At 37.0% G+C, this 72,089-nt stretch overlaps 4 protein-coding genes across 8 annotated transcripts; all 4 read right to left on the bottom strand.

The window, feature by feature from the left end:
* Positions 1-271: 271 nt before the first annotated feature.
* LOC141630025 (delta(24)-sterol reductase-like) lies at positions 272-2,856 on the bottom strand. The gene is made up of 2 exons (XM_074442917.1): positions 1,425-2,856; positions 272-1,072 (listed from the first exon to the last, which is right to left on the bottom strand). Exons 1-2 carry the CDS (start codon positions 2,673-2,675, stop codon positions 620-622), a joined length of 1,704 nt encoding a protein of 567 aa, XP_074299018.1. The 5' UTR covers positions 2,676-2,856; the 3' UTR covers positions 272-619.
* Positions 2,857-20,798: 17,942 nt separating this feature from the next.
* LOC141641167 (uncharacterized) lies at positions 20,799-21,683 on the bottom strand. The gene has a single exon (XM_074449840.1). The coding sequence runs from the start codon at positions 21,681-21,683 to the stop codon at positions 20,799-20,801; it is 885 nt and encodes a 294-aa protein (XP_074305941.1).
* Positions 21,684-46,808: 25,125 nt separating this feature from the next.
* LOC141641166 (uncharacterized) lies at positions 46,809-48,392 on the bottom strand. The gene is made up of 2 exons (XM_074449839.1): positions 48,009-48,392; positions 46,809-47,906 (listed from the first exon to the last, which is right to left on the bottom strand). The coding sequence occupies exons 1-2, from the start codon at positions 48,390-48,392 to the stop codon at positions 46,809-46,811; spliced, it is 1,482 nt and encodes a 493-aa protein (XP_074305940.1).
* Positions 48,393-51,200: 2,808 nt separating this feature from the next.
* LOC141642884 (synaptotagmin-4-like) lies at positions 51,201-61,188 on the bottom strand. 5 transcript variants are annotated; one of them, XR_012543506.1, is made up of 10 exons: positions 59,948-61,146; positions 59,034-59,275; positions 58,662-58,680; positions 57,945-58,150; positions 56,671-56,780; positions 56,484-56,582; positions 54,879-55,317; positions 54,689-54,796; positions 51,519-51,704; positions 51,201-51,432 (listed from the first exon to the last, which is right to left on the bottom strand). XR_012543506.1 is itself a non-coding variant. In XM_074451864.1 (10 exons), the coding sequence occupies exons 2-9, from the start codon at positions 60,787-60,789 to the stop codon at positions 54,708-54,710; spliced, it is 2,046 nt and encodes a 681-aa protein (XP_074307965.1). In that variant the 5' UTR covers positions 60,790-60,812; positions 60,945-61,101; the 3' UTR covers positions 51,201-51,704; positions 54,689-54,707. The 5 variants fall into 5 exon arrangements, 4 of the variants coding, with proteins under 4 accessions (XP_074307965.1, XP_074307961.1, XP_074307962.1 ...); XM_074451864.1 differs by having other exon boundaries at positions 51,201-51,704; positions 59,948-60,812; positions 60,945-61,101; XM_074451860.1 differs by having other exon boundaries at positions 51,201-51,704; positions 59,948-61,188.
* Between the last annotated feature and the right edge of the window lie 10,901 nt (positions 61,189-72,089).

The raw sequence follows: 72,089 nt of genomic DNA, 5'->3' as shown, positions 1-72,089 counted from the left end.
AACGGAACATCCACCATTACTCTAGCACAACTACAACTTGATTGAATGATTTGAATACCTCCGTCCTTTGGGTTCGACCTCTACTTGCTTGCTATGCTAAGTTAGTTGAGATATAAATTTGTTTGGTGGTTTGACGACACATCGGGATCACCTTAAATAGGCCCAACCATCTATTCTTTAGATAGTTTAGTACCTTAACTAAATTGAGCGCGAACAAGAGGATAAAGAGGGAGTGTATGTCGTAGCAAAATAACAGATTTTCATCCACCGTATAAACTGACTTCCTCTAAAATACAAATAAAAGGGTATGAAAGATTGGTCTCGCAATAACTTAATGAGAGACCGTCTCTCCCAAGTTTTAGTGAAAATTAAATATGCAACTCGGAATAATTGTAACCCGGAAATCCAGATAATAGACCGTCTTTAAAACATGCACAACTTGAATATAAGTGATGAAATGCATAGATGAAATTCAAGTTTAGCTGGTTAGCACACTAAGAAACAACCCCTCTTAAGTATGCAAGACTACGAAGAAGGGTGAAGAAACCTTTCCAAGAAATTCAAACACACAGAAGAGTTGTGCAAAAGTTCCAGCTTATACCAAGAGAAGATAAACAAACTAATAAGCAACGTCAGTTTCTGGTGTCTCCACTTGGGCTTGCTCCTTTTCAGCATCAGCGACCTCTTTCTCGCTCTTCCGTCCCTTCTTCGACTTGTAGTACACACTCATGAAGGTTCCCACTGCTCCGTATTTCCTCCTGACCTTCTCATACAGTGAGGCATCAAACATCCTCCAGAAATCCTTTTCACTTAGCTCAGTCACAGCATATAGAGTCTGGAATCCATGGATTTCAATTAGCCATTTTTCCAGCCTACGCACAGAATCAACAACATTAAACACCTCTCCTCTCAATATGGGTTCAGGGGTATAGTAGAGTCCCACATCAGTGTACATTTGGGCATATGATGTGTCACCCTGTCTCTTATGCTGCTCGAACCCTGCTTCGGGATATATCATACTTTTCACCGGCAGCCTGAACAGTTTGTGTGGGCATAGCCAAATCGGGTAGACCTGGAGATATAAAATAAAATTTATAAGGATTGCTAGCAAGTATCGAGTTCTAAGATTTATTTGTCAAGGCAACATTCATTCGATGTCAGAAACATGTAGATAGTTTTAGTCGGTGGCTCTTGTAAGAGACGGTATCACTATGAAACCAACCTAAGTAATTGTGTAAGAGACGGTCTCACGAATTAGAATAGATTTTTGCCAGCAATCTAGATCCTTGCAAATCAGCCATTAACACAAGAAATATATATTTTACATGGGTGCATTGTAGTCATACAGGCATACACAGCTTCCAAATGCAACAACAACAACATTACAACAACAATAGTAATAGTAATAATAAATGTGAGTTTACCTCCATCTCACGGTCAACAAATACAAGGGCCTCACCGACCCTGTACAGAGGCACAAGCAGATCCTGAACAATGTGATTGTCATGGTAATAGTTCCGAATGGCTTCACCTTGGGTGGCTTTAAGAAGGGAAACTTTTGGAGGCATCAACCACCCAAGAAGAATTCTAAACCAAAGCTGGTCGCCAAAAGGAATAAGAAGCTTCCCTTCCCAGTATATAGACCTCGTATGCCTATGATAATAGTCCCTAGTAGGAATGTACTCCACAAACTCCCCTCTTTTAAGAGCTGTCTGGGCATGTTGATAGAACCAGGGTTTATACCACCTTCCATAATTGTTTATCACATTACCCTTTTTCTTAGCCTCTTTCTTGGACGCGTATCTCCCTGTCATCATCACTCCCTCCGAGGAACTGTACACCATACCTTCTACAAAATCGGGAACCTTCTCAGGATTGTCCTGATCTCCATCTTTTGGAGTAAAGGAATCCGCATAACCCTGTGCAACTTCTTTCAAGCTTCCTTTTACTGGCGTATATGTCAACCTCATGTATTCCTTTATATGAATAAGCTTAATTTCAGCTGAAACAAGCAATCCCAGAGTACCTTGAGACCACGGAATAGCGTAGAAGAGGTCAGAGTACTCATTATCCTTGGTAGCTCTGACAACACGTCCATCGGCCAAAACTATCTCATATGCTGCAACTGTGTCTGCAAACAGACCATAAATATGGGAGCTTCCTTCGATTCCATAGCCGTTAATAAGACCACCTACAGTGAGATCATCCAGCTCAGAAACGACAGCGAGAGAAAGATTCATGGGCACAGTTACCCTTGTGATTTGACCCATATTCACCAGAGGCTCAACTTTGGCTACCATTCTTTCTTTGTCAATTTCAAGAATATTCCTAAAAGCTGAGAGATCAACCTCAAAGTGTCGGGCCCTCTTGTAATCGATATTTCTCATTCCCACAGAAACCCACGGCTTTCGGGCTGTGCAGACAAGACCGTCTTCTTTTGGATTCCTTTCTTTAAGGCGTTTCACAACTTTCCTTACATTTTCTTCATGTTCTTGCTGACGTTTCTTGTAGGATTTCCATTCAGACCTCTTGTCACCAAGATATATGAGGAAATAAAAAGTGGAGGAGACGGGGAGGAGAAAAAATATAACAAAAATCCATCGAAACTGGACAAGGAAGTCCACTATTGTTTTCTTCCTCTTTGGGCGTACAAGTGGAGCATGCAACTCTGACATATTTTAACACGATCCCTTCAACTACAATTCACAAAATAACTGTCACAAATCAGGGATCCAAGTCAATGTGCACATCTAAATAGACCCACAACAGGTAGATTATCGATCAGAGACGAAGCAAGAAGAATATCAAATAAATCAAAAACTGCGTGAAAATTTCATAATATGCAATGCAACATATTGGAGGAATGATGATGCAGGACAGTAAAGTCATGCAGCACTAGACTAACGTGGCAGCAATAATATAGTCAGGGGTCAGGGCCGTGTCAAGGATTTCAGAGGCCTTAAAGCCAAAACTAATTTGGAGGCCAAATTACTACGGAGTATAACAAGTTAATCCTTTTTTTTTTCAAGTTTTTTGGGCTACAAAGTCAATTATTAAGGTTTTAAAATTTTATCAAACCTAAACCGCTCACACCTCTTTGTGAAAGACAACATTTATACTATCATTTTACCACCTGATGGAATTATTCTCTTCATTAATAACATTTCTCATTTTATTTAGCGTTCTTCGGCACAATACAGTTCAATATTACATATAGTTTTTTGTTTCGAGTGTCTATGACGAAAATTTCTAAAAAGTCAGAACTCTTCAGAAATAAGGTGTTCTTATTCGTTCTATATAAATAGTAGTGGGATCAAATGATTATTTGACAGAAAAATTATCACATTTTCTGTATTATTGAACAATATAACAAACTACTTATAAAACATTTAAATTACATTTTTATTTCTGTGCGAAATTCAGAGGAAACACCGTCTTATCTCAATAGGAAATTTAGAACAACTCAGACATAATATAACGGTCAAATTGGTCTATTAGGAAAGTAAAGTCAATTAAATGTGATTTATATTTGTAAATTCCATTCGTACATACTCATTTTCTAGCATCTCAATCATTTATTTACCCCCGTTTACAATACTCTAAAAAACAATTTATTAAAATGTAGGGAGTACATGATAATCGACATAGAGATACTAAATACTCATACCCAAATCATGAGCTTGGACAATAAAAGAAGGGATATTCTAAACCTTGGCAAACAAATTGGACCGTGTCAGATTCGTGTTCGTGTCACATGTAAATGGATCACACACCCTTTAATCCAAATTCGACCCAATTAAATCCCGTGTTGTGTTTGTGTCGACCCACTTACATAGATGGGTCATCAAGTATCAGCCCAAACCCGTTAATTTCGTGTCGGATTCGTGTCGTATTTTCGTGTCATGTTCATATTTTTGAAAGTTTAAGTATATTTATGTCATTGAGGAATAAGAAAAATCAATATTTATCTATCTATGTATATTATTAAAGAAAACTTTTTTTGAGCGATTATAGAATCTCCAAATTTTGTCAAATACTAAACATTAATTAATTATAAACTTGATAATCAAAAAGGTATTTAATCAGTTTAGGACATGTTACTCATGTACCACTCTTTTAGTCTTTGAACGAAAAGTGTTTCAGTTGGACTACATTTTGTTCACATATCCTAATCCAATTCAACTGTTAACTATTCCTATATATAAATATAGTCCTTTAACTCCTTTTAGACTCCTTCCTCCCTCGCGCCATAACTATTGACATTCACTTTTTCTTTATCTTTTAGCTAGATTAGTTTGTTTTTCTGTATTATAGTTGTTTATACTATTAATTAACCATATTATTTTGCATGCATGTCAATTTTATCAGCTATATGATCATATTGGGCATCTATATGTCTCTTTATTGTGCGTTTGGGTGTGTGAATCATACTAATTAATTTCTCCTTATTGTGAACAGATTGCTATACCGGCTGCAGTGGGTGATGGATAGAGTAACATATAAATAGAAAAGGTATACACTATGTTTTAGGATACTAAGCAATTTATTCGAGGAATACATTTTAATATTAAACTCGGTAGAGACGGTGTCTTACTAAGTTTTATAAATCGCTCTTCCGAACCACTTTTTACGTTTTTTCGTTATCCCTTTATTGTTGATACTAACTCAAAGTTTAGTGTACCCATTTTTTATTTTGAAGTGTTTCATCTCTCCGAAGACTTACCCTCGATATATTATACTACCTCCTTTTTCATATGTTATTTCACTTTTTCTAATATATGTGAGTAGTATTTTATTGAAAAGGGAACAATATATAAAATAGGAGGGAGTTAAAATAGGAGGGAGTATGTATTTATTAGTGTTTAAAAAAATACGACTTTTATGCTCTTACCGTCCAAAAAATGAGAAGAAAATATATGATGAACCAACATGCAAGGAAAAACACGACATCAAGAGTCAAGCCTCAAACAAAAATACCGCATCTTCGTTTAAGGTAAACGATTTGCGGAAGAAATTGTCTTGCTCTTTGTTCCCAAAAAGAGTTGTATTAGTAAATATTGTATTTGATAGTGTGTATCAATTAGTTATATAGTTTCCATAGTAGATATATTCTTGCCTTGTATTTAGGATGCTTAGTTAGTCCTTGTACCTATATATATGTTAATAATATAATCTCCCAAGATAGGGATTTCAGTATTCTACATGGTATCAGTAGTCTAGGTTACATTTTTGTGCTCTTGCTCACGGCATCCACAAAATATTTTACCTCCTTCCTTGCGCCTAGCCTCACGCTACGATGGCCATCGATGACGCCAAACAAGAAACGGTCAAACCCTCTCTCCACCCCGTTTACACGGTCACTAATATACAAAATAAGGTCCGTGTTCTCGACGGCGTTAAGGTCTCCTACTCTCTGTGAGTCGACCTATTTACTCTTCATGCCCGCGGCTATAAGATTCTGCATCATATCGACGGCACCGCTCCTCCGGCAAAGACGGATTCGTTGTATGAAGCGTGGATGGAAGTCGATGCCATTGTTTTACAATGGATATATGGCACCTTGTCCGTGTTGGAATATGTGTCCTCCGACAATAATGCGATCACGACTGTTGATCATGATGATCACATGTTTAAAATCTCATTTTAATGAATACAATTGGGAAGTAATTTTGTTACTGTCAACTGGTCAACATATATCGGTAATGATTGGCTGACTAGAGTTTGACATTACTGTCGTGTGACGGTGGTGATCAGTTGACCCCCTAGGTCATACCTAAAGGGCAATACTCTTAATTGATTATTTAATTAATCGTATAACGTTACGAGTTAATTAAATTATTTGAAAATTGACGGACGATTTTGGAAGTAAAATTTACGTATCAAATTGAAATGTGATTAAATGAGATACGGTCTGAGTAATTGAATTGTATCATTACTCGGATGAAATAATTGTTTAATATAACAATTGAATTGAATGAATTATTATAAATACAAACTGTTGTGATTTATAAAGTGGTAAAATATTTTGGTACGAGTAATTGTGAAATTACTAAGTCAATTTTTGTATGTGACGTATTTTTGATAATACGTTGATTTTTAATATGTTAAAAATTACATAACAAATATATGTGACATGTGACATGTAACATATAGACAATTGACAAAAATAATATGGACACCATGTTATGTAAAGTGCCGAAAATAAGAGGGGAATGGACTTAATATTGTGTTTATATTTTAAATAAGAAAACATAATGATTATAAAGTAATCTAGCCATGCAAGCCTATGAACATTGTTAAGAGCAACAATTTCATGCATTGGCTCTTTCCTTCCTCCACTCCCACCGGTTTTGGGAAGTAAAAACACTTGAGTTTGTTTTTCTTATTTTGCCTAATATTCACTAAGAGGTAGTGGATGCTTATTCATTTCTTTTACTCATCAAAATATAAGATTTCTAGAGAGACAAAAACTCTCTCTTCTTCTTCTCTCCCATATAGCCGAAAATATTAAGTATGTATAATAATTTTGGGTCATTTTTCTACTAGATTAATATTATACTAGTATTCATAATATTAATTAGATTAAGTGTTAAGCCTTGGGTATAAAGCTTGGGGAGAGATCTTATTCTTAGATCTTGTTCATCCATTGGAATAGCTCAAGAACAAGAAGAGAAAGGTGATCTCTCTTGTGCCCAATATAGCCGAAATATTGAATGTAAGGACATTATTTCTCTTCTTTTATATTATTGTTTGCATGCATAAAATCCGTTTTAATTTTATGACAAATTATTTTAGACATATATGAGTATGTTAAAGTGTATATGAATCTACATTTCCTTCAATTGGTATCAGAGCCACGGTTGTTTGCATGCAAATTGGTTAAAAGTTTTTCCGAGTTATATGAATAACAAATAAAACTTGTAAAATTTGTGTTATTATGATATATCACGAAATTATTACATGCATGTTAATATTTCTGGTCCTAAAGTGTTTTAGGATATTTTGGTTAATTTTTCGGATTTTTATTGTTCATAATTTACAATAATGGCATTTAAATGTGATTTTATGAGTAAAAATGTCATTTTTGGTCTAAAAATAGCTATACTTCGAATTTTCACTTGATTTTTGGATATGTTGTCACATATATTATTTTGAGATAACCTGTAAATTTTCATAATTTTTGGACTTGTTATGCTCGAAAAATGAATTTTTCATAATTAAATTCGGATTTAAGTGAAAAATAGGTTAATATGAGTTAAATTTCGAATCTGGTCATAGAAAATTAATATGTTGTCACATGCAATTTTACAAGATGTGTGTAAAATTATTGGCTATAAAGAAGTCTTTTTGCATGATTTATGAATTTTTGAAGAAAAATAGCATAAATAGTGACATTATTAGTGGAAAATTAATAAAACATAATCTATGACTTAGGAAAAACGTCTAATGTTGCATTTCATCATATTTTTCAGATCTAAAATTGAAAAGTTAATGAAAATAATTTTTTCCATGTTTTTATGATTATTTTATTATAAATCGATAAACCGCAACATTGTTTTTCCGGAAAAAATTTCGAAATTTTTTAACCTAAAGATTTTGAACATTATGAGTGTCATGGATTTTTCCAGAATGTTCATGAATTTAAATTTCAAATTTTGAATTTATTTGGAATTTTTGTGATTTATTTGAAGTTTAATGGCTTATTTTGTATTTTTGGTCCATTTATGAACATTTTTGTAAATAAAAGTTAATTATGGTCAAAATTATTAGTGAAGACTATATTTTGAGTCCTAAGAGGTTAGGGTAATTAACTTATGCATAAATATGAGTTTATGTATTTTTGTGATTATAAAATGTTGAAATCACGCAAACCCGTAAAAACCGAGTAATATACGATATTGGCTATTTAAAGGCGATTTAGCATAAAAATTGAGCATGTTCATACATATTATAATGCTGCATTTTCTTTATGATTGTCATAATTTTCATTTATGTAATTTTGAATTATGTAATTTTACTTAGTATGGCCTTAGTTTTTTTTTTTAATTGGTATTTCCCGAAATGTATGGGAATATCGATTCGGTTGTAATTTTTATTGTGATCTCGTATCACCGTTTTGTAATTTAATAGATTTATTTTATTTTAGTTACAAATGTATAATAGGAAATTATGTAATTTATTATGTAATTTTATTCATTCCGGAGTTCCCAAAGACGGATTACTTCAAGAATGGCGATACATAAAGACGGTGTTACCTCGAGATGCGTGCCACAACCGAAGTTCAAGGGACCAATGGAGTTGGTTTCCGAATATGTAATAGATTAATAGTTTTTCTATTTTAGGAAAGGCCATACTAGGATTTATTTATCTTTTATGCTTGCATTTTATTTCATGTCACATGCATCGCTAAATCGCCATAACTAAACATGCATTGTCTTTTATCGAGTTTATCGACCGTGTCAATTAGAATTATCGTAGTTCACCGCTTTAGTTCACTTAAAACGTGATAGATAATAAATTGACATGACCTCTCGCTAAAATAAACAATTGAGACATAGCCGTACCAAATAGTAGAAACCATGAAAACCTATTTCGCGAGGGAGTGCACTCGGCCCTACCGGGGTACAAACCTTGTTACGTAGGGGAAGTGGGTGATAAATGTCTATCCACCGAATTTATGTTAATGAAGGGTATTTCGGCACACCGTGCCCTAAGTTGATATGAGTTTGGATCATGGACACATTTATTCGAAATTTGGGTTGAACTCAACGAAAGTATTCACGACGTATTTCCGGATGTGTTTCGGGCTAAAGATAAGTATTAATGTAATTTTATCGACCAAGAGTTCTAAAAGTAGAATCGATTAAAGAGTTAATCCACCGAGTTATATTGATGAGGGGTATTTCGGCACACCGTGCCCCAAGTTAATATGAATTTGGATCTTGGAATCATTTATCATAGTTGGGTAGAGGTCACTATGTAAATGCTATACTTGTTTTTCCAAGTATTAATAAAACGATAAATGTTAAGTTTTCCACTATTCCGTTTTTATATTGTTCTATTTCTTTACCACAATTCATATACGATATCATTTCGTTTTTGATTCAAATCTCCATTAAAATATCGTAACTAAAGACAAATATGAGTTTGCTTCTAAAACCTCAAATGAACCATTGCTAAGGATCTCTTGTAAAGAGTATAGATTAAAGTTATTCATTATCAAACAGGTTTTTGATTCTTGACTAACACATCTACTTGCAATGGATTGTTTTTCCATGTACTTAAATGCATTAAGTACATCGAAGCGATAAAATTGTTTTGGTGATTAGATTTTCAGAATTCGTAATTGACCAAAATAACGCAACCACTTCAATGAAAGTTTTAAAGACTAAAACGAACAAATGAAGAGTAATCTTCATGAATTCAATTTTGCTTCTCAAAGCAAAGACTCATTGAAATGAGTGGGAGCATTCTCTTAAACCGTTAAGATGAGGACGAGGTTCAAAAGTAAAGATAATAATGAAATTGATACAAGGTAATGTTAAAGGTAAAGTTGTTGAGAATGACGATACTAAACCTATCAATTCCGACCGATAAAGTTTCCATTGTCTTAAAATGTTGGACACGAGAAAGGAAACTACCCCAAATTATTGAAGAATCAACAAGTTAGTTGTGGGACATCTAATGGGACCTTCTTCTTTAAAAATGTTTATTTGATTAAACATAAATTTTGCTAGTATAAATTCGTCAATATTAGAAACCGGTGGTGGTTTTCATCATTATGTTTGATACATAGGATGATTAGAATATGACGACTAGCAACAATGAAGTCGAGAGATAGAGTAATTGTGTACTCAATCTAGTTTTTGGATTTAAAGTGGTACTTAATTGTGACTATTAAGTGCATAAACTCTAAATAAGAATATAAACTTGTTAAGAGACAAAAGAGGTTTTCACTTTTGTGACCCTATACACCACGATTTGATGAATGGCTAGCCCATTATCAAGGTGATTATATTCTAAACCAAACTAGAATGACATATCATGTAGATGATGTAAGATTCAAATTGGTAACCCAAGATTAAACCTTAAATTTTGGAATGATGAACGCAAAGAGTTATCAAGTACTCTTGAAACCATTAGATCGTTAATGGTATATGCGTATCTTGTATTCAAAGCAAGAAGTCTCGTGCCTTTTGGTTGAAAAGAAGATCGAGGTTATAAATCATTGATCCATAATAGGTTGATCATTCTCTTTTACCAACGATTTAAGTTGACGCTAATGTGTTCACTTAATAAGGTAAATAGAAAAATCTTTGAAGAAGTTTAAAGAGTTCAAGGAATCACGATTTAAGTCGTGATGGGATTATCAAAGTGAAGACTTTGATATAAGCCAAAGAAAATGTGATGTAGTATCACAAATTAATCTCTCTTAGCACGTATTATGGAATAATGTGTGATTGGATAAAAATTCAAACGCTATTCGATATGGTTTGAACTTCAATCAAGTTACTATGAGTTACTTGATCATTTTGGGGATTTTATCATTTTGTCTAAATTATTTTCCACTAAATCATATGAGATATGAAATGGTAAGGGTACCATATTTGTAAGTTTTCACAAGAAACAAATGCTCATTTTTCTCTCTTAAATTATCACGAGTACGACGGGTTTGCGGCTCGTGAAGCTGTCTTTCTAAAATACAAGTTTATTTTAGAAGACAGAGTGGGAGAAATTATTCAAGAGCCACAAAGAATGTAATTTTCAAGAGCCACAAAGAATGCCACAGAGAATGTTATGTCGCAAGAAACTGGTCTTTCTTGGCTACATGAGACATTTTGTGTAAAACGTTGTTTCTTCAAAACCTAGGAGGTTAAATTCGTCACTTGTTAAAAATGATGAATTCATGCTACTTTTAAGAAAGTAAAGAGCTTATAACTTACAAAACAAATTGTTTGATTCAAGTTAATTACTTCTAGAAAGTAATGAACGAATGACTTACATAAGAGTGTTTAAGTCACAACTCAATACAAGGCTTAGAGTCATGAGAATCCGAAATAAAAGGCTTGATTAGTGACAAAGGGTTTTGCACTAATAAAGAGATATTTCAAAGCAAGATTGGTTGCAAAGGGTTTTGCACTAATTGAAATGCTTAAGTCTATTTGGATCTTCTTAGGATTGTGTTTCATTATGAGGTTATGAAATACGTAGCAAGTGAATCCAAAACCCGCTTCTTTAAAAGAAGGAATGTATTCAATACATGTCATGAGTTTTGTAGATTCTTGCAATCCTAAGATAATGTGAAACTTAAGAGAGGGTCTTAAGTACGACATCAATGAGTTGGAATCAACTTTTTGGATCATGTGATAAAACATTTCTCGATAAGTCGAGAAGTTGTGTTTATACATGGAGTTTAGTGGGAGTTACGGAAATTTTAATGAGTCCGATATGTGGATGACATATTGATCATTGAGAATGATTTAAGACTTTTGGAGTATTATAATACATCTTTAATATCCAGATTTATGAAGATAAATCCACATGATATTAGCGTCAGTAAGAAGTCTTATGTTGATAAGATTCATGACTAGTTCAATTAAATTGAACATATTTGATTGATTTCATTTGCTTCCGCTGCCGAATCAATTAAAAAGAAATGATGTATAACACTTCATATGCTTTGAGTATGATGAATTGTTTTCAAAAATCGAATTTAAGTAATCTTTACCAAGTAAGCTAGAAAGATTACCCTTAAGTGCTTGCAGAAGCATTAAGGAAGTAAAGCAAAGTGTTTATGATGCAATATTGTGTAAGAGTGTTACACAAGTGACAATTGACAATTGAGATTGCGCATGGTTTCCGACAAAACCATAATCAAAACACATTAGGATGGTTAAGATACCATTGTGGCAATGTTAATTAAGAAGTAGATTTTCTAGAATCGTTCTACACAATAAAGAACAATGAGAGATATTTATAACGGAAATTGAGTACACTTGTGATCATAAGATGTGCAAGAAAGATGAGTCCCGCACACTGTGAAAACAGTGGGAGCTATTCTTAGGCTAGAGGGCCTATGTCTTGATTGGATCTCGACACGTACTCAGAAAGTTTTGTAATGCAAATGTATACATTACAAAGGAAAATGAGTATGTAGTAAGGTTGAGTAAGGTACAAGAAGTTGATAAAACCTACTAACCAAAGCCTTCTCAAAGGCTAAACATGATGAGTCATGTCATTTCAATTGAATTGAAATGAACAACTACGTACAAGATCAAATTAGATTATAGAATATGAAATAGTAATCAGGCATTGACTATTCATATGTGATAATCACATTTGTCGTTCGAGTTTTACTTTAAAACTCTTTTATTATACTTTGTTACATCCAAACGGGTTGTGGAGACAATTGAACCCCGTTAAAGTGAACACGGATTAGCATTGTATTCGCCCATAGTCACTTGTATGAGGTGACGTCTCGAAGTGACTAGAGTGTGATGCGATTGATGGCAAGTTCAAGTGCCATACAGTCATGAGAGATGACTAGTCGATCACATAGGCAGATGTTAGGAACACCTTGTCGGGCCTTATGACCGCTTATAGAGTTCTGGCAATTTTATATAGCCTGGTCGTGGCGAGAGCTACTATAGTATTCAAATGAGTCGATTCTTTTGACTAAAGACTATTCGCCTAAGATGGCACAGTTTCAGATTAACTTTGATTTGTGTTACTACGACCTTCGTAAATGGGGTCAAATGGGCATATTTTGGGTTATGATGACTGTGGCTAGTCGAAGGGAATGAGTGCGATAGGAATTGTCCATCCCCTTGTCAGGGTTAAAACAATATCTCAGGGCCACTCGAGGAGTAATGAACTGGAAATGCGTGGCCACGCTCGGAAGGTATCCAGAGTGGATAAATCCGGTCAATCAGTTATTCTCCAGATCGAGGAAACCACTCTCGATATGATCACTTGCAAGTACGACCTGAAAGACACCTTGCATTGAGTGGGAGATAGTAATAGGATAAGAGAATTGGTGACGCACACTTGTCGAGGACAAGTGGGAGATTGTTGGAATATGTGTCCTCCGACAATAATGCGATCACGACTGTTGATCATGATGATCACATGTTTAAAATCTCATTTTAATGAATACAATTGGGAAGTAATTTTGTTACTGTCAACTGGTCAACATATATCGGTAATGATTGGTGACTAGAGTTTGACATTATTCGTGTCGTGTGACGGTGGTGATCAGTTGACCCCCTAGGTCATACCTAAAGGGCAATACTCTTAATTGATTATTTAATTAATCGTATAACGTTACGAGTTAATTAAATTATTTGAAAATTGACGGACGATTTTGGAAGTAAAATTTACGTATCAAATTGAAATGTGATTAAATGAGATACGGTCTGAGTAATTGAATTGTATCATTACTCGGATGAAATAATTGTTTAATGTAACAATTGAATTGAATGAATTATTATAAATACAAACTGTTGTGATTTATAAAGTGGTAAAATATTTTGGTACGAGTAATTGTGAAATTACTAAGTCAATTTTTGTATGTGACGTATTTTTGATAATACGTTGATTTTTAATATGTTAAAAATTACATAACAAATATATGTGACATGTGACATGTAACATATAGACAATTGACAAAAATAATATGGACACCATGTTATGTAAAGTGCCGAAAATAAGAGGGGAATGGACTTAATATTGTGTTTATATTTTAAATAAGAAAACATAATGATTATAAAGTAATCTAGCCATGCAAGCCTATGAACATTGTTAAGAGCAACAATTTCATGCATTGGCTCTTTCCTTCCTCCACTCCCACCGGTTTTGGGAAGTAAAAACACTTGAGTTTGTTTTTCTTATTTTGCCTAATATTCACTAAGAGGTAGTGGATGCTTATTCATTTCTTTTACTCATCAAAATATAAGATTTCTAGAGAGACAAAAACTCTCTCTTCTTCTTCTCTCCCATATAGCCGAAAATATTAAGTATGTATAATAATTTTGGGTCATTTTTCTACTAGATTAATATTATACTAGTATTCATAATATTAATTAGATTAAGTGTTAAGCCTTGGGTATAAAGCTTGGGGAGAGATCTTATTCTTAGATCTTGTTCATCCATTGGAATAGCTCAAGAACAAGAAGAGAAAGGTGATCTCTCTTGTGCCCAATATAGCCGAAATATTGAATGTAAGGACATTATTTCTCTTCTTTTATATTATTGTTTGCATGCATAAAATCCGTTTTAATTTTATGACAAATTATTTTAGACATATATGAGTATGTTAAAGTGTATATGAATCTACATTTCCTTCAGTCCGATGACTTGCTTCCCCGAGTTCTGGCACGAGATTCAACGGCTCATCAAGCGTGGACCTGTGTTGCGAACATCTTCACCAACAAAAAAGGTGGGCGTGCTGCTAGACTCGAGCATGAATTTATCAATCTCAAACTCGGTAAGTTTTCCAATTTTGATGCTTATTGTCAACGATTAAAGGAACTATCGATTGCGCTCTCCGATGGCGCCGCTGTCACTGATCAGCGGCTCGTTATGCAATTGGTCCGTGGCCTACCCAAGGACTATGATATGGTTGCGGCCTATATAAATCAAACCATGCCGAACTTCGAAACTGCGTGTAGTATGATTGAACTAGAAAACCACCGCCATGAGAGCGTGAAGAACCCGCGGCTCTGGTGACCCCGACTTCCCCTCCTGCCGACAATCGGAATTGGGATGATGCACCCAACTCCGGCCAGCCTCTCTAACACCGTTCTAATGGTGGCAAACGCGGGCATAAATCTGGTAATAAGGGCGGGGGTCGTCAGTCAAAACAGACAAGTACCCCATCTCAGGTTGCTTCTACGTGGGGCCCCATGCCAGGGTGGCCGTCTCAGTGGACACCCCCCCCCCCGTGCCCATACCCCACCTTTCCCGGGTGGGTTCCTCATTGGCAGCCGTGGCCAATGCCACACCCCTCTGTCCAGTCCCGTTCCTCTTCACGCAGCACTTCACAAGGCTCTCGTGCTGCCTATGGTTACGTTCAAGCACACGTTGCAGCGGCCGATGATAGCACTCAAATGACGAACTTAGGGGAAGCTTTTAGCACTCTTAATATGCAGCCCTACTATCACGGCCCGTTCTACATGGATACGGGTGCTTCATCTCACCTTAGCGCGGACGCAGGTATGTTTCATTCCCCACTCAATTCTAGTACGATTCGTTCTATTTATGTCGGGAATGGCGCTAGTATTCCAGTACACGGTTCCGGTCACACCACTTTAGCCACACAAAACCGCTCCCTACACCTTTACAATGTCTTATATACCCCGAAAATAATTAAAAATCTAATTTCCGTAAGATAATTTACTAGAGACAATAATGTGTCCGTTGAATTTGACCCAAATGGTTTCTCTGTGAAGGATTTAGCGAATGGGAATCTAATTCTGAGGAGCAACAGTGATGGCGACCTTTACCCAGTGTCAGTTGTGTCTACCGTGTCAGCCGCGTCCCAGTCCAGTCTCGTTCTTCTTGCATTCTCCCATGACGTTTGGCACTCTCGGTTAGGACATCCGGGTGCTTCTATTTTTAATTTTCTTAAGTCAAACTCTCGCATTGATTGTAATAGCAAGTCGAACTCTCCTTTATGTCACTCGTGTCAAATAAGCAAACAAAAAAGGTTGCCATTTACCGATTCTTTGTCTCATACTTTAGCACCTTTTGACATTATTCATAGTGATTTGTGGACCTCTCCGATCAAAAGTAAAGCAGGATACAAATATTATTTAATTTTGATCGATAATTTTACTCAATTTGTTTGGGTCTATCCCCTTTTGTTTAAATCCGAAACATTTTCCAAATACATTAAATTCCGTAATTATGTCACAACACAATTCAATCGTTCCATCAAAACTTTTCAGTGTGACTTAGGCCGTGAATTCGACAACAATGAATTTAAAAATTTTGCGGACCAACATGGTCTAGTTTTTCGATTCTCGTGCCCTCAAACCTCGTCCCAAAATGGTAAAGCTGAACGCATGGTTCGACGGATAAATGAAATCATTCTAGCCTTACTACATTACGCGTCTGTCCCTCTCGAGTTTTGGGTCGATGCTTTACATACCGCTGTCCACCTCCATAACATCTTGCCCACCAAAATTCTCAAAAATCAAACACCCACTTCCGCTCTCTTCCACAAAAATCCCTCCTACTCTCACCTCCGTGTCTTCGGTTGCGTCTGTTACCCGAACCTATCCACCAAAACCTCCCATAAGCTTGCCTCACGATCCACGAAATGCGTCTTTCTCGGGTATCCACAAGAATCTAGAGATTATAAGTGTCTTGAACTATCCACTGGCAAACTTATCATTTCTCGCCATGTTACTTTCGGCGAGTCGGTATTTCCCTTCGCTAATCCTTCATCACCTCCACCCCGTAACACCTCCACTTACCACCTCAGCCCAACCCTCATTGACGCTTTCCTCCAACCCACGACAACAACAGACCACGACCCACCAAATTCCCCTCGACACACCAAACCCAACCCCCTTGACCATACACCGAACTCCCATGTCCACACACCCAACTCCCCTCCTTCCCCTCCTCCTAACCATACAACATCCCCTGCCTCTCCCCATACACCAGCCACCACGACCCATTCCCCAGCCACACCGAGCCAACCTCAACCTTCCCATCGGTCATCAACTACAATTTCTGACCACCTTCACTATACATTTGACCCACCACCATCCTCCACTCGTGATCATCGCATGACTACTCGCGTAATGAACGGAATTTTTAAACCTCGAGTACTCACTGCCACCACAGCCAAAATCTCCCCCCAAGAACCCGCAAGCTGCCCTACTGGACCCACATTGGAATACCGCCATGAATGACGATTTTCGTGCTTTAATTGATAATAAAACATGGGAACTCGTACCTCATCCCACTAGTGCCCCTGTTATTCGCTGTATGTGGCTATATCGTCACAAATTCAAGTCCGATGGTACTCTCCAACGCTACAAGGCACGCCTTGTGGTCAATGGAAAATGTCAACAGGTGAGAATTGATTGTAATGAGATGTTTAGTCCCGTGGTAAAACCGACCACGATCCGCACTGTGCTTAGTCTTCCTGTTTCTCGGTCATGGCCTATACACCAACTGGATGTTAAGAATGCGTTCTTACACGGGGATCTCATTGAAACAGTGTATATGCACCAGCCGCCGGGTTTCGTTGACCCCAAAATGCCGAACTATGCTTGTCGCCTCCGTAAGTCTCTCTATGGTCTTAAGCAAGCTCCTTGAGCTTGGTATCAACGGTTTACGAATTTTATCTTATCAAAGGGGTTTCGTAGCAGTGTGTGTGATCCTTCTTTATTCATATATCACCACGGTTCTGACATGGCTAACATGCTTCTCTATGTCGACGATATTGTATTAACTGCCTCTAGCACTTCCTTGCTTCGACGTATTATTGACGATTTATCGCAGGAATTTGCAATGTCCGACCTTGGTAAGCTACATCACTTCCTCGGGATTCAAGTCACATGCACGAAAAACGGGATGTTCTTATCACAAACTCAGTATACCCGTGATATATTGAGCCGCGCTTCCATGGACTCTTGCAATCCCGTCACTACGCCTGTTGAGGCCGGGTCAAAGTTGAGCTCCACGGCAGGCCCATTGCTTCCTGACTCCACTCTTTACCGCAGCCTGGCCGGTGCCCTCCAATACTTGACCATCACCCGACCCAACATCTCATATATGGTCCAACAGGTCTGTCTTTTTATGCACTCCTCGCGTGAGCCTCACCTTCAGTTTTTAAAACGTATTTTACGCTATGTAAACGGGACTATTGATTACGGCTTTACCCTCACGAAATCATCCACTAGTACTTTAACTGCTTACTCCGATGAGGATTGGGGTGACTGTCCTGACTCACGTAGGTCTACTTCCGGCTATTGTGTTTTTCTTGGTAATAAGTTGGCATCTTGGTCATCTAAACATCAAGCCATTGTTTCTAAGTCTAGCACGGAAGCAGAATACAGGGGTGTCGCAAATGCAGTTGCCGAGACAAGCTGGCTACGGAACTTGCTTATTGAGCTTCACGCTCCTATTTTTACCGCCAGTCTTGTATATTGTGACAATGTCTCCGCCGTTTATTTATCCGGCAACCCGGTCCAACATCAGCGAACTAAACATATAAAAATTGATATCCATTTTGTTCGCGATCAGGTCAAACTTGGGAAAGTCAAGGTTCTTCATGTTCCAGCTGAATATCAGTACGCCGACATTTTTACTAAAGGACTACCCAAGTATCTGTTTACACGTTTTCGATCCAGCCTATGCGTCTGTTCCCTTCCCGCTTCGACTGTGGGGGTGTATTAGTAAATATTGTATTTGATAGTGTGTATCAATTAGTTATATAGTTTCCATAGTAGATATATTCTTGCCTTGTATTTAGGATGCTTAGTTAGTCCTTGTACCTATATATATGTTAATAATATAATCTCCCAAGATAGGGATTTCAGTATTCTACAAGTTATATCACTCAAAAGATAAGCAAATATATATGCATCATAGCTTCTTCTTCACAACTTTTAGCAATATAGAGAGCTCTTACGGACTTAAACTTAATTTCGGGTATCATATCAATTAAAGGCTCTTTCACATTTATTTTTTCGCAAACGGATTGTATACATTGGTATTCCGGACGATCTTATTTTACTCATATGCATTGTTTTTCATTAAAAAATGAGTTTACGAGTGTTATAAAATTGTTTATCTCTGATATTGTCGATAAGATAATCCATTCATACACGTGGTCATGTTTGTATATAATAATCGGTGATATTTGATGTTTACTGCTACTTCGTATGTATTTGCGTAATACACAGACCATTGCCTATGACAACTTAGAGGATGATTATTAAAATTTTAAGTAATTAGTAGGATTATTATTTTGTTTAACTAACTGCAAGCCTGCAAGTAAGGACTTCCAATGTATATATGCATGTGTTACACAAATTTGGTGTTTGTTCGCAATATTACTACTATGGTTGAACTTTGATGTGTGGTTTTATATACTATTACCTATAATAATGAAATTAATAATTATTTAGAGTCCATGGTTTACCATGATTGCAAAAACTACATAGCATGCTGTAATATTTTTTTTATTACTATTAAAAATTATAATTATAAGAAGATAATGAAAGAGAAAAGAAAAAGCTAAAAAATCTCATAATAAAATCATTTTCCGAACAACCATCAGTAGGTCTCATGAGAGACCGTCTTTCACTAATTTAGTGGAAGACATAACAGGGAAAAAAGAAATTCAGTGGGTCTCCCACCGTAAGAGGTCTCTCAATAACGCTATTAAGAGACCGTCTCTCTGAAATTTGCAAATGAGTAGATCACCGTCTTACTCTCCCTAATTTTTCATTATCAAATATATTAGTTTATCGGGTTTCGTTGTACCATACACTAACTTTACATACTGTTATCATTATGTTTATTTATATACTCCCTTTGGTTTCGCCACAAAGATCAGGAAAAGAGAAGATGACCAAATATTACATGATAAGTGGACTAAATTGAAAGAAGAAATTACCAAATATTAGATGATAAGTGGACTAAATTGAGTGTAGAAATCAATTTAACTATCAAAGACATTGCTAAAATAGAAAAGTAAACAATAAACTAAGACCCCTAAAATGGAACAAGTAAACAATTGACCGAGACAAAGAGAGTAGCTAATAGTATGCACAATGGCTCTTCACCGTCCTCATTTTGCTCATTTCTTTATGATCCTACTCCCTCCATTAAACTCCACTTTGCAGGTTTCTCATTTGCACACTATTCACAAGCGGACATTCAACTTCAATTTTCTCTCGATACATAAGTTAAAATATATTCATGTGAGATCTTATTTGATTCGTCTTTAAGAGTACATTAAAAATATATAACTTTTATAATTTTTACAAATACGTAGCTAAAGATATTTACCACGAAAAACTCGTGTTGGCAAACGTGATAAAGCAAACATGTAAAGTGGAGTTGAATGGAGGGAGTACGATAGACTCTCAAATGTTGCTTTTAATTTTGGCACAAATACCAAAGAAAGAAAATGAGTAAATTACTAATGACATGTGGACCAAATTGAGTGTGGATGATTCAATAGCCCATTAAAGACATTTTTAAAATAGAAAATTAAACAATTGACTGAGATACTCAAAAATAATATTGGCAAACAAATAACTGACCGGGACGGAGGAACTAATAGGATAGTGATCATTTGAAACTTTTTCGAGGGAATTAAAAACTGTCAAATGTTTACACTCTCAAAATATAGGAAGAAATGTTGGAAAAAGGTTGCAATTTCATTAAATATAGGTGAAGTAGTTGTTTACATTTTAGTAATACATTTTAACTTTTTATAATTACAGTATTATACACGATAGAACACTACAAATAGGTACGTGCATCGCACGGGCATTAAATCTAGTATATAACTAAAGGAGGCTTTTTTTTCTAATTATACTATTAGCATTAGAATTAGGAGATTATTAATTATTTACAATTTTTCTATTACAATTAGGAATATAATTTTCCTATTAGAAATGAGAATTAATTAATTATTTTACAATTTTTCTATTAGAAATAGGAAATAAATTAGCAATTTTTTTTTTGGTCTAATGTGAGTATATTATATATCATAACAAATCAAATAATTACAAGAGGTCCTGGGATCGAATCCCAATACAAGCAAATCATATCACTCCCATACTTTGCAGCCAAATGAGGACAGTTTGGTCATCAACTGCCCTGCATTTCGATTTAACTCTTCTCCTAATATCCTCCTCTATTCGAGCAGCAACTATCTCAGGTCTTAACAACCAGTCATTAATCCTAGCATTATTTCTTTGATACCAAATGGAATAGTTGAAGGCATTGAACATGGCAACCTTGATCTTCCACTGTATACCATTCCTGCTGACTGTAATCAAGTTGTTCACAGTAGGGAAATAGCCACCATACCACTGTACCAGTTGGGACTGAACTCTGACAGTATACACACAGTTTGTGAACAGGTGCTCCACAGTTTCAGGCTGTCTCTGACAAAGTATACACAGATCATCTGCACAGCAACCAAACCTGTATAATTTACTCTTCAGATTCATTCCTTCATGTATTCTAAGCCAGGTAGTCATAGAGTGTTTTGGGATGTTCCAGTTGGTCCACACAAGAGCAGTCCAGTCAGGGGTATCATGAGCAGGAGATAGCCAGTCATATCCACCCTTGATAGAGTATCCTTTAGGACTCATGGTCCAGATGCTGTCTGTATACCCATTTTTGAGCTTATCTTTCACTTTACAAATATTCTTCCATACCCAGGTTGAATCAGTAGGAGGTGAGTAGTTATGCCAGTCTTGATTCTTGATATACACATCATTAATCCATTTAATCCAAAGTCTATCAGCTTTGTAATAGATCCAGTTAACCAATTTGCCCACTGTGGCAATATTCCAGACATCAGCTTTCTTAATTCCCAACCCACCTTCCTTTTTAGACAAGGTAACCTTATCCCAGGCTACAAGAGGAACCCTGTGGTAGTCAGGGGAATCATCCCACAGATAATTCCTGCAAATAGCCATAATATGGTTGATGATGCTCTTAGGAATAATGAACATTTGAGCCTAATAATTCTGAAGAGTATTGAGAACAGCATTGATGAGAGTAATCCTGCCAGCATAAGAAAGTTTTTTTGCTCTCAATCCTCTAATCCTAGCTACCATCTTTTCAGTTAGTGCAGAGCATTCCAGCTTAGTAAGCCTACCAGCTTTAATAGGCACTCCCAAGTACCTGAAGGGCATGATGCCTTCCCTGAAGCCAATCACCAATTTTATACCTTCTCTAATGTCTTCAGTAACTCCATTAAAGAAAATTTCAGACTTAGCATTATTCATAGCCAGGCCTGAAGCCTTAGAGAATGAGGAGAAAGCTCTCATGAGAAGCCAAATAGACTGAGGCTTACCCTTGCAAAAAAGAAGCAAATCATCTGCAAACATGAGATGAGTAAGCTTCAGATTCTTGCAAAGAGGGTGATATTGGAATGGCCATCTGTCAGTGGCAAACTTAATCAGTCTGGCTAAATACTCCATGCAGATAGTGAACAAAAGAGGAGAGAAAGGATCTCCCTGCCTCAGACCCATTTGTCCTTTAAAATAACCAAAGTTATTCCCATTCAGGGACAGGGTAAAGAAGGTAGACCTTACACATTGCATCACCAACTGAATAAAGTGAGGTGGAAACTTGAGACCATGAAGTATTTGTTCAACAAAATCCCACTCAACCGTATCATAGGCTTTTTGCAAGTCTATTTTGAACAGACACCTTGGAGTGACTGCTTTCCTTGTATACAGATGGATAATATCCTGGCAGATAAGGACATTTTCAATAATAGACCTGCCTTTAATAAAGGCTCCTTGGTTCTCATGTATAATATCAGGTAAAACCAGAGCTAGTTTATTGCACAACAATTTTAAAATCACTTTGTAAACCAGATTGCAGCATGCTATTGGTCTGAAATGGCTAACAGCAGTAGGTCTGTCACATTTTGGAATAAGAGTTATGTTGGTAGCATTTATCTGAGTGAGCAGACAACCAGTAGCAAAGAAATCCATTATAGCATTATTCATCCCCAACAATGTCCCATGAGTCCCTGAAGAATCCACTATTGTAACCATCAGGGCCTGGTGCTTTATCAATAGGAATAGAGAACACTACCCCTTTAATTTCCTCCTTAGTGACATGAGCTAATAAGTAAATAGTATGATTCTCATTACAATAGGATCCTGTTTGCAGCACCTCACTTCTCACCTGTTCAGTCCCCTTCTTGCTACCCAACAATCCCTGATAGAAATTCAAAAAAGCTTCCTGCATACTGACTGTATCAGTACAGAGGTTGCCATTCTGATCTTCAATCTATACAATCTTATTTCTCAGGCACCTTTTCTTAATGACATTATGGAAATAGGTTGTATTACTGTCTCCCTCATCTAGCCATTGAGTCTTTACTTTCTACTGTAGGAAACTGTCCCTTGCTTTAGACCAGTATTTCACCTCTTCAAGAGCCTTCAATTTTAGAGCAATAAGGTCAGGTCTATCATAATTGTCCTGGATTTGCAGCTGAATATCCTCAAGGGTAATAATAGCTTGACCGGCTTTGAGTTCTACATCAGAGAAACAGTCTTTATTAAGTCTTTTGAGTTCACCCTTGAGAGCTTTCAATTTATTAACCACACCAAACATCTTTGTACCACTTATCTGTTGACTCCATGTGTTTTTTACAGTCTCTAGAAAATCTGGAGCACCACTCCACATGTTAAAGTATTTGAAACTAGTAGATCTCCTACTATCCAATATAATATTCCTGACAATACAAGGACTATGGTCCATAAGCCCCTCAGGATGGAAATGAGCATGCATATCTGGAAACTCATCTATCCATTCTTGGTTGACCAAAAATCTATCTAGTCTGCTATATTTCCTCTGGTTAGATTCCTTCTTATTTGTCCAATTGAAGAAAGCTCCAGTTGCGGGTATATCAATCATACCACAAGCAGACAAACAATCAATAAAAGCATCCATGTCCTTCTGTTTAGAAGTAGCTCCCAATCTTTCATCAGAGGAAATGACAGTGTTGAAATCACCAACCAAAGCCCAAGGAACAGCACAGTGACTAGCAATAGACCTCAACTTATCCCATAAATCCAGTCTCTTAGAGCCCTCATTAAAAGCATAAACACTAGTGAGGAAGAAAACTTTCTTGGTTGCTTTAATAATAATTTTGGAATGAATAAATTGAGGATCATATTGAATAATATGAACTTCAAAAATGTTAAGCCTCCATAATAACCAGACCCTTCCTCCTTTATGCAAGCTGCAATTGGTTGTGACACTCCACCCCTCAAACATATTATGAGCTATATTTCCTACATTAACACCATTTATTTTTGTTTCTAAAAGACCAAATAAACAAGCTTTATTATTCTGAATAAAACTTTTAACAAATTTTTGTTTATTAACACTATTCATGCCCCGAACATTCCAGAACCCTATATTATTCATTATTATTAATAGTATTATTAGGGTCACCAATATCCACTACCTAATTCTCCAATATTGTAATTTCCTCATCTGTAACATCTTTTACCTGAATACTCTCATCAGCATTAGCAGCATCAGGAGGTTGGATGCGTCTGAGGGGACTGCAAAGCAAAGAATCGGTTCAGGAGTTGAATTTTCAAGCAGACGAGGGGTTGTCACAGTAGTCAGAGCAGGGAACTCTTTATTAGATATAGTAGGGTTAGCCACATTGGCCTTAGGAATAGGTCTCCAAACTCTTTTAAAACTAGGCCTGGACTGGGTAGTCCTGTGCTGATCTTTCCTACAATTCTTACTCTCATGCCCTAATCCCTTGCATTTTTCACACAATATTGGTTTCCATTCATATTCAATTTTTAGCTGGACAATCTTTCCATACTCATCTCGAAATTTAACTGAAGAGGGGAAGGCTTGCCCTACCTTCAATTCAATCATTGTCCTAGCAAACCCCAGTCTAGTTTTCTCTATAGTTGCAGCATCAGGCTTCACATAAGGGCCAACAAGTCCAGCAATGGAAGGTAAACATGTACCCCAAAACTTGAGAGGCAGGCCATGTATACGAATCTACGCAGGAACAACTTTCACTTCTTCCTTTAAAAGATCAACATCCTCTTGCCAGGGCTTAATAATCAAGGGCCTTTTATCAAACATATGATATCCTGCATTCAAAACCTCCTCCTTATCCTTCATCTCCTTAAATCTTACCAAAAAAAATACCATTTGGTAAAAAGGAAATCTTGTCAATACCATGACGTCCCCAAATTCTGTGTAAATACCCCTGCAAAACCTCCCAAGGAGGGTTTGCTCCTAGAAAAAAGCAGTAAACAGCCTGGTTCCAGTAAGAAATTTCTTCACTTACATCTTCAGTGGTGAATTGCAGCAAATCCTCCATAGCAGTCTTATTAATCTCTTCACTACTCTCTTCTGTCTCAACTACTATAGAATGTTTACCTGTCTTTTTACCCCTCTTTGTCACCCATTGTATGTTGCCATCTGGATTCTCCTCATCCTCAAAGGACAAGCCAGGGATCGAGTTAACTTCATGCATGGGCTTAGTACGTAAAACTTCATCTTCTTATGGCCCTTGCTTCTTCTCACACCCAATCCTCCTGTCACATCCTTTCTCATTACTACTACTACTTTTATTATGTTTTTTTGGTGATTTTGATGAAGAAGAACGAGCCATAATCAAGGAAATTAATGCCCTAGATGCAGCTGATCAATCGCTTTTTCAGTCGGCATTGGCATCTAGGGTTTCTTCCCCTTGGATAAATAAATTAACAATTTATTAAGGCTTTTTTTTTCTAATTATACTATTAGAATTAGGAGATAATAATTATTTAAAAAAAAATTCTATTATAATTAGGAATATGATTTTCCTATTAGAAATGAGAATTAATTAATTATTTTACAAGTTTATTATTAGAAACAAGAAATAAATAAATTATCTACAATTTATTAATATTAAAAAATTATTCATTAGTATTTATTCACTTTTTATTAAATTTGAAGGAAAAAAAACCTTTGATATATTTATAATATCCAATTTTATAACAACTTTCGATTAAAAAAATGAGGTATTATGAGGCTAAAAGGCCCTAGGCCGAACTGGGTTGTGACAAATGTGAATGCATAATACGTACTATATAGAATTTACTCATGTAAAGAGTAAAATGAACGCTGAAATATGCCCCTACGTCTTTTGTTATTGCTAATGTCATATTTAATTATACATAATACGAAGTTTATTTTTCAAGTGTCATATGTATTTCTCCGACTAATTTTAAAGTTATTTCCCTTACAATACACTGTTGGATTTTTATAAATAATTAAGTAAATAATATTAATCCTAATATTAATTTCAGTTTTGTAAAAATCCTATTTTGTGGCCCATTTTTTTGGCAGTCAACCCATGACTAAAACTGCCCTTTATTCACTCCCCATTTACAGTATCCACTCCACCATTCTAGTATCACGTTTAACTGCTCTTTGATGGCAAGAGCAGTATATAAGAGAACTATCCTTCATTGATAAAGGTCACCAAATCTACTCTCTCTTAAGCATTCTATACACCATCTAAATTAGTGAGAAAGGAGGGTTTGGAACCGAAATCAGTAAGAAAAGCATACGGTGTTTTACGGCGACGGGTTTACATCGGAGACGGGTTATATAATCGGGCTTTTAAAGCTGTTCAGGAATCCATAAGCAATGGCTGGAGGTTCTAATTCTCGATCTTAATTTATCGCTTCCGCTTTCAGTTTATTGTATGTTTATTTCAGTAATTTAAACATGCATATTAAGTATAAAGAACTTACATTTGGTATCAGAGCGAGTTTATCGCCTCTGTCTTGCTTGTTGATTTCCGACTTCAGTTTTTCCGTCCGTGATATAATGAATCTGCTAATCTCGTTTTTCATCGGAATATGGATTTATTTTGATATTCGGTTGTTTGGCTTGATTAAAATATGTTTCCGTCTATTTTCATTAAAATCTGGAATTTTTGTGTTGGGTTTTTCTGGGTTTAATGGAGAAAGACATAGGTTGGGGATGGAGTTTATTTTGTTGCCTGTGTCGTCTGTTTTGGAGGAGTATTGCAGTGCCTTCTTTATTTTGGGTTTGTGAAACTGCCTTTATTATCATAAAGTATACATCCTATATAAGCCTACTCTATGAAACTTCTAATTTTATATTGTAGTTTGCTTGAAAATTGTGTAATTTGGTTGCTTTGTTGTCGCATGTTTCACAAATTTGTCCACATTCTACATTATTGTAGTCCTTGTTGCTGACACATGTTAGTAGAGTGTATCATATAGTTTGATAAGGTACATCAATATAAATAATTAATGCGTATAGAGTAACAATGATGGAGACTTGACTTGATGGCATAAGAGACAAATATTTGTGTACTTGTGCAGCTGTGTCCCATTTGATTAGTTGTCGCCTTTACGGCTTTATCATGTGGACTTTGGGTTTTGATTTTGTTAACAGTGACCACTTACATAAGTCTATTAGTGGACGATTCATGTTTTTTTGGCTTCAGTACATGTGTGTTCAATTACTTTGGCTAATTAAGTATGCTTTATATTAGAAATTGATTCTATTTAATTTGCTTGAAGTGATGCCGTTATTTTTTGGACTTTCGACAGTAGCATTGATTTATGGTTTGTGCTGTTGTTAAGTATCTGACTTCGCTAACCTTATATACATTAAGTTCAGTATATAGATTAATGGTTTAAATGTCAAGTGATTTTAAATTTATTAGTTAGGGAGTAGCCACAACATCTCTAATTGATTAAATTTTATTCGAAATCACATGTGGAAACTAGACATTTTATTGTAATTAATTATACATAATGTGATGAGACTTACCCACAGGAATCTTATTATATTTGTGTGATTAATTAGGGTGTTATATTGAATTATGTTTCTTAATATACCCACAGGAGTTGAGAAATGAATATAATTTGATAGTTTCATCATAAAGTTTATTTTTTTATGCATCTAATTTGAGTAGACTTTAGCCCACAGGCAAGTTTATGTCACTAGATTCATATAAGCATAATTTACATTGGTAAGTTGTGATAAAGTTAAGTCTCATTTTTTTTGTTACTAAGCATGTATATTTAAAATTTGCAGCAAGTTTACCTGGAAGTTCCTTTGATATCAAAATAGACGTTCCTGAATTAACTGTTAATAATTTTAAGGTGTGGAAGGAAAGAGTTCTTTTGCATTTAGGATTCACTCGTTTCGATTATGCTATACAACACGAGGAACCGGCTGAGATAAACAAAACTAGCACACCAGATGAAGTAGACCATCGTGAAAAGTGGGAGAAATCAAACTATATTTGCACGATGTTCATAAAGACAAAACTGTGTGCTAGTATCCGAGGTTCCGTCGAGCAGCATACTAAAGTTCGAGACCTTCTTAAAGCAATAGATGAACAGTTCGAAACTTCTGATAAGGCTTTGGCAAGCACCTTAATTATGAAATTTACTTCTTTGAAGCTGAATGCCACTAAAGGAGTGCGTGATTTCATCATGCGCATGAGGGATATTGCAGCCCAACTTAAGGTATTGGAAGTTACTATGTCTGACTCTTTCCTGGTACATTTCATTTTGTGTTCTCTCCCAGCACAATATGCCCCATTTAAGATCTCTTACAACACACATAAGGACAAATGGTCTCTTAATGAATTAATGACCATGTGTGTTCAGGAGGAGGGGAGATTGTTGTTGGAGGAGGCTGAAAAGGTGAACCTAACCACTAGTACTAATAAAGAATCATCTAGTACTAAGAAGGGTCACCATAAGGATAAGGGAAAGGGTAAGATGTCTGTTGAGCCGACCATTAAGAAGGAGTCTTCATGTTTCTTCTGTAAAAAGAAGGGACATATGAAGAAAGATTGCATAAAGTTCAAGGCTTGGCTTAAAAAGAAAGGTAATTTTCATGCGTTTGTTTGTTATGAATCTAATATGGTTAATGTTATTCATAATACTTGGTGGATTGACTCTGGTACTACAATCCATGTTTCGAATACCTTGCAGGGTATGACAAACTGCGGAAACCAAAGTGGCAAGTGAAAGCTCTATCTATTCAGGAAACCAGATAGGCTCGAACGTGGAGGCCGTAGGGACATGCAGTTTAGTTTTGAGTAGTGGTTTTGTTTTGGTTTTGGAAAAGACATTTTATGTTCCGAATTTTGCTCGGAATTTAATTTCAGTTTCAAGGCTTGTACCGTTTGGATTTACCTTTAATTTTTCGAATTCTGGTTTCAGTATTTGCAGAAATTCTAAAGTTATTGGTCATGGTACTTTGTCTGATAATTTATATCGTCTTTATTTACAAAATGATACCACTCAAAACACTATGCATGTTAATACTGGTTTAAAAAGAAGTATTATGAATGAGGAGTCCTCTATGTTATGGCACCGGAGATTGGGACACATCTCCATTGAGAGGGTTAAGAGATTGGTAAAGGAAGGGGTACTTGGTACTTTAGACTTTACCGATTTTGATACTTGTGTTAGTTGCATTAAGGGAAAGCAAACTAACAAATCTAAGAAAGGTGCTAAGAGGAGTTCTGACCTATTAGAAATCATACACACGGATATTTGTTGTCCGGACATGAACGCTAATGATCCGAAATACTTTATTACCTTTATTGACGATTATTCACGATATATGTACATCTACTTACTTCGTTCCAAAGACGAGGCTTTTGATGCCTTTAAATTGTTTAAGGCTGAAGTAGAGAAACAATGTGGTAAGCACATTAAAATCGTGAGATCAGATAGAGGTGGTGAGTACTATGGTAGATATACTGAAGATGGACAAGCACCTGGTCCTTTTGCTAAATTCCTTCAAGAGCATGGGATTGTTGCCCAATACACTATGCCCGGTTCTCCGGATCGAATGGTGTAGCGAGAAAGAAGGAATCGGACATTAATTGAAATGGTGCGTAGTATGAGAAGTAATATTAAACTTCCTTCATTTTTGTGGGTTGATGCACTAAAGACGGCTGCATATATATTAAATCGGGTACCTTCCAAGGCCGTCTCAAAGACGCCTTTTGAGTTATTCAAAGGTTGGAAACCGAGTTTGCAACATATACGCGTTTGGGGATGTCCGTCTGAGGTGAGAATTTACAACCCACAAGAAAAGAAACTAGGCCCAAGGACTATTAGTGGGCATTTCATTGGATATGCCGAAAAGTCCAAAGGCTATAGGTTCTATTGTCCGTCTCATAGTACCAGGATTGTGGAATCTAGAAATGCAAAATTTCTAGAGAATGACTTAATCAGTGGGAGTACTATAGAAGTTGAACCTGAAAAGGATCAACATGAAGCTTCACCCTCTGTTTTAAGTGACGGGTTGATTATTGATCACGGTCCTGAAGATCGATCGCAAGTTCAACAACCAAATACAGAAATTCCACAAAATGTCGATCAAAATAGGGTGGATCATAATGAGGAAGAAGTTCACCGTGAGGTTGAACAAATTCCATTAAGAAGATCTATTCGAGAGAGGAGATCGGCTATTCCTGACGACTATGAAGTATATCTACAAGAATCGGATTGCAATGTTGAGCCGATAATGATCCTATGTCATTTTCACAAGCCATAAGTTCTCTGATTCAAACTTATGGATGGATGCTATGAAAGATGAGATGAACTCTATGGCGGCTAATCGAGTTTGGGATCTCGTCGAGTTGCCTGATGGTGTAAAAACCATCGGATGTAAGTGGGTCTTTAAGACTAAAAGAGACTCACTTGGCAACATCGAGAGACATAAGGCAAGACTCGTTGCTAAAGGGTTCACTCAAAGAGAAGGGATCGACTACAAGGAGACATTTTCTCCTGTATCAAAGAAAGATTCTCTTCGAGTTGTCATGGCATTAGTAGCTCATTTTGATTTCGAGCTACATCAAATGGATGTGAAAACGGCATTTCTCAATGGCAATTTAGAGGAAGAGGTTTACATGAAACAACCTGAAGGATTCTCCTCTAAAGATGGTGAGCATTTGGTTTGTAAGCTAAATAAATCCATATACGGTTTGAAACAAGCCTCCCGCCAATGGTATAAGAAGTTCCATGAAGTAATTTCTTCATTCGGTTTTGAAGAAAATATCATGGACCAATGCATATACCTTAAGGTCAGTGGGAGTAAGATTTGTTTCCTTGTGTTATACGTGGATGTCATTTTGCTAGCAACCAATGATAAGGGGTTTTTATATGAGGTGAAACAATTTCTTTCAAATAACTTTGATATGAAAGATATGGGCGAGGCATATTATGTCATTGGAATTAAGATCCATAGAGATAGATCCCGAGGCATTTTAGGCTTGTCTCAGGAGGCCTATATCAACAAAGTGCTTGAAAGGTTCAGAATGAAAGATTGTTCACCAAGTGTAGCACCTATTGTGAAAGGTGACCGATTCAGTTTAGACCAGTGTCCCAGGAACGATTTAGAAAGGGAACAAATGAAAAATGTTCCATATGCTTCAGCTGTAGGTAGTATTATGTATGCTCAAGTCTGTACGGACCGACATTGCATATCTTTGTTGGAGTATTAGGCAGATATCAGAGTAACCCAGGCATCGATCACTGGAAGGCTGCAAAGAAAGTGTTGAGGTACCTTCAGGGTACCAAAGATTACATGCTTATGTATAGACGGACTGATAGTCTTGAAGTGGTGGGGTACTCCGACTCAGACTTTGCTGGCTGCATTGATTCACGAAAATCCACATCAGGATATGTGTTTATGCTAGCTGACGGAGTTGTATCCTGGAGGAGTACTAAGCAGACATTAACAGCCACTTCTACTATGGAGGCCGAGTTCGTTTCTTGTTTTGAGGCTACCTCACATGGTGTATGGCTGAAAGGTTTCATATCTGGGCTAAGAGTCGTTGACTCTATTAGTCGGCCAATTCGAATGTATTGTGATAATTCAGCTGTGGTATTTATGGCTAAGAATAATAGAAGTGGAAGTCGAAGTAAACACATCGACATTAAGTATTTGGCCATAAAAGAGCGTGTTCAAGAAAAGAAAGTGATCATAGAACACATTAGCACTGAATTAATGATTCCGATCCCTTGACTAAAGGCATGCCACCTAAAGGTTTCAAGGGTCATGTAGTGAATATGGGACTTGGTCCCATAATGTGATACATTTATTTATTGTATTGAAATTTTTCATTTAGTTGGATATTTTCTCATTTTGGATTATGTACGTACATTATTTGGTTATTCATTTTATTGAGAAATATCATTATATTTTGACCTAGAGTAAACATATGGTTTATTCATTAAGTTAAGTGTGAGTGGTGAGACACCGAGTATATCGTAATACATGGAAGATTAATTCTCGCTCTAGAGAATTCGTCGCTATGATTCGTGTATGAAGTTTCTCTTGCTTAAATGGGCCAAGTGGGAGAATGTTGGATTTTTATAAATAATTAAGTAAATAATATTAATCCTAATATTAATTTCAGTTTTGTAAAAATTCTATTTTGTGGCCCATTTTTTTGGCAGTCAACCCATGACTAAAACTGCCCTTTATTCACTCCCCATTTACAGTATCCACTCCACCATTCTAGTATCACGTTTAACTGCTCTTTGATGGCAAGAGCAGTATATAAGAGAACTATCCTTCATTGATAAAGGTCACCAAATCTACTCTCTCTTAAGCATTCTATACACCATCTAAATTAGTGAGAAAGGAGGGTTTGGAACCGAAATCAGTAAGAAAAGCATACGGTGTTTTACGGCGACGGGTTTACATCGGAGACGGGTTATATAATCGGGTTTTTAAAGCTGTTCAGGAATCCATAAGCAATGGCTGGAGGTTCTAATTCTCGATCTTAATTTATCGCTTCCGCTTTCAGTTTATTGTATGTTTATTTCAGTAATTTAAACATGCATATTAAGTATAAAGAACTTACATACACTTCAACTTCTATTGATAATTTATTATATGTTATTTACATTAATTTGTCATTATATAAAAGTATATTAATCAAAATTTAAATAAGATATTCACAAATTATTGATAAGTACAAAGTTTGATATCTATTTTTCAAAGAGTATTAAAAGATAAAGAAAGTTGATGTTAATAATCGAAATATCATATTATGACAAACGAGTAAATGTTTTGAAAAACTTTATTGTGCGATTCTTTTACAATTTAAAGTAAAATTGGTATCACGAGTAATAAAATAGATTTGAATGAGGCTTGAAGGTATCACGAGTAATAAAATACACTTATTATAGAAATATGTATAACATTAAGATTCAATTCAAGCAACGATCAACATTAAAAAAAATTCATGAAAAACACATCAAAGGGTAAGAGTAGTCTTTCCCTAACATAGTGAAGACCGTCTCTCTCAAGCTTTTCTTCTGACAAATTTACATGCATAAAAAACGGTACTATTCAATTATATGGAGCAAACTAATTATTGTTGATGCTATATATATTTTTTTTGTGTAAATTGAGCACATCATCACTATAATTTAGGGAGAGATACGAATTGGGGAAGGGTGAGACATATTCATCATGCATAATACGATGCTTTAACCACTTTTAGGCAAAAATATAAAAATAAATGAATAAATTTAAACCGAAAAGGGGGTCACGTACTTGCCAACTCTTCTATAGTTCTCTACCGCATTAATATTCTGATCGAGGCCATTTCGTGTTCACAATTAAGTATATGTGGTCGTTGGTCAATGGTCGATACAAAACACAATTTATACTTCACAAACAACTCTACAATTAGTAAAGAGGCAAGTAAAGGTCGGATCCCAAGGGACGGGTATTGAAATGAGAATTCTATTGTAACTAGTAGTGTCTAGGGGTGTCACAAATTGGGTTGATGTAGAAGGTCACTAAACTAGAATAACAATGAAAATAAACAAGCAAGATGAATAAAAAGGGGTGTAAACAATTGATTAAAAGCACTAGGGTGTCATGGGTTCATAGGGGAATCATGGGATATGATCATACAAACATGATCTCAAATTATAAGCAAGCAATTATTGTTGTGATGGATTGAGTTGGGTTATATCTTACAATCCTAGGAAACTTTGGGTCCCGGAGCCGAATTGATTAGATTGTACAACACCTACAAGTCGACTTAATCTTTCCTACTCAACACATGCATGGTCTAACAAGACTCGAGTTGGGTTATGTCTTACAAGTCTCATTGAAAAGATAGAAGATGATAGTAAATGCAAGGATTCATAGGCTTAGCATTTCATCAAATATAACATGTGCATGTATTAAGATCAAAACAAGCAAGCAAATAAGATATGAAAGCATATTGATTTAAGCATGAATGATTCCCCATGTTGGTTTCCCCTAATCACCCATTAAACCCTAGCTAAGAGACTACTCACTCATTATCATGTTGATCATGCTAGCAAGGTTGTCAATCATACCAACAATATGAAACATGATGAATAAATAAAAGTAATTAACAATAATTTAAAAGGGATTAAGAGATTATACCTACTAATGATTCCAATAATAAAGCAAGAATAATAGAAGTACTTGAATCCTAGATTGAGAGGTTGTCAATCTCCCAATAATAACCCAAATAATCTTCAATTACCCAAAATAAAGGAAGAACAAGAGAGAGTTTAAAGAACTAAAACTTGGATTAAAACTTGATTAATACTTGATTACAATATTGAAGAGAGATTTGATTGATATTAACTACACTAATTATTGATAAGAAGAACATGCTCCTCTAATTAGACTAATGGGGTATTTATAGTGAAAATTAGGGAGGATGCATTAGGGTTAACTAAGGGCTAAACTAGTAATTACACTTTTTAAGTTGAGCAAGGAGGAGCCGGTATTTTCTGAGAGAAGGGCTTCTCTTTTCGTAGCTTGAAGAATGAAATCCGTGCTGTACTGAAATCCGTGCGGATTAGAGTCGGGACGGCCGGATTTGGGTTGGGCAATCCGAGCGGATTCGGGAGAGGGACGCTCGGATTGTTGAGGGGGAATCCGAGCGGATTCCAAGGAGGGACGCTCGGATTGTTGAGGCTGGACGGACGGATTGTCTGCAATCCGTTCGGATTGTTGGTCAGCGTCAATTCTTCTTCTTTTTCTTCCCTTTTCTTCATAAATTCCTTGGGGATTTCCTTGGGGACGCAAGGATCCTTTCTCAACATTGCTCTTCTACTATGATATGTACAAAGGCCTTCTAGTCTTGTCTTTTCTTGATGCTTGGTCATTGAATACAATCAACTTAGCCTCGTTTTGCCATGAAAATGCAAGATTCTTACTCCTTTCCTACCAAGGGATCAAAATCTCAAAGAATATGCAAAACAAAGAACTAAAGATAAGAAATTACCCAAATAAGCACTAAAAAGCATGGAAACAATGGTAATTCGGGGGCTAAATATGCGCCAATTATGGTCACATCAAATATCCCCAAACCGAACCTTTGCTCGTCCCGAGTAAAGAGGTGACAAAGACTAGGACCAAAACTAACCTATCCTAATAATAATAGCCGATATGAGACAATTAGCGAGTCTCACTCCGCCCCTTCAACTCACAACAAGACAACCATGAGGTAGGATGCCTTCTTGCAAGGCAAGGTGGGTCTTGCCAAAATGGCGACACATCCAAACATTAAAGCACATAAAATCACATAATGGATGCATCTACAAAAAGAATAGCCACTTTCCTCATCTAAGTGGCGGAAATTATCTACAAGGGAAGCAATTCAAGGGTACACAATCCTTCATAGATGCAATTTGTTCAAACTACTAAGCCTAGAAGGATACCAATAAATCACCTCCAAGTTGTGTCAAGCTAGGGTACCTTTGTCCTCAATCGTTAAATGCTTTCGTCAAGAATAGACTCCCTATGGTGTTAGAAACACTGGAGGATCGCGGAATTCCCCCTCTTGCCTAGACAAGAAGAAGGGTCGTCCCCTCTCTACCATGCACAAAAATGGATACGATGGATAAAAGGGATCAATAGATATTTGAGTTTCACTTTGGGAGTTTGCTTTTGTTTTTGTTTTTTTTTTCCCCCAATTTCATTTGGCATTTGACATTTGAGAACACTTTCTTGCCATTTCTTTTTTATTTTTGGCTTTTCAATACTTGACAACTTTTTTGCATTTCTTTTTGAACATTTTCAAAGTCACCCCAATTAGTAACGAGGGTGCCTTATTTTTGAAGCTTTAGGAGTCTATTTTTGCTCCTCTTTTCTTTTGATGCATTTTGCAAACTTTCTTTCACTTTTCATTTCATTGATCTCAAATTGATTTCTTTTTGTGTCCGTTCCCTTTGATGACAAAAATGTGGTAGAACATGGATGAATGATGGAAGTATGCATGGTTTCAAGGGTCACCTTGGAATAAACGGTAGCCAAGGAGTTATCACACCACAAGGTACTCTTGACTAGGCCTTAAACCATGGGTCAAAGGATACTAGCATGACACATCCTAGGGTGTTTTACAAGCATTCTAACAAGCAAAGTCTTAAGAATAAAAAGCATCTACTAGGGCCTATATACACTTGTCAAGCTTCCCAAATAGATGGTTTCACAAAATTTTTCAAACATGCAAACTACATGCCATGATGCAACTAACATATACACATCCTAATGCAAATGATTCTACCAACTAATATGGCATATAAACTAAATGCAATTCTAAGTTCACATTGTTTTACCGCATCAATCAAAATAAAGCCACATAGTCATTAACATAAAGAGGAAAAAGGAGATTGGAAAGATCATACCATGCGGTCTTCAATATCCTCATGTCTCGGATGTGGCGTAGTCAATCAAAGTGAACAAGGATAAAGAAACACAATATATACAAGACAATATATACAAAGGAAATGAACTTGTTTTTGGTTTTTCAATTTTTTCAATTTTTATGATTTTTGAAATTTTTCAATTTTTATGGTTTTTGAATAAAAGTTAAGTGTTAGAATTCCCATCCCCACACTAATATGGGCATTGTCCTCAATGGCCAAAATGATGGAAATTATGCAAAGATGATGCATGATTTCTATACTAAATGCAATTCTACACTAAGCTATACTACATGATGCATGGTTTTTGTTATGACGGAGAGGATAATTTAGATTACCTCCCGTTGTGTATGCATTAACTTCCCCAAACCAAATAAGACACTATTGCTAATGTCAAAGCATTGGGGTAGTTCATGCACACACTATGCTATGCATGAAACTAGATTGTCATTTTGGATTTTACAAAAATGGGAACGAAAAGAACACCTCAATGGTACCGAGGTGTGAGTCCTTTGATGTTGCTAGGACTAAACCAACAATGATCAAAATGAAATAAAATACAAAGAGATATAGACAAACCATGGGAGTGTAGGAGTCTCCAAGGCTAGTCTTCCATCATGTTATCATCATCATCACTTCCCTCATGAGAAGTGGTCACATTGCCACTTTCCTTGGCACTTTCTTCATCACTTTCTTCATTATCTTGCTCATCATCATCTTCACCGTCTCTTTCTTCATCTCCACTTGCTTCTTCCTCAATATTATCATCAATTTCTTCACCATTTCCAACAACCTCATTGTCTTCCACCACGTCCCTAGATGCACCCGGAAACAAGGCTTCTTTATCCGCCCAACTAGGCAAAGGACAAGATGGATCAAGGAGTCCTTGCCTAGCTAAATGTAAGAGGGGAGGATATTGAGCCAAATATGCATTCTTCCGATCTTCATAAGCTTGCTTGTGCATTTCTTGCATAAGAAGAGTGACATAGTCTTTACCAATTTCAACTCCTTGCGGTTTGAACTCTTCATACACAAAGGGGTAAGGCGGTATAACAATGGAAGAGGAGGGGGTTTCATGATCACCCTTTTGTTGTTGAATGATGTACTCGGCTTCTTCGGATAGGGGAAGTAGATAGTTGGTCCGGTGGACACTTAGACGACAAATCTTTGCGGGTAAAGTGAATGATCGAGCCTCACTAGTAAGCCATCCACACTTGGTGTCAAGGGGGTTTTGAGCAACCCACTTGAACTTGTTAATCATCATAGGCATATCAATAAGATGGCCACCTTCCTTTGCCTTGTATTTGCTATCCTTATTGAAATTAGGATCAAAGTGCTTGGCTAGGACCGTGACTAGGCCGCCATTAACAATAACGGTTGTACCCTTCTTTCCACTATCAACATGGAGCCATCTATCAACCAATAGCCTCAAAGAATTGAAAGGCTTGGTATGGATTCTTCCGATATTCAAAGCCGATTCAAGGAGAATAAAATCAAGTCTTCTGAAATGATTGGTGTCTTTCCTAGCAATTATGGTATTTCCCACAACTTTGTGCCATACTCTTATGCCCGGATGATGGACCAAAAGAGCACGACAAGCATGAAAATCATCAAATTTCTTCCCGGAGATTGCCTCCCAAAGAGGCTCGGGGTCATACTTTCCATAATGCTTAAAGTATCTCGATTCATCGCTAAGACCCAAAATTTCACCCAATTCCTTAAAGGTAATGCGTCTACTAATGTTAGCTAGACGAAACTCAAGATTTTCCCTATTCTCAACTTTGGTGACTTTTAAAGAACTTAAGAATTCCAAGACAAGGGAGGGTTATGTCAATTCCTTTGTTTCAAACAATTTCTTCAAACCCATGGCATTGAAAAAGGCTTTTGTTTGTTCAAGAACACCCAATTTCTCCAAAGCATCTTTACATATGAATTTGGTGGATTGAATTGATTTCATAGCAAACTTGGCAAATGTCTTTCTATGGGTATCGGAAATAAAAGTTACCTCCGGATAAAGCAAGAGTTGATCGATTACCGGAGTAGAAGGTGATGCTCCCATAGAAGTTTGTTGTTGTTGTTGTTGCACTTCCAAGTTTGGTGTTGCTACCACCATTGCCAAAGCTTTCTTTGTTTGGAGAGCTTTTTGCCTTTGAGAGAGAGCTTTTGCCTTTGGTGCCTTTGTTGCCTTTGTTGCACCCTTTGTCCTTGCCATTTGATGAACTAACCAAGAAAAGAATCAAAAATCTTCAATTTGTAGAATGCCCAAATCGATTTGAAGGTGAAAGGCTTTGCCTTTATGAAATCAAAAGTCGACTCAAAGGTTGAAGATTTTGTTCTTGGTTATGATTTTTATTGAAGATGGAGTGATTGATTTGTTGTTTGAAGGATGGTTTGATTTGATTTTGGTGGATTTTGTTGAGGGTTTTTGTTTTTGTGATGGAGAGGATGAGGGTTTTGATGTTGTGGGTAGTGTTTATGAGTGAATGAATGAATGAATGAAGGTGGGAGGGTATTTAAAGAGGTCGAAATTTTCGAAAACGCAGGGGCAATCCGTGCGGATTAGGCCCAATCCGTGCGGATTCTGCAGCTTCAAAATTTTCAGAAGCTCGCCTAAAGACGGGCGGATTCTGGGGAATCCGCTCGGATTCTTCTGTGATGGGACGGGCGGATTTGCTTCAGGACGGACGGATTCTAGTCCAGAGAAATTTCTTTGTTTTCTTCAGCTGCAAAGACGGGCGTCTTCTTCACAAGACGGACGGATTCTATGAGACGGGCGTTTTCCGAAATACGCTCGGATTCTTCAACGATCAAGAAATTTTCAATTTCAGCTCGGCTCAGACGGGCGTCTTTTGGTCGGGACGCTCGGATTGTTGGGGACGGGCGGATTTGGTACAATCCGCTCGGATTCGGGTCTGTGTACCCGGATTCATTCCATTCGTGCACAATGCATTTCCCTTTACCATTCTTCCATTCTTCTTCATTTCTTGTGTTCTTCATTGTGGGGGTACTACTAAGGCATGAATAGCCTAGGCAATTCCCATCCCCACACTAAGGTAAAGCACTACACATCAATGGAAATCGTTAGTCCCTCCCTCACTTCTCTCTTACATGACAATTATTTTGATCAAAGTAAATAAAAATCCAAAATGACAAAAATGCAATACAAGAATTGAAATGTAAGTTAGGGAGTTAGAAATATTTACAAGTGGTGGTTTAGGGAGGACTCCACCAAACTCTCATTCTTGATGAGATGTCAAGGGGGCATGTTCAAGGTGTTGTTGATGTTGCTCAACACCTTGAAGAAGTAGTCAAAAGCTTGTTCATTGTTATGGTAGAGGTCCTCAATAGACCGTGCCCCTTATTGTTGATCATGATCGATGGCATGCCCAATGTAGGGATTAAAGATCCCTTCAAATTCGTCGTCCCAAAGACCACAAACTTCGTTGAGTTGATCATTGAAAATCTCTTGCTTAGATGGAGACAACTCTCCCAATTTCTTCTCTTGGCCAATGAGGCCATCCTCTTCTTCCTTGGTTGATTTTGATGAGCTTTGCAAGCTCTCCTTGTCACAATTCACTTGCTCTTTGAATGGAGCATCTTCAACTTTCTTCCTCCATTGGAGTTCCGATTTCTTCCTTTCATCTTTCCGGCTATAATGATCAATCATGAAACATGGCTCATGCAAACGAGGAGCTCTCATGGTCTTGTCAAGATTAAAAGTTATGCTTTCATCTCCAACTTCTAGAGTGAGCTCTCCATGTTTCACATCAATCACCGCACCCGTGGTGTGTAGGAAAGGTCTTCCTAAGATGATTGGAATGTTGGAATCTTCCTCCATATCAACAATGACAAAGTCCACCGGGATGAAAAACTTCCCAATTCGCACGGGAACATCTTCCCATATCCCTAATGGTGTCTTCGTCGATCTATCGGCCATTTGGAGTGTGATATTGGTGCATTTAAGCTCTCCCATTCCCAACCTTTTACTCCCCGGCAACGGCGCCATTTTTTATCGAGGCCATTTCGTGTTCACAATTAAGTATATGTGGTCGTTGGTCAATGGTCGATACAAAACACAATTTATACTTCACAAACAACTCTACAATTAGTAAAGAGGCAAGTAAAGGTCGGATCCCAAGGGACGGGTATTGAAATGAGAATTCTATTGTAACTAGTAGTGTCTAGGGGTGTCGCAAATTGGGTTGATGTAGAAGGTCACTAAACTAGAATAACAATGAAAATAAACAAGCAAGATGAATAAAAAGGGGTGTAAACAATTGATTAAAAGCACTAGGGTGTCATGGGTTCATAGGGGAATCATGGGATATGATCATACAAACATGATCTCAAATTATAAGCAAGCAATTATTGTTGTGATGGATTGAGTTGGGTTATATCTTACAATCCTAGGAAAGTTTGGGTCCCGGAGCCGAATCGATTAGATTGTACAACACCTACAAGTCGACTTAATCTTTCCTACTCAACACATGCATGGTCTAACAAGACTCGAGTTGGGTTATGTCTTACAAGTCTCATTGAAAAGATAGAAGATGATAGTAAATGCAAGGATTCATAGGCTTAGCATTTCATCAAATATAACATGTGCATGTATTAAGATCAAAACAAGCAAGCAAATAAGATATGAAAGCATATTGATTTAAGTATGAATCATTCCCCATGTTGGTTTCCCCTAATCACCCATTAAACCCTAGCTAAGAGACTACTCACTCATTATCATGTTGATCATGCTAGCAAGGTTGTCAATCATACCAACAATATGAAACATGATGAATAAATGAAAGTAATTAACAATAATTAAAAAGGGATTAAGAGATTATACCTACTAATGATTCCAATAATAAAGCAAGAATAATAGAAGTACTTGAATCCTAGATTGAGAGGTTGTCAATCTCCCAATAATAACCCAAATAATCTTCAATTACCCAAAATAAAGGAAGAACAAGAGAGAGATTAAAGAACTAAAACTTGGATTAAAACTTGATTAATACTTGATTACAATATTGAAGAGAGATTTGATTGATATTAACTACACTAATTATTGATAAGAAGAACATGCTCCTCTAATTAGACTAATGGGGTATTTATAGTGAAAATTAGGGAGGATGCATTAGGGTTAACTAAGGGCTAAACTAGTAATTACACTTTTAAGTTGAGCAAGGAGGAGGAGCGGTATTTTTCGAGAGAAGGGCTTCTCTTTTCGTAGCTTGAAGAATGAAATCCGTGCTTGAAATCCGTGCGGATTAGAGTCGGGACGGCCGGATTTGGGCTGGGCAATCCGAGCGGATTCGGGAGAGGGACGCTCGGATTGTTGAGGGGGAATCCGAGCGGATTCCAAGGAGGGACGCTCGGATTGTTGAGGCTGGACGGACGGATTGTCTGCAATCCGTTCGGATTGTTGGTCAGCGTCAATTCTTCTTCTTTTTCTTCCCTTTTCTTCATAAATTCCTTGGGGATTTCCTTGGGGACGCAAGGATCCTTTCTCAACATTGCTCTTCTACTATGATATGTACAAAGGCCTTCTAGTCTTGTCTCTTCTTGATGCTTGGTCATTGAATACAATCAATTTAGCCTCGTTTTGCCATGAAAATGCAAGATTCTTACTCCTTTCCTACCAAGGGATCAAAATCTCAAAGAATATGCAAAACAAAGAACTAAAGATAAGAAATGACCCAAATAGGCACTAAAAAGCATGGAAACAATGGTAATTCGGGGGCTAAATATGCGCCAATTATGGTCACATCATATTCTCATGAAGTTTATGACATTATTTCATATTAATAAAAAAAATGATTATACTGCTTCGTATAATTTGTGATTTATAACTTTTAACTAACTTATTTGAACTTGCTTAAATTTATATATTTTAAGTAAAGAATATTAATTATAAATATGATAAAGATAAAGTTAGATCTTTAATTTCCTCAGAGATAAAAAAAAAACTCAATTTTTATTTTCTTACAATATATTAATTAAAGGTCATAATGTAAAACAGGAAATTACACCACAATCTACTATTTCAACATGTCGATGATAAACATTCAAAATAGCACATTTGTTATTTAAATAGTGTAAAAGGGAGAGAGATAAGAGGGAAGATTGATTCTTAAACTTTTCTTTATTTAAGGAGAAATAAATTGTCTTCGATAAGGGAGACGAGGATCCATATCATCTGGAGTAAAGATTGGTGTTTCATGGAGGTGAATGTGATTTATGACTTCTTAGATGTAAAAAGTGGCAGAAAGGTAGTGATAGTGGTAGTGGATTGGAGATTGTTTCAAGTAGTAAGAACTAATCAGAGTGACTGATGTTTTATTCCGCGGTTAAATTAGTGGGGTGGAGGCAGGGTGCATTTGTGGAGGCCTGGAGGGTGATGAGTTTAACGAGGATAGTGATAGTAAATAAGGTTATTTATCAACAAAATATCTCTTGCATTAAAACATATAGGTAACATGAATAATAACAAGAAACCTCAAAAGATCATACTGATAAACTTAATCTTGACCCCATCAATCCAAATTAAAATAAAATCTTAATTGTAACAACATTGTCGAGAGCAAGGGTTAGTTTTCATTGGATTGTGGATTTTTCTAGAAGTAGGGGTTTAGTTTTTCACTTGGTTGGATAAATTTGAGATACGTTTTGAAGACAAGGATCGATCTTTCAAGGGTTAAGATTGTTTTAGATCATGTGTGTGTGAATAGGGGAGAAAAATAGGGGTCTGCGTGAAGGATTTTGTTTCAAATGAGAAGAGGGGGGGGGGGGGCAAGACTATTGTTATAATGGGGTGTCATAAGCAGCCCCAGCCATGTAGTATTGCGTTGGAATTTGGTTCACATTCAAAGGTACGTCTATAGTTCGACCGGGAGATATAACATTTAACTACCTGTAAATGTTTTTATGTAACTACCATTTGACCCAAAAATGATTAAATTATGGTTGTTATTCTAAAAAAGGAGATTTGTTGCATCATTGAGTTGATTATGCAAAGTAGATATTATTGTTTTCCTTGACCAATTGAAAAACAAACAGGTATTAATGAACAAAATCTAAAAACTCTCCGTCCCAAGTATCATATATATAAACTTCATATTGGTTTATTTCCCTAAAAAAACAACATTGTCGAGAGCAAGGGTTTATTTCCATTGGATGGTGGTTTTTTCTAGAAGTAGGGGTTTAGTTTTTCACTTGGTTGGATAAATTTGAGATAAGTTTCGGAGACATGGATCGATCTTTCAAGGGATGAGATTATTTTAGATCATGTGTGTGAATATCGAAAAAAAATATGGGTCTGCGTGAAAGATTTTGTTTCAAATGAGAAGATGGGGGGCAAGACTATCGCTATAGAAGAGGAGGGGGGGGGGTCATAAGCAGCCCTAGACATGTAGTATTGCGTCGGAATTTGGTTCACATTCAAACATACTTTTATAGTTTCACCGGGAGATATAACATTTTAACTACCTCTAAATGTTTTTACATATTACAATTTGATCCAGCAATGATTAAATTATGGTTGTTATTCGAAAGAAGGAGATTTGTTGCATCATTGAGTTGATTATGCGGAGTAGATATTATTGTTTTCCTTGACCAATTGAAAAACAAACATGTATTAATGAACAAATTCTAAAAACTATCAGTCCAATTATCATATATATATATATATATAAACATCATATTGGTTTTATTTTCCTAAAAAAAAAAGTGTTTTATTAATCAAACACTCTTTTATTTTTATGTCAATATTATGTTAACGGGAATTATTTGTTGGTCATGCGGCATGCATAAAATCTTAGACATGAATGATGTACTATATGTCTATATTCCATTTTATTGTGAAATTTTTCACAAATTATTTTAATATCCGTGCAACGCACGGGCAAGAAAACTAGTTAAGATTAATTTAGTAGAGGTCATTCGTGTCGGTTTCGTGCTTAGTGAGCTCAACCCAAACCTAACCCAATTAATTGTCGTGTCGACCCACTTACATAAATGGGTCATTAAGGCTCAACCCAAACCCGTTAATTTCATGTTGTGTCATTGTTTGCTGCCTTTAGGATATTATACATAATAACTCTGTGTTCTTAAATTTTCTACAACAAGTGGTGTACCCTCTTTGTTAGACCAAAAAAAATTTGAACGACCACACTCATCTATTAGCATGGGCTATGGGCCGTGGGAGGCCTGTGCGGTGGCACATGGCCTCAATTTTTGGGCGCCTTATAGTGTTTAAATGTCAGTATAAATATTGTGTAATCCTTTATCTAATAAAAGAATAGGAATTCTCATATTTTTTTTCCCTCTAAAAAGTATCTTTTTAAATAAATAAGGTAACTATAATTATGTGCATTCACTAAAAAGGAAACTATAATTACATTTTTATTTCATTAAATTATTATCTTTTAATTAAAATTAATCTTTTCGTCAAATTATATTATTTTCACCTAACTCTAAACTATAATCTCTTAATTAGAATATAAATAAAATTTATATAAAACTATAAATTGCTAAATCTTTTATTGCAGAAAGTTTGGGATATTCTCATTAATAATGGGGAAAAATTATTACAAGATTCATACTATTTCTACAAGGGAGCCAGTGAGGCTACCTAACGAAAAAAACCAGAAAAGGAAATGCATGAAACAACCATTTTTACTACTCCCTTATATTAGAACTAATTTTAATGCAGACTAAGTACTTGACTCTCCGTATAATATTGGCTGGAGCAGCACGAGCTTCTTTGAATATCCTCTTATTTCTTTCAGACCAAAGAAGGTAGATGACAGACAGTAGTGCACACTTGCGCTGTTTCTTAACCCAACTCCTCCCCCTGTTATGGTTATTGAACCATGTGAGAATTTGAGCCAAGTTAGTAAGAGACGGAATCTTCAGCCAAGAGGCAATAGAGACCCAGACTTCAGCAGAGTAAAGACATTCAAAGAAGAGGTGATCAGTTGTTTCAGCCTGGCACTCACATAGGACACACATGTTTACTAAGACCAGGCCTCTGCTGCAAAGATTATCAACAGTGGCCAGCTTGTTTTGTGCAGCCAACAAACCAATAACTCCATGTTTAGGGTAGATGGATGAGTCACCCAAAGTACGAAACATAGAGATCTTGGGCCCTTTTGGCCTGGGTAGTTCATAAATTTGGTCTTTGTAGTCTTTAGAACCCATAAGAGACTTAGCAGTTGCAATACCACCAGTGTGCTTAAGTAGCTCATCTCTGCACATAATTATATTATGCCAAAACCATAAATGAGCTGCAGTTGGTTTGAAAGTCCAAAAGTCAGCACCTTTAAGAATGTATACACTAACCCAATGGACCCAAATATTAGATGAATTTAAATGAAGCTTCTTGATCCAGCTCATCAGTTGAGTTTTGTTCCAACTAAAGAGCTCCTTGATGTACATCCCTCCCTCTCTCCTAGGAAGGCAGAGACCATCCCAACTCTTGAATACATGCCTTCTAGTGCCATCAGCTATACCCCACGGGAAGTTATTGCACATCCTATGAATTTGATTAGTAATACCTTTTGGAAGTAGCACACTTGCCCCCCAAAAATTTTGAATACCAAAAATGACAGAATTGATGAGAGAAATTTTTCCAACATAGCTTAACAGAGAGTTGGCCCAGTGATATATTTTATTCCTAATTTTATCAAGCAATGGAATAAACATACGCTGAGTTAGCCTGTCACTGAATAAGGGTATACCTAAGTACCTTACAAGAAGGTCTCCTTCAACATATCCTGTAGTGGCTAAGATGTGGTGCTTCAGCTGCAAAGAAACTCCTCCAAAGTAGAGGTTTGATTTCATAGGATTAACTCTAAGACCATAAAGAGCAGCAAATTTGTTCAAACAGTGGTCCACTGCCTGGATAGATGGTAGGTCACCTCTTGTAAAGACAAGTAAATCGTCAGCAAATATCAAGTGTGTAAGTTTAATTTTGACACATTTTGGATGATAGGAAAAACCATGGTGGGAGGGGAGTTGCCTAAGTAGCCGTGAGAGAACCTCCATACACATAGTGAAGAGGTAGGGAGATAAGGGATCCCCTTGCCTGAGACCTCTTCTACCAGGGAAAAAACCTTCAGTGGAGCCATTAACGCTTATGGAAAAGTGAGAGGATGTGACACAAGTCAAGATCCATTGAGTAAATTTAGCAGGAAAACCAAATTGGACCATGCAGTTAACCAAAAAAGACCATTAACAGAGTCAAATGCTTTTTGAATGTCCACCTTTAGAATGCATCTTGGAGTAATGTAGCTTCTATGATATTTGAAGGTCAATTCATGAGCTAGCATTGAATTGTCAAATAGATCCCTCCCTTCTATGAAAGCAGCCTGTTCCATTCCAATGATGCCCTAGAACCTCTCTCATTCTATTTGCCAAAATCTTGCTCGCAGTCTTGTAGTATACTGTACAATAAGAGATGGGCCTGAACTCAGTGACAGATTGAGGGGAGTTCTTCTTAGGTATAAGAGCTACTAGGGTGGAATTTGCAGCTCTGGGCATCTTGCCAGTAGCAAAAAACTCCAGAATTGCATCACAAAAATCCTGCCCAGTGGTTTCCCAAGTATCAACAAAAAAACCAGAGGAATACCCATCCATACCTGGGCTTTTATTCCTGTCTATGGAGTGAAGGGCAGCTTTGATTTCAGGGATAGTGACCGAGTTGTCCAAGTGGCTAACAGACTGAAGAGTATTATGAGTAAACAGATCTGCAGGAAGAGATTGCACTTGTTCCTCAGACCCAAGAAGCATTTTATAATAGCCCACAAATGCTTCAGCAACCTGATCATGGCCATGGCAGAGTCTCCCTATAACGTCTGCAATGGCCCCAATAGTATTTCGTCTTTGCCTTGCAGAAATAGTTGCATAGAAGTACCTTGTGTTAGTGTCACTAAGCTGTAGATGCTGGACTTTAGCTTTCTGAGCCAAAAAGTGCATTTTAGCTTTCTTCAGTCTTATGTACTTAGAAGCAATTTCTTTTTCCTTTGCCAGGAGAAGCTGATTAAGAGGGGAGGACTGGAGAAGGAACTGACACTGAGTAAAACTAGCCTTAGCTTCAGTGACCCTCTTAGTAATGCCTGCAAAATCACTATGATTGAGCTTTTTTAAAGAGTCTCTAAGCCTTCTTAGCGTAGAAAAAAGAGCAAAAGTCTTAGTGCCATGTATACCAGGAGACCATTGTGCGGCAATTATAGATCCAAAGTCAGGGGACAGAGCCCAGCAGTTAAGGTATTTGAAGGATCTAGGAGGTGTTCTTTGACCAGGAATAGTGAGGACAATGGGAGCATGGTCAGACGCTCCAGCTGGCAGGAAAACCACAGTAGAAGCAGGGACATGTGAAAACCAGATAGGGTTAACAAGGAGTCTGTCCAGTTTTGCCAATTTAGGAGAGGCTACCTGTTTGTTGTGCCAAGTAAAAAGGCCTCATGTATAGGGGTGGTCAGAGAGGTGGCAAGCAGCCAAGCATTCTCTGAACTCCTGCATCTCCTTATCATGAACCTGACAACCAATCTTCTCATCAGCTTCCAAAGAGACATTAAAGTCTCCCAAGCAAAGCCAAGGTAGTTGCCCATTAGAAATATGTTTAAGTCTATTCCAAAGACCAAGTCTCTCAACAGCCCTATTCAGAGCATAAACAAAAGTCACCACAATCTTCCTTTGTGTAGCATGGTGGAGAAGGGAACAATGAATGAACTGATCTCCTCTATCAAGCACCTGAACATCCACAGTTATTGGATTCCAAAGGACCCAAAGCCTACCTCCAGCATGCTCAGCATAATTAGTTTCCAAAAGATAATTGCTAAAAACACTTTTATAAATTGCCTTTGCTAAAGCTTTCTTAATATGAGTTTCTATAATTACACCACAGTCCACCTTATGCATTTTCAGGAAGCCTAAAATCTCCTGCTGTTTTAGGGGGTCAGTCATCCCCCTCACATTCCAGGGGGAAATGATCATTGGGGTGATAGAGGGGGAGGTTGCCCTCCTGGCTCAATCTCCACAACAATCCCCCGATCAATGCTGTCATTAGTTTTCTCTTGCTCAACTCCAATGTAAACTACTACAGGTTCTGTGTCCAGAGTAGAAAATTGGTTGTCCAAAGTGGTAGAAGGAATATCAATAGCTACCACAGTAGTTTTCTTAGGGGTCTTTTTTGGTGGAGTCACTATGAAGCCTTCTTTATTCTGAACTGGTTTAGCTACTACTGGTTCAGGCTGAGGTGCAGGTTGTTTTGGCTTATACACCTGTTTAGGTTTGTTTCTGGGGCACCTATCCTGAGTATGCCCTATTTTTTTACAGGAGTGACAAAAATGGGGAACCCATTCATAATCAATCTTCTACAAAACAGTGCCTCTGTAAGGGGTCTGGAGGGTCATGCCTTTAGGAAGGTCCTTAGAAAGGTCAACCTCCACCAAAATTCGGGCAAAAGCTATCTTGCTCTTAGAGGTAGTGGGCTCATCTGCACATATTGGACGACCCACAAAGCTGGCTACCTTGCTCAAAGCAGCCTGAGACCAAAAACATGGGTCCAGATTTGGGAAAAGCACCCAAATTGGCACAGTGGTGATCTCAGACAACTCCTCTGCCACTGTGGGCGTCCATGTCTTGAAAACCAGAGGATATCCATTGACATTCCATGTGTCAGCCTGGACAGTTGTCATGTCTTCCTTAGATAAGAACCTAAAGTAATACCATCCACAAGAAAAATAGAGAATCTCAGGTGCGGTAATATGGTTCCAGTGCTTGGAAACCAACGTATTAAGCTCCACAAGAGATATCTGCTTCCCCATTACAGTACCAACCAAAGTACTACTCCAATATTCAACCTCATCCTCAATATCCCCTTCTTCAATAACAACCTCTCTATCACTACTCTTGACAAACGATAAAGACATACCCTTACCAGTCGACTTTAAGGCTTGAACATAAGGTTTCTTAGATGGTTGAGTTGGAGCAGTAACCATAGGAGTAGATTTAGCCGGAATAACTACAGAAGGAAGAGGAGTTACCTTTTCCTTAGATGCCGAAGATGTTGCCACTGAAGTGGATCCAACAACAGCCGGAGAAGATGAAGAAGCCAAATATTCCTCTAGCACTGCAGTTCCAGGAGACCTTTTCGAGGAATCACCATTATTATTATTATTATTATTATTATTATTATTATTATTATATAATATTATTATTATTTGAAACTATAAATTGCTAAAATATTATTATTACTTGACACATACTACATATAAAACCAAACTGTAAATCGATATTATTACTTTCGTGACAAAACAAATTGACAGAATTTAAAAATTGAAATAATTAGCTTTGTGGATAAAAAAGAATATTTTGTTTAATATACATTTCAACACATTACTCAATCCTCTTCATTAATTGTCAACAAAGCAAAATACAATAACGAGAAATATGGACAATTAACAAAATATCAGTATTATATAATTAATTTCTTTATAAAAAATATTATATATACCGTGCATTTATTGCACGGGGTCTAATTATTGAATTAGTTTTGGCTCAGTTGCTTAACAACTTATATTTCACTGAGTCTTCCCTTGCTCGAGTCTCCATATTTTCATTCTCCGCGCCATTTTATTTTTTTGCTACTTCATATGCATGTAAACATTCTTATTATTTTTGTTAAAAATCTTGTTTGAGTCCTTGCATGCTGAAGGGTTTATAAGATAGTCGATTTCTTCACTCGTCTCACATAGTCACATACGGGTAGTTTTGATGTATTTTCTTTGCATATATTCTTCCATTTAAATAACTCAAAATTGTTCTATTGACAAACATAATAATCATTTTTATTTTTTTGGGGTAGTTTAAAATCTTAAATTTTAGCTTAAATTACATTACTATTGTTTATAACACATAATTACCGCTTGAAACCAATTTCGCGGTGAAGCGAGAAAGTAATAAAGAGAGACTCATTTACAAATTTGCACAGGACCCTCCGAATCTAGAGGCGGCCATGTGAGTGACCATAAATATAGAGCCAGCAAAACAGAGCGATGGGAGGTGTGGCGAACTTGAAATGACACAAAATAACTAATTTTAGCAAATATCAACAAGAAATAATTGAAAGGAAAGAAAAGAGAGCGGGAATACCAGAGAAGATGCGAATAAATGAGGAAGGAGAAGAGAGAGAGGGGGTTGAACACCAAAATCTACACTGCATGCACTAGATTTGATATCCTACAATGAACGCACTTAAATCAACTTGATTAACTGGTAATCAAATTAGGGAGTACGATCGTGCGCAGTGCTACATACTGTACACACATTTGTTTAGAGTGTATCAACTTACCATGTTTCGTGCCCTTCATGTCTCCATCATCTTAATAACTTTACAATTAGTTAGTGCAACTCCTTGTTTACGGAATTACGGATCTCTCCATATTAATAATATCCGTCTTAAATTTAAATTGGTCAATAGCAAAGCCTCAGCCTCAGCTTGACTATCCATCCATCCAAGTGCATGCGACTTTATTCTCCCATGGTATATGGTTTTTCTTCAAAAATAGGTGATAGTTGTATATTTGACTACTGTATCTGATACTAGGTCGATATTTAACATGCAACAACATCAGATCGATAGCGTTTGTACGACAATTAGCCTTGATGTCCAAATGGAATCAATATGCCTAACCATAATCCTTGAAGAAATTATGAATCATGAAATTTAGAATAAAAATTCCCTTGATTTCTGAAACAATGAGGTTATCCTGTGGTTTATATATAAGAGGAAGACCAGATTTGAGTTTAGAATATACATTAAGGCACTATTTAAGTACCGATTGGGGGATATTCCACAAAACTCCCTTCGCCGCAAGATTGTACCTAGTCTAGGACCCTAGCAAACAGCAAACTCTAGCTGGGATCACCTTCCAACTGCTTTCAATGGTATCAGAACCTGCTAACACAGCAGGTGAATAACTTACATTAATGTAACCGATACACAGTAGGACCCTAGCAAACACAAACTCTAGCTGGGATCACCTTCCAACTGCTTTCAATGGTATCAGAACCTGCTAACACAGTACACGGAAATATCTTCAGAACCTGTGTTGTGCTAACACAGCAGGTGAATAACTTACATTAATGTAACCGATACACAGTAGGACCCTAGCAAACAGCAAACTCTAGCTGGGATCACCTTCCAACTGCTTTCAATGGTATCAGAACCTGCTAACACAGTACACGGAAATATCTTCAGAACCTGCTAACACAGCAGGTGAATAACTTACATTAATGTAACCGATACACAGTAAGCTATTCGACTAGGTAGCACCAGACACTTCACAACAAGATCTAGCACTACAAAGTCATACAAAGAGATAACATAACCTTTAAATAAAAATAAATTTACAACATTAAGGTAAGCAAGGAAGAAGATGGTAGGAAGGCAAAAGACAGTAGCTTGATCATGAACGTTGATGTCATCTTCATTGACACGGAAGACCACCACAAACCGTCGATACATACAAACGACGGAGTGACAACGACTAAGTACACTTAAGCTCTTGCGAAAAGAACGTAGAAGGAAAAGAAGAGAAGCAAGACGGAATCTGCCCTCGGTGGAGAAAAAACTCCTACACCTAAGAAGTCGCACCCATTGAGCATAGTACCGATGGACCGAGAAAGCCAACACACAATGAGCAGCACGAACCCCCAGAGACAAGCACCACAACACCCCACAACACCCGCACCATTTAAGGGACTTGGCTTACCACTAAAGAGACGCCTAAGCCTCCTATTTAAGGAGAATATTAGAGAATAAAAACAAGACAGAAAAAGAAAGAGTGACACCATTTGACAAGAAAACCACCGCCTCAATCCCATCCAACGCCACCACCGGAAACCCAAATCCACCCTACCCTACCCAACACGCCTCAACCAAAAAGAAACAGACCCCAACAAACATGACCTAACCCCAACCAGGAAACTGCCGGACGCGATCACCATCCACAAAGACACGTCCACCCAACAAAAACCAAACACCAGAAACTGAGACTCCAAATTCCAAATGAACATCGGCACACATCCAACCCATCCATCTAAAACCACATTAAACAGACAAAAGAAGACCAGGAAAAAGGACCAAATCTGATGGGGGAGGGGGCGAGGGGAAGGGGAAACACCAGATCGTCCCAAGACCACCACCACTTAACAGAAAAAACCACCTAGATGAGCTATGCTCATCGACCAGACACCACGACGACCAACAACAAACAAGACGACGGGACTTACCAGGGGTAGGGAAAGGGGCGAGGGAGGGGAAACACCCGTGGAACGCATGCGACGCTTCGATGACAGGACAGGGGAACGCGGAACGGACCAACCTCAGAAAAGACCGCAAAAAACCAGCCAAATCACCGGACGAACAGGACGGAGTCCACGAAACGGAGAACGAGGGGGGTGAGATCGGGCCATTGGGGGCCGCCACAAAGAGGAACCGTGATCAATCACCGGAGATGGGGCAAGGAGAAACCCCATCTCTGGCGAAGGGTAGGGGGAGAAAGGGGGGTGGAGTTTGGAAAGGGGAGGGACGGGTCAGAAGCAAGAAATTAGGGTTTTTTTTTTTTTTTTTAGAGAGAAGAGAGAGGTTTTTAGAGAGAGATATCTTTAGCACTTTGATGACTGCTAAATCCATATAAATTGAGACAGTATGCTACCAATCCTACCAATCCTATTAAACTCGATCACGTATATTTACACAGGCAACAGCTAAATTTTAGTCACATAAAAACATCAACAATGCAACACAACATAAGAGTACGGTTTATTTTGGTAAAGGGGGCTACATTAATAGCTTTATGTTGACGAGCTTTAAAGCCTAGTGAATACTAGACCTAGCAAACGGGTCGGATTCGGATCGGGCCGGATTCAGTGCGGGCCAATTTCAGGTTTGCTTGCTCTGGGTCGGATTCGGGTCAACTATTATTGAGTTTATTCATGGATAATAATGATTTTGGAACAATAAACATCCAGGTTGGTTTATAGTGAATCAGGTCAATTCAGGTTTCGGATCAAGCTCGGGTCTTGAGTTCGGGTGTCAGGTTGTGTACGGGTCGGATCAATTTTGCCAGGCCTAGTGAACACCACCATTTAGTGAATTTTCAGCTAGGTTAGCTAATATCTAAACAAAATCGAAGGGAGTAAATGACATTTAGCAATGTGCTATTTAACTTCACATGCTCAGAAAACGTCTTCACCTTTAATAAGTGTACTTTACCTGTAAGATAAAGCTCATTCTAAGAAAGAAAAGAATCAAGCTGCAATAGTGTTTCGATCTTAGAACTTATGCCATAATTGAAAGCCGCATACGTTTAAAAATGACTTCTACTCCATAGTTATATGTAGCTTGGAGAGAGGGTTAGGTAAGTCTTATCAAGCAACTAAGAGAGAATAATTCCAAGGAGATCTCATATATCGCATAATAAGATAAGCCTCATTGCCCATTATAATTTGAGTAGAATGATGCACCGCAAATGGTTCATGCTGGAGTAAGCAAAGTGAAGATGGAAATTACTAATTACGGTCTACAAACAACGAACCTATAGATGTTACTGAACCTCCTTAGGGTAAGCATCATACTATACAACATTACTCCAGTGCCTCAAGGGCTCCCACAAATAGCGGGGTAAAGGGGGATTGGATGTACATAGCCTTACGCTTGTGTTAGCAACACTAACAAGGTGTTTCCAAATGACCCAAGATGAAAATTGTGTCGTGAACTGCACAATATGATCGTCACTTCACAATAAAAAATTGTGCTACTAGTTTAGCTAGTCATTTTCCTTTATTCCAAAATAATCCAAAACAAAAGAATAACTAGTCTTTGATTCTATTGCACTTTGGAAACAATAAGCATCACAGTATGAACCACCAGACTTGCTTATAGCATTCTTCTCAACTTATGTTACTCCGACTCTTCATGTTAGCTGGCTTACTTTATCGGACACTTGAAACTAAGACATGGACAAGGATATGACACTAAGACACTTAATTCTAAACCATAAACATGAGAGCTTTTCATGAATTAGTCTAGTCGGATGACGGATACCTTCAGACCAAGTCTGAGTAACATTAAACATGACAAAACGTACACAAAGAAACCAAATGTTAGGTACTATTTGCCCTTAAGAAAAGCCAAAGATGGCACTCACCGGTTCTGTCAAAAAAAAGTCAGGGATTAAAAAGATTTGAGCCACCGACATTAAGAGCAATCACAACCGCAACAATAGTTATCACAGATAGCCAAAATACTGCAGACCCTGCAAGTAAAAAACCCTTTTGAATAAGACGAACAAGCTGGACAAAATAACTCCTCAAGTAGAGTTAGCATTAGACTAGTACCTTTAGAAGTTTGACTATCGCCCGAAGAAATCGATTCACCTTTAGGCTTAGGTGTTACCGTCTTTGCACTAGTGAAACCGTTCCCGACTCTAGGATTTCCAGTTTCCGATGCAACTATGCCTTGAAACTCCTCACTCACAATTAAAGCAGCAAGAACATCCATAAACGATTCTTTGCCGAGATCGCGTATCGGGATCTCTGGCCTTTGCTTGTAAGTAACATCTGGTTCATCAGTATCAGAAGCATCATCCTCCTCTGAGATGTCAGTGGTAGCCACATCTTTTTTTGTCCCCTCATCCTCTTCATCTTCAACATATGCTTTGTAAGTTAGCCGGAGAAGTACTTCGCCTGAGTTTCCCTTTCTAAGAAGATTCCAACCTCCGGTCACGACAACTACCTTATCTGCTACCACAGTGTCTTGAAGTGTACTCAAATCCACCTGAATATTGCACCATAAGATCAGATGACTTTAAACCAGAATATGGACTTCTTTTTCTTTTCTTCCACAAACACCTATACATACAAAATTCAGGGCAAAATAACCAGATTTGACAAATTTGTCATGACCAAAGAAGTATAATACCTTATGTGTCTTAATCACTACAAAATATGTGATTATGTTATTGTATAAAAGTCTAAGACAGATAAAATGGTGTACTGTCATAGCATCATGAAATATATATATTGTTTCTCCCCTTTGCTTATACAAGGTACTTAACAAAAATGATTAGAATACACTAATAGATAGTAAATGGACCCAATTAATGCAAACCCATATTAACAAAAAGTGATCAAGTCAAAAAACACTTCATCCCCATTGCCTCCATGCTCCATCTAACCATGTCCCACCGCCATAAAAATCTCCGGAGCACCAACCTCAGCATCGGACCACCGCGACACTTACCAAACTCGCCAGAGTACCCGAACTACTCGTCACGCGACACCGCTACCACAGCCCACTACAGTCCGACCACCCAAAACCAAACTACCACTGTTGTTGTATCACCGAACCACCACTTCGAAAGCGACGATGACCACCAACTGAGGCGCAAGAGGCCGGAGAATACAACGATGGAGGTTGTTTGGAAAAATTACATGCCTTTCCTTGTAGATCTTGTTTTGGAGGTAAGAGGAAAAAAAACTGCTGGTGTAGAAAGGAGGTCGTCAGGTTGAAGGAGAAGAGGGGTTAGATGATAGTTTGTCTATGGGTAGGCTAGTGGAACATCGAAGTCAACAGTGTCACCGCCGAGAGAGGTCGTTGTCGTGCAAAGTGGGAAAAGCTGAAAGGCAGTAAAGGTTGTGGTGGTCACCAAGTAGGTCGTGGCAGCATGCCGGCCTCAGACTCAGTTACGGTAGGAGCATCATAGATTAAGTGGAACATCGAAGTCAACGGTGTCGCCGTCAAGAGAGGTCGTTGTCGTGCAAAGTGGGAAAAGCCGAAAGGCAGTAAAGGTTGTGGTGGTCGTTAAGTAGGTCGTGGCAGCGTGCCGGCCTCAGTTACGCCGATTAAGTGATTAAGTGAAGGGTTGGAGTAACATAGATTTGCACACATACAAGAATATTGATAAATGAATGAGGCGACATCAGAGAACAAGGACAAACTACCTCTGCCGTACCAGTCGATACATCCACAAAGCCAAGGGAATCAACAACTTCAACGTAAAGCTTCTGTTTCTTCGGATTTTGAACAAGCAAATTGAAATCCTAGATATGGCAGTAGAAAATGTCAGTAAGTACCTTACAGATTATCGATAAAGGGATAACAGTACCAAAAGGATAAAACATTCACTACCTGATTCCAAATTGGTTCACCAGGTGGCCCGATGACAGTGGTTTGACTATTCTTCTTACTGCGTATTGTTTGATCTCCCAAACGTAAAATAACATATGGATCGGTTTTGCCTGAACAGATTTTATGAAAAAGATTCAAACTTTTCAATAAGCAACCTAAATAGGAATAATCATCTATATATAAAAGCAACAAAAATAGAGGCCTGTGAATGATCCACATCACCTATACAAACAAAAGTTGAAAAATACAAAGTAACTGTGTAAAACCCAACCCCTGTGAAAGTACCCTACTTACAAGTTACCACTGGTTATGAGAAGAAGTGACTACCGTCTACCAGACAAGTAGTGGACAGGTGCTAATGTTGGTAGTAGAAGAATGCATCTTTGATGATCTAATGACATCAGCTTAATGTGATATTTGGCTTTTGAAAACTTTTTAAATACAAAAAGAAAAAAAGTCGAGTCAACAAAAAAAAAAACTGTTCATCACCCCCATTATCATCCAACAATCGGATGCTAGGAGCAGAACGATTTTGTCTTTGCCAAACTATGTCCTAACATGTTTAAATACGTTACCACATATTCTTGTGCAAGGCAGCCTTACACGTGAATATTGTAAAACAGATCCTTTTGATAACTGCCTCCTAGCATCTGATTGTTGGATGTTAATGATATCCGTTGTACACAAATAACACAATAAGGACTTGTTTGGTTGCCCATAAAAAACACATGGAATTGTAATCATGGGAAGTGTAAAAATGGCTTGTTGTTTGGTTGCCCCAATTCACATGAATCGGAACTTCCTAGGAACTCTAATTCCTCCATAATGGAGTAAGTTGCTTACCTAGCCCCCCTAGGTAAGTAGAAGTTCCTATGGAATTGGAGTTCCCACTTCCCACATGCAACCAAACAACTTTTTCAAATTCACATGAATTAGAATAGCATAGTAATTAGAACTTCCTAGGCATTGCATTTTCCCGTTGCGAACCAAACGACTTCTAATAGTGTAAAACCGCCTTACAGGAAACCAACTGATACTTTACAGTATGAATGTTTATAAAAGCATGTCTTTTTAAATAATTTCAAATAGAATTTATAATTAATCATGTTTTTTCAAATACTATATGTAGTATACGGTTCATAAAGCATACCTGTGCTGCACGGGCTAAGATTAGCCAACGTTAAACCGACAAATAGTTTTGGTAAACAAGTTTTGGGGGCATTTTCAGCAATGAGACATAATTATCATGACGATTGCTAATAAAAGAAGAGTACCATATAAAACATATGAGAGATTACGAGCATCAACAAGAGTCACTGAGAGCTCTCCAACAAAGTCCTTATTTTTTTCTTGCACATCTCCTGGTTTAAAATCATTAGTTACAGGTCCGACTGCTTTCCCTTTCTGAAAGTCCAAGACAATCTTCTTTGGGCGGACAAAGAGCTTTGGCAAATCTTCCGTCAGAAGTTTTGTCAAAAACCTAATAATAAATACAATAAATACAAGTGTGAGAATTACCTATAATTAAAATACTGGGTAAAATACAAATGATGGTAAGACAAAATGAGACACAATTATAAGAATTGGTAACAATTTCACCCTTTTAAGACGGTGAAGACCCACTACTTCAAGGCAAAGGTGTATGCCTCATATCAAGCATCCTTTATTTGCATGAGTATTTCTAAATTTATTAGAATTTTCTGCCAAAAAATAAACCTTTGTATGACGCAAGGCTATGCCTTATATAACGGACCTAATAGGTTTCAGTGCGTTATCTTTCCATTTTAATCTAGGAATGAATGAAGCTTGTTTTAGGATAAGCATAAATACAAACAATATTAACCCCTCCCCCGGATATATGCAAGAACTCTTGAGAATTGGGTAATATGAATTTAGTTGAATATGAATACAACACCAAAAAAACTATCAGAGTTGAACTGAGTTTCACCAACAAAGGGGAATGAACTTAAAAGATTAGGGACTAAACTTACATAGAAAGGACGGGAATTGCTGTTGTTATCCAAAGAAACAAAAGACAAGTCAGCATATGTACTCAAACTGATGAAAAACTCAAATAAACACAAAATAAAATCACGGGGGGAACTCGGGATTCTATTACTTTCATATCCTAGAGATTAATGAAACAGACTGACAAGAAAAGTAGTGTGAAATAATGTCTTCATAAAAAGAACATTATCACTTTTACGAAATGGAGTATCAGGTATCTTGAGAGCAACCTAATCCGGCAATTCTGATCAGATTTTAGGGTAACAGTTTATTATATAGCTCCATCTCCTAAAGCCTACAGTATATACATGAAGCATACACCTAATACATATTATGGACTTCTGATAATGACTTACTCATTAGATTGAACAAGCGAAATGGTGACAGTTCAAAAGTTATTTTTGGAAGGGAAACAAAGGCCCATTGAACTGCTCCAACCCAAGGCTCAGTGGGTATTAAACGTAGTTTGACCCAAAGTTCACCATCAATGTCAAAATCCTGAACACCAACCGGCACCATGACAGGAAGAATGCCAAATTTCAATGACAGCATCAAAAGCATACGAGCACCTCCAGTATATCGAAGCCCTATCTGGTACCTGGAAAAAGTAACAGCACCAAGAAAAAGCAGCTGAGCAACCCAACATAACTCATCATCATTACATCAATATTTACGAAACCATATGTCTCACATGGATCATGATTCATGAGATGGCCCTATCTAAAAAGAAAGAAATTCAACTGACAAGTTATATCTCTAAACATTAATTACTAACAAGTGAATCCACGCTCATATAAACTTGTTATGCCAAGTTAGCAACCTCATATTTAGAGAGATGCAAAAACAGTGTCAACTCTTGGAAGTTTTAACAAGCTATTTCCTCCATCACATGCAGATACAAATAAAAGTTTGTCATGCATGATTTATTAAAACTAAATTATCATATTGACATTTTTAAACAGGTTTGGAGTTATTTGATTTTATGAAATTATATTGGCTAACAATAACATTGATTGACCACCAAAGTTAAACGGGACAGCATATGACATGCCTCAAACATTGAATTATAACAAGAGTCTCCACACGGGCAATCTCACAATCAAAATGGGAAGTTGCATATGCACATAAACACCTGCAAATGTGCATTTCAGGAGTAGCAACTCACATATTGGGAAGCAGGGGTCGGGAGCTCTCTTATTTTCTTTCGACCTCTTCTCAACATAAAACAGGAGATGTAACAAATAAAAGATAATAGGCAAAGACAGCTTACTGCAAGTCATTAACACGGCGAGAAGTTCTGCGTTCCACACTTCTAACAGACAACGGCTCATCCCCTAGAGAGAATTGCTTCACCTCCACTCTCTCAACATAATCCGGTTTCTTCAAATCGTCAATGACAGGCTGCAACAAACCAACGATCCAATTCTCAAGACCCGGTCTATAAACCTTCCAAAGCTTTCCCAACACCATGTTCACCCATTCCACTGACTCCTTCCTCTGCAAATCCTTTTCTAGGAGCATAGAAAAACTTGTGGGCGTTTGGCGCCACAATGCAACCTGAGACTTCTTCCTTTTCAAACGATTCCATATCTTATCAGAAACAACCCCGACAAAGAAAAAGAAGACAAATAACCCAACAACGTTCCGGTTTATTGGAGGAGCTGGAATAGGATGAATCACCCCTAACTGAGTCCTAAGCTTATCCACAATAGGGTCTTGCTGAAAATTGGTAAAATTGGAACCCACTTGCATAGGTTCTTGTGACACACCCAAATCCCTATCACTATTCTCATCATTATCCAACTCGTCCGAAAATCGCCTCAAGACAATACTATTAGCACCCCTCCTAGCAGAATTAGCTACTTCTACATTAAAATTATGTCCAACACCATCAGAAGGAATTGCACAAGCCCTAACAAACCCTTTCTTAATCAAGTTATTAGGCCGACACTTATCCTTAAAGAACCTTCTCCTCTTATCTCTATTCAAACACAGCAAGGAGAAGCTACAATGTCTTCTCCTTGCATCAAACTTACATGGGCAAAAATGGTGTGATTTGGGCAAGAAAACTTGGGAAAGATCAGAACTTGCAGGTACAGAAAGCAGAATCATTTAGAAACAGCAAATGGGTTGCCCTAAATTTGAAGTGGGCATCAAGAGAAACATCAAATGAATATGGAACAAACATGAATTGAAAGATAAAAAACCCAGATTTGCAAAGTTCAAGGAAACAAAGATACAAACTTCGATGTAATAAAAAAGCAAACCTCAGTCAAAGTGCACGTCAAAAACAATGACATGAAGACCGAGGAGAGGAGGTTATTGTGTGAACAATGAATGGTAATCACAATTCACAAATAAATGTTGGAAAGCCACAATCAAACGTGTTGTTGGGAAGGGACGTCGGTAAACTCGCACTAAACTGTGTGATTCCTACAATTTGTGGGTTTTTCTTTTGGAAGATTTTACACGTGGGTCGGCAACAATCCTCTCATTATCCTTAGGCCCTCTACTTTTGGACTTAAAGTCACTTAATTTAAGTTCACTTCAGATCCTATAAGTTCAGTTCAATTCAGATCCTATAAGTTGATTTGATTCGAGATCTTATAAGTTGATTTGATTCGAGATCTTATAAGTTGATTCGAATCCTATAAGTTGATTCGGTTCGATTCGAATCCTATAAGTTGATTCGAATCCTATACCTCACTTAATTTAAGTTCACTTGAATCCTATAAGTTGATTCGATTGATTCGAGATCCTATAAGTTGATTCGATTCAGATTCTATAAGTTGATTTGATTCGAATCCTATAAGTTGATTGATTCGATTCGGATCCTATAAGTTGATTCGATTCGAGATCAGATTAGTTTCAGTCTAAAAGAACAGGGCCTTAGTCCTTACTAGTGTTCAAGCCCGGGTGCTGCCCGGGTCATATCGTAACAATGGCTTTTGAGTACTATGAAGAGGTTTATCCGTGTTTCGTATACTTTGATTAATACTAAAAAGCGTTTTTTGTCAGATAGCACCTAACATTTACGCTTTCTGTAAAAATAGTACCTAAAGTTTTTTTTTTGCTCAATAACACCTACCATTTTCTATTTTTTGTCTAATGACACCAAAATCAATTTTCCGTCAAAAAAAGTCAAGAAACCGTCTTGACTAACGGAGGAAAGGTTGAGTTGGTTGTAATTTGTAAACTCATTCTATTTCTTTCATATCCATACCTTCATCTCACCAATCTTATTCTTAAGTGACTTATTTTCATTCAACAAGCCATTTATAACACTTCTTTGCCAATAAGTCATATCCTCGCCAATCCACTTGAAGAATCGACACCCACGCAACCCCTTCTCCGCAATGTAGAACTTGCAGGCCATGAATCTTCTGCCCGGATTTTGGTGTGTCCATGATGCTTTCTTAGCCACTAGAATGCCATAATTGCATTTCACCCGATTTGTTGAGTTTGGGGATGAGCTTGAATAAGGCATATTGGATTGAATGGATAATGAGAGAAAGGGAGAAAATTGAACAAGGCAAAAATTGGGGATTTAGAGAATGGAGGAATAAAATTGGAGAGGGTGGGGTGTTAAATAAGGGATTTAATTGGAGGGAAATTGAGTTCAATTGAAGGGAAAACTAGAATATGGGAAAGGGAAGTTGGAATTGGAGGGAAAAACATAAAAAATAAGGTTACAATGCCAATTCCCCCTTCCCTCCGTTAGTCAAGACGGTTTCTTGACTTTTTTTGACGGAAAAGTGATTTTGGTGTCATTAGACAAAAAATAGAAAATGTTAGGTGTTATTGGGCAAAAAAAAAAACTTTAGGTACTATTTTTACAGAAAGTGTAAATGTTAGGTGCTATCTGACAAAAAACGCTACTAAAAAAGAGCATGCCTGTGTTGTTGGCTCTTTTAAAGTAAAACATTTTGAAAAATGTTTGTCATACGAATATGTCTAAAACAGTCAGACTAAATAAATTTAGGGTATTGCTCTTTCACATACGCATTTTACTCTTTCACATACGCATATTACTTTTTTAACCCTCTTATTTTCACAATCAATTTTCAATTCTCCCCTTCTCCATACCAAAAGACATCAACCACCAATGACCCACGACTTACCACCTCTCACACCCACCATCAAACCATACCAAACCACTTCTACCCAGCCACCCCAAGTCCGGCTATCACTACTGGTCACAGATCTGTCTAAAGCCCCTTCACACACGCACAATTCTCATCACCTGCGCACAATAAATAAACTCCGCCACCTCCGTCTCACCGGTAAACACCCTCATTTCCGCCTGGGGTCGTATATGCTGTCTCCTTTGATCATACATTACCGAAAATTAACCACCTCTTAATCTCTTACTCATAATAAACTTTAAAACCTTAAATAAAGTTGAAAATATTAAATTATCAAACGAAACTTTAGAAAAAAAAAAGAGACAAAATTTGTTCAAAATTATCAATGATGATTACAAAAACTAGTTTTATTATCTAATTGTAATTCATAATGAAAAATATGTTCAATTTGAGTGCTTTATTGATAAAGATGGAGATGTGCGACGCTTTTTTGGTTTTTCTAAGGATTTGCAGCCCAATTTTTTAGGGGAAAAAGTATTCTATGGGAGTAAAATAAGTAATACGTATGATTAATTGATGATGGTGATCCATAACTGCAAATTATAGGAGTAATTTGATCAGATTTTGAAGAAGAGAAGAGACCCGATTTGAGTATGTTTTGGCTGAGAGGAGGGGTAAAGTATGGAAAATTTATGAGAAAAAGCATCTGACATAGTAAAATGCGTATGTGAAAGAGCAACACCGTAAATTTATGTTAAGATGTAATTTTTTTGAACCTAAATGGGTGATAATTGACTTTATTTTAAATAATATGTAACTACTTATAGTTAAACTTATGATGTTATAGTATTAATTATTGAAATTACGCAACGACGAATAAATTGATGACATATATATTGGAAAAAAGTTGCCATTAATATTTCATTTTCGAGGTTTTCTTTCATTTCCCTAAATAAATTACCAATCTCTTAACTCCAAAACAAATAATCTTCTGCAATAACCTTCTCATCCCCAGCTTCCGCTAGTAAGGAAGTTAGAAAATAATTATATTGCATGTAAATAATGATAGTGGTAATTACAGTATATTGCGGGGAAGTGGCAAATAAGCCCCATACGTTTGACACTATGTGCAAATAAGCCCCACAACTTTCAACACGTGCAAATTCACTCCATACGTTATACAAAATGTGCAATTAAGCCCACTTTTAGAAATTCAGACCATTTGCTCACCGGAAAATAATGACATGGCATCGGAATGATGACTAGGACTATGACTAAGACTAAATTATATAATTAAAAAAAAAAGAAAAAGAAAAACTCACTTCACCAGTACCTAATTTGCCTAATACTGACTTCTTGTTACTCACGTCGTCACTTCTTATCTCTCTTCCTCTCACATTTAAGCTCCTCCCTCAAATCCATCCATTTACTCCATTTTTCACATCCAGTTTTTTTGCTTAGTCTAAAAGCATCGTTCTCATATACTGGTATCATTCAAGCTTTTGTTATTGAAATTCAGCGGCCTCGAAGAACTCCATCTATGGTGGCTCAAACTCTTCTTGATTCGGGATTGGGTTTTGCCGAGATGAAGTAGTTAAGTGATGCCATTTGGGTTGGTGCGCCAACGGACTTGGGCTCGTTTTCGGGGGCGGGTGCTCGGGTGAGTAGCGGAGCCAGGTAGTCGAGTGGTGGCCTGGTTTGAATTTATGGAGCTCGATTGATTTTTTTTTGCAGCCAAGTCGGGTTCGTCTGAGTGAAGGTGGAGCTATGATTATGGTGAATTGGACGAAATGTATAATGATGATTGATGAAATGGTGATTATAGAGAAGCTTTGCTATTTAATTGAGGATTTGTTTATTGCTAATTAAGAACAGTGATTAGACTTCATTGGAGTTGCAGCCAAAAAACGAAGAAGCAGAGGGTAATTCAGTCTTAGTTATAGTCCTAGTCATCATTCCGATGCCATGTCAATATTTTCCGGTGAGTAAATGGCCTGAATTTCTAAAAGTGGGCTTAATTGCACATCTTGTATAACGTATGGGGTGAATTTGCACCTGTTAAAAGTTGTGGGGCTAATTTGCACATAGTGTCAAACGTATGGGGCTTATTTGCAACTTTCCCGCAGTATATTGCAAGTAAATCACGAAGTGGTTAATGTGCATAATGATGTATTTATATATCCGACCAATGCTTTAGACTTTAGAGCTTTTAGCTATAGCTATAATTTGATCTCTAATTTGGTGGTGGTATATGATTTGTAGTTAAACTCATTATTCTCTGAAACCTAATGTCATATGGAAAAACTAACAACTAAAATACAAACTTTATCTTAGTCAAATTATTTCGTATCTCAAAATTAATCTACACTTTTTACCACTTGTTAAAATAATAATGTATTCTTATTTTTGTTTTATTTATTTTTAAATATCTTCAAATTAATCTACACTTTTACTATTTGTAAAAATAGTAATTTATTTTTCTTATTTTCTGTTTTATTTCATTTTAAGTAATTTAGCTCAATGGTATTCAATAAGATTTTATGTCATGATCTACATGACATGCAATATGTGTATTTAAATTTGAAGTTACGATTGTAGTTGTTATGAACGCGTGCCATCGGTATGAATGCAATATTAAAATTTCCTTATATGCAATTAGCAATTTGACGTCTAAAAGATCTCTTACTTGATTAGTATATAAACATACTACATCAACAGCACTACATTAACTCCTTAATTAACTCCTTGAGGAGTTCTTAAATAGATGGTGGACTTTAGTTGTGCATAATTGGCTCCGTATGTTATACAATTACCCTAATTTTCAAGGAAAATACTTGAGACAAAAAGCGTTCAGAAATTAACACAAAGATTGAAGTACTGCATGTGACTTAAGAGTAGATCTGGTCATCGTAAACATATCAGTTTGTGTCATGTTTGTTTCTACTTTAAACGGGGCACTATAACTACCTCAACCCGACGCGATTACATAATAGGTCATTTTTTTCAACCCTAACTTAGCTCATTTAATTTTTCTACAACCCAACCCAACCTATTTAACCCATTGTCCCAAAAAGGCTTATAAGTTTGGTTGAATTTTTGACTCAACCAAAATATTTTATTACACTTTTATATAGATGGATTATTCGTGTTTCGTGTCGTGTCCGTATCAACTCAATTACGTAAATGGGTCACAACGTCTTAACCCTAACCCGCTAAAACCATCAATAACCAAAAAAGCGTAAATTTAATCATAAACACAATTATATTTAAATGGTAAAAGTTGTTAACAATTTAGTTTTTGATCGTAAGAACCATATCCCTTTCCTAATCAAATGGTTGTATGATCATAAAATATAAGGCTAAACATAATTAATATAAGAAAATAGTTCATCCAACATCAAGATGATGAAGGAATAATTGGAATAAAAAAAATCTAAGAGATACGTCAATAATTAAGATGTAGGTAGTAAGATTAATAAGATGTACTCCGCATATGTACCGGTGCAAATTTTTGTTTGAAGTCATGTACAACTCTGTTACTATTACTTCCTCCGTTTCAATGAGTTGTATACGTTTACTTTGTACATGTATATCAACGAACGTTTTCTTTTGCTCAAATAACTTTACGGTAATTCATATATTTAAAGTAGAACGTGCTTCAAACAAATATTGAATGCCTCTTACAATGATTCTTAAAGGTAAATAAATAATTGAGACGAACAAAAATACGTAGAAATAGAAGAGTTTATATGTAATTGGATTTTGGACATTGATAGGTCATACGTAGGTTATATATACACATATCCATTGGTATAGAGTTTGATATGGCATAGGTTTTTAGAAACATTTAATTTAATATATGCATTGGTATAGAGTTTGATATGGCATAGGTTTTTAGAAACATTTAATTTAATAATACTAATACATGTCTAATAGGTTCTTCAAGTTTTTTTTTTTATTTCCAATTCAATGCACTTATTTAATTTGAAAAGTATGGACCAATAAGAGCACTCTAAAAGTTCCTCTTTTAAGTATATATATTGATTCCTTAACAAGGTAGGTCAATCACAATTAAATAATTATCTGACCGGGTTCATGTCTACCCACCGGCCACGGCTAGAGGTGACAATCAGGTGGTTTGGGTTGGATTTAGGCAGGTTAAATCGGGTTGAGGTCGGGTTCGGGTCATATTAGGTCGTGATTAAGCCCGAGTCAGATTCGGATCACTTATGGATCGACTTAAACGTGTTAATTCTTAGCTGGGGTTTGGGTTCGGATCATATTCGGTCGTGATCACCTCCGAGTCGGATTCGGGTCACTTACGAATCGGGTTAATCAGGTCAATTCGTAGCTCGGTTTGGGTTAAGGCCATAGTCGAGTCATTTAGATAGATTTTTCGGATCGAGTCGAGCTTTGATTGGGTCATGTCATTATCGGGTAAAGTAATTATGATACTTTGTCGGGTTTAGTCGGGTTTTAACTTGGTTTGACTTGGGTTTTGCTCATCAATTTATTATCTGGTCGCTTTTTCCAATTATTTTACCAGTTTGAGTTGAGTTATGATCATTAGTTAGTGAGGTTATAAGGTTAGTTAATATTAAATACTTGACAAATGTCGTTCATAAGGTCGGTTTAATTTGGTCTTTATCACCTTGGCTTTTCAGTTATGTCGGGGTTATTTTCGAGTTAATGTCGGATTATCTTTTGTAACGGGTTAACTTTCAAGTTAACAATTTCTGGTTGTCAGGCCAGATGTTGGGTAGGGTCAAAGCATGTATCAGGTTGATTCGGGTTGCGAGTCGAGTCGGTTTCGATTTCGGAGTCGGCCTAAATCGAGTCTTGTCGAGTTACGGGTCATCATTTGGTTGGTTTTGGCCCGTAACATTTTTGAGTCGTGTTGAGTCGGGATTGTTCAGGTTGGGTCACCCAGGCCAAGTTAGACTTGTCAATTTTACATTGAAGTGGCAATTCGGTCTGATCAAGTTAGGTCGGGTCATATCTGGTCAGCCTACCACTACGCCAAATAAGTCCTTCAATAATGGTCAGATAATGCAATTACCGTTTTTAAATAGAAACACGGAACCGTTATTGCAACGACGGTTGTTAAATATATACCACGGTTGTACAAACACGCGACCGTTCTATAACATCAATAACGGATCTATAATACCGTTATCACAACTCAAGAACCGTTATAAAACTGTTGTTAAATATGTTTATGGTAACGGGTATACTTTTAAGAAACTGTTATTAAATCTTAATAACGGTTTCAAATCCGTTGTCGTATTTACTATTGACAACGGGTATGCCAGTCACGTTTGCATGACCGACCAATTTGACCACTACACTTCAATCAATTTAATCAACTTTTTCTAATTCCTCTTTAGAGGGCACTTTCATTCTACATCGAGTCAAGCAATCACTAATACGACAACTTAGTTAATGTCGCTTCGTCAAACATGTAAGTCTGAAGGTGTAAAACACAATTTATTTATTGTATTTTATTTTATATCAACTAATGTACGAGTTTATATCACGAGTATGTTTAAAACCGTTTTCAAAATCACGTTTTAAAACCCTTTTGACGGAACAGCGGAGAGACACTATCGAGAAGAAACGCAACAGCTGTTGCGCCTTCTGGAACAGTCGCAACACTTGTTGCGCCTCTTCCAGAGGTTGCTTAGCCGTTGTTGCTCTTCTTCTTCTTTCTCGTGTTTCTCCTTTGTTTCATTTGAAGGCTCGGTTTTCTTCCGTTTTCTTCTTTATTTCTTTCAAGTTCTCCTTTTTTTGTTTACAAATTTATTTTACAAAAATCCCTTTCAATAATTCCGAATTAAATCCCTTTTAATTCGATATTTGCGAGTTTTCGTCATTAAATTCAAACCCGGATTAAAGAGGCTCGATTTGTTCATATCAAGTCCCTCGAATTCGTCTTTGATAAACGTTTTTAATTATGGTGTTCTTCTTTTTATCTTCTAATTTCTGTTTCTAATTTGAAGTTTGTATATAAACCCGTTGACACGGCTGTCGCAACCCTATCAAAAATAAACCAACTGGCTCTAACTAATATATCAGAGGTAAGTCGGGTATCGTACTCCACAGGGAGGCTATTATATCTACTTGTTTATTCTAGTCCGTCACGGTAACAAATTGGGGGTGTTTAAATTGTTTTAACTAAACTACTGAACGAAATGTAAAGCAAAGAGAGAGAAAACGATAAAAATAGTAAATGAAATAAAGGTGTAATCAAATAGAGAGAAGAATGCTAGGATGTCGGTTCACCATGATATGACACAATTCGGCTAAGGGTAAGGTTAGTCGTCTGATGTGAGAAGGGTAAAGAAAAGGTCCTTTCGATCCGCTATCCGCCCTAAAATACTACTAACTTAGCTTTCACCCTCATTAGTGTAGTCTATTGTTTATAACAGGTCTATTCATTCCAATCTCTCGATCTAGGTATGAATTTAACCAGATTAACTAGTTTAGAAGCGTGCACTCAACTAAACGATTATAATTAAATTGCTATGAATCAATTCTCACAATCAAAACCATCTAATCTAATCATAACATTATTGCTTTACTACCATGGCTCCCCTAATCCTAGCAATAGAAGAATTAGCTACGCATGTTCATAATAAAATTAACAATAATTGATGAAACAAAGGTAGACATGATATAAAGATGACCAAGAAGAAATAACATAAACCAATAATAATACTAATTAAAACAGAAATTAAGAATAAGAGATTAAGAGTGCAAAAGAGAATTAAATAAAGAGAGTAAGAGAAATTACAAAAGTTCGAATCCGGAATGTAAAGAGCAAAGCAACGATGCAACCGAGAATGTCTACTGAGTAATTAAGAGTAAAGTCTGCAGAATGAAAGATAATTAAACCTAGTTTTGTCTTCCCTTTATATAGGGAAGATATTTTATTAACCTAAAACGTAATCAAGATATTAACTCCTACGTCTAATAACAAAAGTTCTCGATCGAGTACAATAAAACTACTCGATCGAACATTTCTTCTATCCAAACCTCTCGATCGAGGACATCACCTCTCGATCGAAGACCTTCAAAATATCACCTCTCGATCAAAGGCATCAGACCCTTCGATCGAGACCTTCTCTTCACCATAGTCACTCGATCGAACAGATTAGCCAACAAAAGGCTTCGATTGAGGTAAACACCACTGAGCCAGCTCCTTGTTTGTTTATTTAGCTTCCGAGACCACTTCACGCTTCCCGAGGCAGTAGTAATTCCGCTCAAATTCTTCCATCTCCATAAATGCAGGCTAAGGGACAGGAAAAAGGCATGATTCTGCTTTCTTTGGTACATTCTTGCCAATAAGACAAAGCAAACCAAAGTATACGATTCGGGGGATATTTGTAGCATAATACTAAAATTACATAGAAATGCGTGCGATAAAGGCTTAGAAAGTCTATATAAAAGGCACGCATCAAACCTCCCCAAACTAAACCTTTGCTTGTCCCCAAGCAAACTATATGCAAAACTAATGGAACGAAATAAAAAAACTCAGAGCTAGCTACAAATTGTCCACTTAAACCGATTTAATGCAAGCAACTAATACTTATAGCAAATAGTCGAATGCAAACGAGTTATAGGATATTTATAATAAAGCTGAACTGTCGACCTTGCAAGACCTTTAAAAATGGACTCTCACGGGTCACTCTTCTCTCATGAAGCAATAGGTAAGCATATAAATTGTAAGAGAAGAAGAAAAATAGTCGCTCACCTAAACTACGACCCACATAAACACGCATGCAGCTAATATGATAGACAATTCTAGCTACCGTGCACATATATTCCAACCAATCAAGGTCCCGTCACAGCCGAGGGCTTACAAAAATATGGAAAAGTGGGGGCAATGGGTAAAAAAAAAGGCAAAATATTTTTGGATATGTGAGGTAATAAGCCAAGCTAGCAACCTAACAAAACCAAATGACAACATCCACTTGATGTGACCAATAGTTGAGCATATTTAGTCCCCGAATTAGCCTCGTTCCTATGCTTTTTAGTGCATATTTGGGTCATTTACTATCTTTAGTCCTTTGTTTTGCATATTCTTTGAGGTTTTGTTTCCTTGGTAGGAGAGGAGTGCAAACCTTGCATTTTCATGGCAAAATAGAGCTAAATTGATCGAATCTAATGACCAAGCATCAAAGTGAAGACAAGACTAGAAGGCCTTTGTAAATAATGTAGTAGTTGGGCAATGATGAAAAAGATCCTTGCATCTCCAACAAGATCCCGGAGGATTGTTGGAAGAAGGAAAGAAGGAAAGAAGAAAAAGCTCGCTGGACTGGAATCCGCTCGTCCCAGCATCGGGACGCTCGTCCAAGAGCTCCATAATCTGAGCGTCCCACCTGCCTGGCCGCTCGTCCACCGCCTGCACAATCCGCTCGTCCCGACCTTTTGGACGCTCGGATTGTTCTCCAGTGCAACCCGGCTTCTTCTTGTTCTACTCGGGATGCGCATATTTTCGAAAGACTAGCAAAAAGGAGACTCGCATCTTTCTTCGAGAGGAGCATTTCCTCAACTTTTCTTAAGGACTTAATCGTCATTTAAGCCCTTAGTAACCCTAATTTGTGCACTTAATCCCCATTATAAATACCCCATTGTACTAACTAGATTATCATGTTCTTCTTATCAATCTTTAGTGTAGTTTATATTATTCGAATCTCTCTTTAATCTTGTAATCAACTTTTAATCAAGTATTAATACAAATCTCATTTCCTTAATTTCTCTATTGTTCATCCTTTATTTTGGGTAATTGAAGCCCCTAATTCCCCATTAACCCTAGTTAAGGAAACTACTCACTCATTATCAAGTATAACATGTTAACAAGGTTGTCAATCATATCAACAAAGCAAAACATGATGAATAAGTAAAGATGATTAACAATAATTAAAAAGGGATTAAGAGAATTATACCTAATGATGATTCCAAAATAATAAGCAAAGAATAATAAAAGTACTTGATGAATGATTAGAAGGTTGATTGATTCATGCTTAATCTAATATGCTTTCATATTTAATTTGCTTGCTTGTTGTGATTTCAACTTATGCACATGTTATGTTTGATGAAATGCGAGCCTATGAATCCTTATATTTTTTACCCATCACTTATCTTTTCAATGAGACTTGTAAGACATAAACCAACTCGAGTCTCATTAGACCATGCATATTGTTGGATAGGGAGGATTAAGTCGACTTGTAGGTGTTGTACAATCTAATCGATTCGGCTCCGGGACCCAAACCTTCCTAGGGATTGTAAGATATACACTAACTCGATCCCATCACAACAATAATT

This window comes from Silene latifolia, chromosome 2 (assembly GCF_048544455.1).
Source record: "Silene latifolia isolate original U9 population chromosome 2, ASM4854445v1, whole genome shotgun sequence".
NCBI lineage: Eukaryota > Viridiplantae > Streptophyta > Magnoliopsida > Caryophyllales > Caryophyllaceae > Silene > Silene latifolia.
Note: the sequence above shows the minus strand (reverse complement) of the source record. Positions and strands in the feature narration are given on the sequence as shown.

Excerpts from the sequence above, each read along its gene's own strand:
- LOC141641167 (XM_074449840.1), bottom strand. The coding sequence starts at position 21,683 with ATGGCTATTTGCAGGAATTATCTGTGGGATGATTCCCCTGACTACCAC.
- LOC141642884 (XM_074451860.1), bottom strand. The coding sequence starts at position 60,789 with ATGATTCTGCTTTCTGTACCTGCAAGTTCTGATCTTTCCCAAGTTTTC. Across the intron at positions 55,318-56,483 it reads TATCGACTGGTACGGCAGAG|GTGGATTTGAGTACACTTCA; the intron begins GTAGTTTGTCCT and ends TGCAATATTCAG. Across the intron at positions 54,797-54,878 it reads CGATAGTCAAACTTCTAAAG|GGTCTGCAGTATTTTGGCTA; the intron begins GTACTAGTCTAA and ends TTTTACTTGCAG.
- LOC141641166 (XM_074449839.1), bottom strand. The coding sequence starts at position 48,392 with ATGCATAAGGTGGACTGTGGTGTAATTATAGAAACTCATATTAAGAAA. Across the intron at positions 47,907-48,008 it reads ATGAGAAGATTGGTTGTCAG|GTAGCCTCTCCTAAATTGGC; the intron begins GTTCATGATAAG and ends CACAACAAACAG.
- LOC141630025 (XM_074442917.1), bottom strand. The coding sequence starts at position 2,675 with ATGTCAGAGTTGCATGCTCCACTTGTACGCCCAAAGAGGAAGAAAACA. Across the intron at positions 1,073-1,424 it reads TTGTTGACCGTGAGATGGAG|GTCTACCCGATTTGGCTATG; the intron begins GTAAACTCACAT and ends TTATATCTCCAG.